This window comes from Hibiscus syriacus, unplaced genomic scaffold, assembly GCF_006381635.1.
Source record: "Hibiscus syriacus cultivar Baekdansim isolate YM2019G1 unplaced genomic scaffold, ASM638163v2 tig00110637_pilon, whole genome shotgun sequence".
NCBI classification, from domain to species: Eukaryota; Viridiplantae; Streptophyta; class Magnoliopsida; order Malvales; family Malvaceae; genus Hibiscus; species Hibiscus syriacus.
In genome coordinates, this window is record NW_024062808.1 from 978,500 (window position 1) to 1,050,588 (window position 72,089).

The 72,089-nt window shown below is 36.2% G+C and overlaps 2 protein-coding genes and 1 pseudogene across 2 annotated transcripts; 1 reads left to right on the plus strand and 2 right to left on the minus strand.

Annotated features, from left to right (window-relative positions):
- The first annotated feature begins 47,817 nt into the window (after window positions 1-47,817).
- LOC120136695 (histone H2AX-like) lies at window positions 47,818-48,611 on the plus strand. Its single transcript, XM_039152656.1, has 2 exons — window positions 47,818-48,110; window positions 48,197-48,611. Exons 1-2 carry the CDS (start codon window positions 47,910-47,912, stop codon window positions 48,416-48,418), a joined length of 423 nt encoding a protein of 140 aa, XP_039008587.1. The 5' UTR covers window positions 47,818-47,909; the 3' UTR covers window positions 48,419-48,611.
- Window positions 48,612-59,021: 10,410 nt separating this feature from the next.
- On the minus strand, window positions 59,022-64,307 carry LOC120136778 (annotated as a pseudogene).
- A 1,360-nt stretch (window positions 64,308-65,667) lies between these two features.
- LOC120136844 (NADH dehydrogenase [ubiquinone] flavoprotein 2, mitochondrial-like) lies at window positions 65,668-69,441 on the minus strand. The gene is made up of 6 exons (XM_039152792.1): window positions 69,299-69,441; window positions 67,987-68,019; window positions 67,821-67,886; window positions 67,099-67,215; window positions 65,851-65,928; window positions 65,668-65,754 (listed from the first exon to the last, which is right to left on the minus strand). The coding sequence occupies exons 1-6, from the start codon at window positions 69,362-69,364 to the stop codon at window positions 65,668-65,670; spliced, it is 447 nt and encodes a 148-aa protein (XP_039008723.1). The 5' UTR covers window positions 69,365-69,441.
- Between the last annotated feature and the right edge of the window lie 2,648 nt (window positions 69,442-72,089).

A 72,089-nucleotide genomic window follows, 5' to 3' on the forward strand; every position in this document is an offset into this window, starting at 1 on the left:
AAAACCCTACATACCCACCACTCGAAACAGGAACCAAGAGTCACGCGAATCTTACCCTTGATGACCCAACGTGGCTCGGGCTTGGGCGATGGCGACGTTCTGCTCTTCGACTAAGGAAGGTGAAGGGTTTTTTTGTTTGCTTCGTTTTTTGTTGACTGATATGCTAATGGGTTTTTGGACTCTGGTTATGGATTTCTTCTGTTTCGTGATCCTTTTGATGGTTGGTTCTCTGCTTCGTGATGACTGGTTCCCTCGATGATCACTGGTTTGGTGATTGTGTTTTTTTTGGTTTTGTGCTTTTTTCCTTCGATGATAGCTGATGGGTTGAGCGTTTTTTTTGCTTGGATGATGACTGATAACTCCCAGAACCCCAAAATCCCCCCTTTCTGGTTTCGTTTTCACTGCTATTTCTAGTTGATTTTTTCTTTCTGTTTTTTGTGCCTTCTGTTCTGCTTCTTGTTTCGTGTGTTTGCAGGGCACTGGCGAGAGCAGATCACGGGTGGCAGCTGTGGGTAGCTGAGCCATTGCTCGGTTGGTCGTGCGCTATCTGGAAATGCGGTGGTGGCTTCACGTGAGTCTGCAGTCGGCTCGGGAATCACAGAGGGCTGGGAACCGTTGGATCGTGGAGCCAGATCCAACGGCCTTCCTGCTGCGGCGCTAGAGGCTGGTGACAAGGAAACCCTAATGGGTTAGGGTTTCTTCAGTTGGGCTGAAGAACTGGGTTGTTGGGAACTGGGCTCGTTTGGTCCAGCCCGTTGTAATCTTAGTTTAATTAGAATCTGTAAAAGACCAAAATAAAACATTAATCAGTATTTAGTTACTTACTTATTTATATATATAAATACTATAATATTTTTAAGTACCCAATGTATATACTCGTATGCATCACTAATATAGAACACATAACCACTATGAAATCCAACATATCATTAATGATAACCCTAACTAACGTATCCTACGAACTTAGTAATAACCAGAAATTAATCATAAGGATACACATAAGACATCCCGGACAAAATGAGCATCTACAATTATACATTCATACGTTTTAAGTTAAAAATCATTTTTCACCCGAAAATAGTTACATTATTTATAATCTCAAAAACACTTTTAGACATAAAAAATGCTTTTGAAAATATTAATGTTCAATAATTCACATGATTTTTCTCTAGTGTTCTTGTGTCGTCTTCTTTTCTTCCTTTGTTTTTTTAGCCGACGGTGACACCAACTTTAGTATTGATTGCCGATCGTAGGTGATTATTGTTTTTCTTGTTCTTTTCATATTATGTCTTGTTTGTTTTCTTGAGTTTTTTCATTTTTAAATAGGAATCTATGTCCTTATGACACTTTTTTTCTCTGCTCTTGTGGCACGTTCCTTATGGTTTCCGGTAAGTTTTGAATTGTGTAGCGAAGCAGTTTGCCAAATTGTTTGATTCGCTCACTACTACTTATCACATTGTAAAGCATCTCGTTCGATAGAGACAAGAATTTTATGAAGCTTGCAGGATTGTTTTGATGTTTGGAAGATTTCATTTTTTTCGTATCTTTGGGTTTAATATTTTAATTTTATGTATGAGTTTATTGATAAACGAACGTGTCGACTACATTCACCAATATTTAAAATGTAAAAAAATTGATAAACTAAACAAGCTAGTTCATGAACATAAACGAATGCATCGATAAACGAGCTCATAAATGATCGAAGCTTAACTAAAAAACTCAGAACGGTTAAATGTAGAAAAATAACGAGAAAAAGAGCTTATCTTAAACTATGTTGATTTAAAGATGAAAGTTTGTACATCAAATATAAGACGATTTTGTCTAAAAAAAATTGGATTCATAAGATATTAGGTAAACAATGAGTTTAGTGAAAAAATTAGGATGGTGGCCGATTATAACGAGTTCTAGTCGTGATTTGAGCAAATAGAAAAGAAAAAATGATTTCATATCATGTCATAACATCGATAACTATTTAACACGGGAGTGACCAACACCAGAGCAATTCGAACATTCATCGATTAAATTAAAAATTTTAATTTTCACGAGCAAAATATGAGTGAAAAGATAGTCAAACGATGAATTCTATAGTTTACCTAATTAATACATTATTATTTGTTGTTATTTTACTTTCTATAATATTAGTTAATATAGTTTATATTTTATATATAAAGGTGAGAAATATGTTTATTAGTTTGTTCAGTGTTCATTCAATTTGAATGAGATGAGAAGAAAACTAAGAATCACTTCTTGCTTTAATGAGTGAGATGAGAAGGAAAACCTGATAAGGGGAGGTTTTCGCATTATTCGTATTGCCACCATCGTTTCTTCCCTCATCGTATGGAAAAGAAAGGGCTCGGGAATCCTCACCTTTCGATTGCGACTCTTCTAGGACATTGATCTGGCAATGAGATCAAAATACGCCGTTAAGACTTAGCATCTGCAAGTCTCTCTTTGCCGGCTCGTCGCCGGTGGACTGTGAGCTCTCTCTCTTTCTCTCTACGGACTGTTTTTGTTTTTTTCCGACGGACAAGACATTTGGCTATCTCGAGGGTTTTTTAATTAAATGTTTCGTTTAATCTAAATCGTTTTTTTATATGCAGGTCACGAACTGCCGTTGCTCCTTTGGAACGTTTAAAGATATTACTTCAGGTTTATTTTGTTTAATTTCTTTGATTTTTATTGTATTGAGAAAGATGAATGTTTCTGTTTCTGAATTGGTTGACTTCTCTTGGGGGGAAAATAATGCTGGTTCAGAATCCCTATAGTATAAAATACAATGGAACGGTTCAAGGCTTGAAGTAAAATTGGAGAACGAAAGTGTCACTATGGAAGGGGAGTTAGGGTTTAAAGGATTTGATTTAGGGAAAATTAGAAGAGGAGAAGCGGGGAGGCAGATACAGAAATTGGGAAAGAGAGAAGGGAATTAAGGATCGAGGGGGATTAGGGATTAAAAATGTTATCTGAGAGAGAGAAGGGCTGAAGTAGTAAAATGAGTTGGGTTATACGGTATTGGGTAAGGGTCAAAGGAGTAATTGGGCTCTAGTTACTTAGGTCCAATTATGTTTATCAGTAGGCTTATTTGTTTTGGGGTGGGTCAGTACGAATCCAAAACAGATGGAGGGGTGAGTCAGCAATTAAGGTAGTTATTTTGTTAGATAGCTGGGGTACTTGTTTTTATATATAATTGTACCAGAATATTTTAAGGGTTATCTAATGAATGAAGAGCACGTTTTCTGTACCTATTTCTTCTATTTCTGAAATCCCTAAAAAATTCTTCTAAAATTCTATCCTAAAACGTAACAATTGGTAATCAGAGCTGAGTTTTTTGATCCAATATTCAATTGTTCAAGCTGGGAAAGTCAAGAAAAATGCAAAAAGTTGAAACCACAGAGGTACCAGAACATGAAACAATGGAGGTTAAGGAGGAGACATTACCATCTTAGTAGAGTGGGCAGAAGGAAGAGCTGGAAGGAAGGATACAAGCATTGGAAGATGGGTTGACTGAGAACAGAGGGTATTTGCAGAGGATCTTTTAACTGGTTAATCAGGCAGCTGAGGAAAAAGATTCACCTAAGTCAGTGAAGAAACAACCCTCAGCAGATGAAAAACAGAACAAAAGTGAAGGTAAAACACCATGCTTAATTACGGTTCTTAGTGAGAATGAAAAGTACACTTTTCAACCTAATGAACCAGGGATTTTAGCTATTAAACCTATGGGGTTTACTGGTCCTCAAATTTTTAATCAGAAGTTGCTAGAGGAAAAACTTATGGGTAGTTCTAGTGAGAGTAAGGGGGGAAGAGATGAACATGTGGACACTAGAAACTACTGTAAAAGCCCTTTTGGGAATCCTAGTTCTGTATTACCTAGACCAAAAGTGGAGTTACCGTTGTTTGAGGGTAATAATCCGAGGGGTTGGGTCAGGAAGTGTCAGAAGTTTTTTAATTTGTTTGGAATTCACGAGGAGCAGAAACTGGAAATAGCTGCTATGTATTTAGTTGGGAAGGCTGAGACTTGGTTTGATGGGTACATTATGCAGAAGTATAGGGTGACATGGCATGAATTTGAGGCTGATTTATGTCACAGATTTTGTGATAGAAATTATTATGATATTATTGAGGAATTCAATAAGTTGATGCAGAAGGGGAGTGTGGAGGAGTATCAAGAAAAGTTTAAATAATTAAGGCCTTATTTGTTGCAACAAAACATGCATTTGGGGGAGAACTATTTTGTGTCCAGCTTTATTAGTGGCCTGAAGGAAGAATTAAAACATAAATTGAAAGTGTTGGAGCCTAACAATTTATCTGAAGCTTATAGGCAGGCTAACTATATGAGTTGGCTAATGAGATTGAAGGGAAGAAGTACAAATCTCCTAGTAAATTTTTTTTCTTACACTCCTTCAAATAGTCAACAGAACAGTGGCAGTAAAAATTTCTTGCCTAAGTCAGTGCCTCCTAATACAAGTACAAAACAACATCTCAGGGTAGTTTTAAACATTCTATTGAAGAATAAGTTAAATGCCAAGAGGAGTACATGTTTTTTTGGATAACAACAAGTAGAATATTTGGGGCATTTAATTTCAGCTAATGGGATAGCAACTGATCCTGCTAAAATTAAGGCTATGCAACAGTGGCTTTTACCTAAGAATTTGAAGGCTTTGAGGGGATTCTTAGGTTTAACAGGATATTACAGGAAGTTTATTAAAGGCTATAGTGAGTTGAGTAAGCCCTTAACAAACATGTTGAAAAAGAAAGGATTTCATTGGTCTCCAGAAGCCAGAACAGTTTTTGAAGAATTGAAAAGGGTGATGTGTTCAGCTCCAGTATTGGCTTTACCTAATTTTGAGCAGAAATTTTTTCTGGAAACTGATGCTAGTTCTAGAGGAATTGGGGCTGTTTTATCTCAAGCAGGGAGGCCTATAGCTTATTTAAGTAAGGCTTTGGGACCAAAGCATGCAGACCTTTCTATTTATGAGAAGGAGTACTTGGCCATTCTAATGGCAGTATCACATTGGAGGCATTATTTAGAGAATGGTTCATTTGTGATTAAAACAGATCATGAGCCTCTAAAACACCTACTAGAGTAAAAGTTAACTAACACTATTCAAAAGAAGGGTCTTACTAAATTACTTGGGTTGGATTATACAATTCAGTATAGAAAAGGCAAGACAAATCAGGTAGCAGATGCACTTTCCAGACATCAACTGGATTCTGGGGAGTTTCTGCACATGGGGGTTACAGTTATAATTCCTACTTGGGTGCAGGATATTGAGCAGAGTTATGAAGGAGATTTATTAGCTCATGAGAAAATTCCTATTTTACTTATTCAACTTGATAAGATGGAGGATTGGAAGAGAATTAAAGGAGTTTTATACTTTAAAGACATAATTTATGTGGGAAGCAAGGGTGATCTAAAACAGAAAATTATTGTGGCTTCACATGATTCACCACAAGGGGGTCATTCAGGTATTCAATCTACTTATCAGAGGATTAAAGCTTTTTTTTGGCCAAGGATGAAGCTTATGATTCAGGACCATATCCAACAATGTGAGGTCTGTCAGAGAACTAAAATTGAGCACATTGCCAAGCCAGTGTTACTACAACCTATTCCAGTTCCACACAATGCTTGAGAAGTTATAACAATGGACTTTATTGAAGGCTTGCCACCTTCAGCAAAGTACAACTGTATTTTGGTGGTGATTGAAAAATTTACTAAGTATGCTCATTTTATGCCTTTGTCACATCCTTACACAGTAGTGCAAGTTGCTAAAGTATATTTGGATCAGGTTTATAAGCATCATGGTCCTCCTAAAATAGCTATTTCTGATAGAGACAAGTCTTTTACTAGTCTATTTTGGCAAGAGCTACTTAAGCAATTACGGACAACTACACTATTCAGTACTGCCTATCATCCTGAGACAGATGGTCAAAGAGAAAGACTCAACTAGTGTTTAGAACAGTATCTCATATGTATGTGTTTTTTAAAACCAACATCCTGGTCAAAGTACTTAGCCCAAGCAGAGTGGTGGTATAACACTAATTACCACTCTGCTATGAAAATGACCCCATTTTAAGCCTTATATGGGCATAAGGCTTCTATGCTGAGTTGGTCAGGGGACTCTAGAGTGGATGCAATACAAAATATGATGCAAGACAGGGAACACTTCAATGCTTTATTACATGAACAACTCATCAAGGCCAGTAATAGAATGAAACAGATTGTGGATAAGCATCATACAGAAAGGGAATTTCAGGTAGGAGAGGAAGTTTACCTAAAACTTCAGCCTTACAGGCAGACATCACTTGCTATACGGAAAAATCTAAAGCTTGCTGCTCGATATTTCGATCCCTAAAAAATACAGAAAAAAATCGATCAGGTTGCGTATCAATTGGAACTGCCACCAGATTCCAAATTGCATCCAGTATTTCATATTAGTTTATTGAAAAAGAGAATAGGGAAGCAATGACTTATCTCGTTGAATCCTCCTGAAACGTCTTCAGATGGTCATTTGAAAATCTACCCAGCAACTGTGTTGAACAGGCGAGTAGTGAAACGACAGGCTCAGAATATTCCTCAACTGTTGATCCAGTGGACAAACATGGGGCCAAATGATGCAACTTGGGAAGATGCTTCAGTGCTTCAAAAACAATTTCTCGAATTCGATCCTTGGGGACAAGGATCGCCTGATGGAGGGGGTATTGTCACGATGGAAGGGGAGTTAGGGTTTAAAGGATTTGATTTGGGGAAAATTAGAAGAGGAGAAGCGGGGAGGCAGATACAGAAATTGGGAAAGAGAGAAGGGAATTAGGGATCGAGGGGGATTAGGGATTAAAAATGTTATCTGAGAGAGAGAAGGGCTGAAGTAGTAAAATGAGTTGGGTTATACGGTATTGGGTAAGGGTCAAAGGACTAATTGGGCTCTAGTTACTTAGATATAATTATGTTTATCAGTAGGCTTATTTGTTTTGGGGTGGGTCAGTACGAATCCAAAACAGATGGAGGGGTGAGTCAGCGATTGAGGTAGTTATTTTGTTAGACAGCTGGGTTACTTGTTTTTATATATAATTGTACCAAAATATTTTAAGGGTTATTTAATGAATGAAGAGCAAGTTTTTGTACCTATTTCTTCTATTTCTAAAATCCCTAGAAAATTCTTCTAAAATTCTATCCTAAAACGTAACAGGAAGGTTTTTGTGGATTATTCAAAGGCAATGGTACTAATTGTGCACGGATTGTTCCGAACTCTGCCGTCAAACTCTTCAGTTACGAGCAAGCTTCAAAGTAGGGTTTTTGAATTCTGTTCAATTCAGCTTGTTATTTATTGATTGATTGATTGATTTTTTTCTTGTTGATTATCTTTGTGTTGCTAGGTTCGAGTGACTGTCATACTGTAGTTTGTTAAATCTTTAGGTGAATGTTTACTTGTTCCCTAAAATTTAACGACCAGTTGAACACTGTTCAGGTCCTTTTGTGATTGAACGAAGAAAAGTTCAAACCAGTGTCATCAAGGATGGAAAGGTGCACTTGAAGCCCTATAGTAGTTGTAGACCTTAGATTTTGTCCTCATCCTAACATTACACCAAGCTTCCACTAATGCATGTTTCCTACCAACTCACAAGGATAAAAATGCATGTGAGATCTGATCTAAAGCATGGTCACACCAAGTTGCTATTTTTTTATGTAAAACTATGTAAAATAAGGGCTATAAATAGCCGAATGAAAATGTAAGAAAAGGAGGAGGAAGGTAAACAATTGTAAAGGAGGTCCTTGCCCGTTGCCCGTTTTCAGGAGAATTTTTAGCAATAAAATACAGAGAAAAAAGAATTTTCAGCAATCCGACTATCCGAGTCTAAAATCAAAAGCAAATAGTTCAAGAAATAAAGGAAAAAAAGAAGATAATGTTTACCTTAGTTTCGTCGGAATTTGCTATCCGTTGCTTGCACCGGTTCGTCGGGGCGTTTGGCTGCCATGGCCAGCTACTGAGATGAGCGAATATAAGAAGGAAAAGGGAAAGTGCATTTTAATTTCGTTGTTTTGCAGGGTTTCGTCGCAGGCTACTGGAAATTATAAGTTGGATTTGCTTTTGTTTTAATTTTGGGAAAACCACACATTAACTACTCCTTGATTTATAGTTTTTTGAGTTCTAGTCACTGATTTTAGTTTAATCCTATTTAGAACTCTTTCTTTCCCATGTGTTACATTTAAGTAATTAAATATAGGGTCAAAACACTCCTAAGTCCCCCTAGACTAGCCATGTCTTAATATTATGGTCATTATATTTTCAAACACTTTATTTTAGTCAATATTTACATTTGGCTTAATTATTTTTTGGTCTTTTAATTTTCTGTTTTGCCATTTTAGTACTATAAATTTCTTCTTTTTATTTAATCCTTTAATTTTATGTTTTTTCTTTCGCAACCCATTTCTAGAATGAATTTGATCCATGAATTTTAATCCTTTCCAATTTAATTTTTTTTAAATTCAAATTTTCTTTTATTTATTTTTTTATTTCGATTTTAATACTAACTCTTTGTTTTTGTGTGTTTTATTTTTTAACTTTATTTATGATCTTTTTTTAGGATAATTTTAACCAATCAAAGGTAAGTAATTTGAATCGAATATCCAAATTGTAAATTAAATTTCAATTTTCATAATTAAGACAACCGACAAATTAAATGGTACCGAAAGGGCAATTCAAGGGTGCTAATCCTTCCTTGATTGTAACCGACTTCCGAATCCGACATAATTCTGGTAAAACGCTGATCAGGTAAAATAGTATCCGATCAACCAAATTTTTTACAAAAAATAAATGATCGGTGGCGACTCCAATATTTTATTTAAGTCAAAGCCAAATTTCGGACCCACCCGAAAGGCGGTTGCGATAGCTTGGCGACTCCACTAGGGACATGTAATTGAGTCAGGCCGAAATTAATTTCCGGTTGTCTTTTGAGCGAAAATTACAAATTTTAATTTTAATTTATTTATTTGATTCCAATTATTTATCTTTGATTATTTTTTTAAATAAATAGTTGTACTAACATTTTTCTAATGATTTCAGATCTTTAACTTTTTTCATCTAACGCTCTATACCCGAATTCCGAAACCTTTTAAGTGGGGTGAAAGTGACGCCTTCGTGGGAATTTATTCTCCGTATGGGCCTAGCAAGTAACCTTCGGGATTCATATACCTTATGCTTTCGTGTGAATTTATTCTCCGTATGGGCATAAAGGAATGTTTCCTCTCGAGTTTAACTTAGTCCACATAAGCTTGTAATGGGTTTAGGACTAAGGGTCTAGCAAGCCCAAGGGGGCACCGGCAAGGAGAACTCGGGTACCGTTTTTTAGAACCTAAACCGGGAGACTATAGAGAATTAAAGTCTACCCCAAAACCTCATTCCAAACCCTATGCTACTTTCTTTCATGTTTTACTTTCTGTTCAAAGCATGCAAACTAAACAAATATGCGGTTAGGATTTGTTTGAAATTAGCATGCGAGATAAAGATCATGTCCGGGTAGGAATAATAAGCATATGGGGTAGATATCATATGGGGTAGGACTTTTATTTTCATAATTGTTTTGATTATTATCTTTACCTCACTAACTCTTTTTATTTTTATTCTCTTTTATTTTATTTTCATCATTTGCATCATTTAAAAGAGGTGTTGATCCACAAAAACGTGTTCATTAAATGTAAATAGTTTGCATTAATGGACAAAGGGGTTGTAATACAAGAGATGAAAATGTAGAGGACAATCTACAAGGTGACTATGTGCCACATTCAATCCAGAAGACGTGATGCCCACAATTGAAGAGTATATCACTCTGCTGCATTATAAAGGACTCAGAATGAACCGGGTCTACATCAAACACAATGAAAGTCTATCTTTGAAGAACTGACTGGTAGAAGTTACAGGGGCAAGATGAAGGTTACTGATCTTGGGAGTCTTTTCAAAGACAACAATGGCAAAAAGATAGCTGAAATTGGAGACCATTGCTGATGAATTCAAGAAACATACAAATGAACTTCACATAAGTCCTATCAATTGAGGGCTCCAATGAAGTATTCGATGGGAACATGTTCAACAAAAGACAAATGCTAGAGATGTAGTAATTCGAGACTTCTTGGACTAGTACAAAAAGTAACTCAACATTTGCACGGTTTATCCAGAGAAGCCGGAGCGGTTCGACAGATTATTCAAACGGTGACAGAAGAAGGCAGAAGACTAGTCAACATGTCAGAAGCTGTCAGGATATTTTTGTCTCTTAAAAGATAAAACACTTTTGTCCCCAATAAGGATTATTTATAATAACAAGCATGTTTTTCGGATCAATACCTCGAGCATTTCATGCATTTTTGCATCTACATTTCATTTTTAAGCATTTTCATAAACATGAAATTTCTTCATAGAGGATTCGATGTAGTGTTCTTAATCACGTGACACCACATGAAAGAAAGATTTTAACAATTAAAACTGAAATCAGTACAATGGAAGCCTGATCAGCTAATTGTATGGCCAACCCTGCCAGGATGATCTGAGAAAAGAGTCCTCATATCCTAAGGGCTACGATGTTGAAGCTGTGTACAGTTACCACAAAGGAAGCTCCAGACATTCCTCTAAGAACTGTAAGGCACTGAAGCGCAAGATTCAAAACTTGATGGATTTAGGAGCATGGACAATCGAATAAGGGGGCATTGCATCTACCATTTGCACTGAGAGCATTGTTTTGTTTGAACGCGTTTTGATCTTTCATGTTTGCTTAAAGGGCGTTTTGATCTTTCATGTTTGCTTAATCCTTTAAACGATTGAATTTGTGCTACCTTCTAAGGTTGAATAATTGCAAATTTTAATATTTAGTTCTTTGAATATTAAATGAATTAAATATTCTTTTAATTCTTCAAGAATTATAGATTTTTGACATATGGCAAGATCAGACCTTTCTTATCTTGTTAAAAAAAACAAAAAAAATCCATCGATTCTTTACCCAGAATAAACCATGGAGAGTCATACCGATACTTTTGAGTCAATAAAGTCACACCATCGTCCTTTTAGACGTAAACCCAACATTTTTTACTAATAAAACCTAAGGCATCGAGTACAAGATATTCACTTGAACATGAACCTTCTTACCAGAAGACACAACTTGGGGCATCTCGTATCAATTTTTTTGAAGACGAGCTTGTACAATTAAGGCATGCTAGGAACAAGAAGTAGAAATGAGAATTAATTCGAAATAATTCTATCATGCATTAATTATATTTTTTCATGTGAATAAAATTAATCCTAAAAATCTATCCCCCTGGGGATACATCTTCTGCGAAGACTTTTGTGTATGAGATGATGAACGACTTTGTTTCATTTATCCATATATATATATATATATATATATATATATAATTTGTTGTCCCCTTTTGAGCCTATAATATTTTTTCTTTCTTCTGATTCAACCCTAACCAAGGATCACCCCCACACTAGGGGGCAAGGTGGAAGAAATATGCTCACATGAGTGAAGACATAAAATCAGAGGAGATATCAAAAGGAGAACCAAATGCCCAGTGCGAAGATCTAATCAGAAAAAAAGAAAAAACAAAAAAAAATGATAATCGACTCAAATGACGCATCAAGCTTCAAATTCTGAGATTGATCAAGCACAATTATTCCAGAATCACTTCACACGAAGTTTATGGAGCATCGAGAGAGACACATATAGGCATATTCAAATTGAGCAAGACGGAATTGAAAGCATAAGAATGAATTGATCCTTGGTTCAATACCTTGAAACACTTGTTTGAGCCTATTTATCTTTTTCTTTCATAACCATGAACCATGGCCTACATTACGTGCCTTAAAAAGTCCCTTCTAATCATAGATGGATTTCTAAACAGAAGAGACTATCTTCATATTTCATCTTGCCCATCAGGATTAATTTTTATTTGCAAAAACGTTTTCTAAAATCTTTAATGCATGATAGAGAAAATAACAAAGGGGGTTCAAGACGTAAATTATGGATGACATCTTGAAACCAAAGGATGATTCAAGTTGAAAACCTGAAAAGTCAGCTCGAATGTAAAAATTGTGCAGCTGAGGCGATCGCACAAATTCCTTGATAAGTCATTGCACAATGCTTGACCATAAGAGCAGGGAGTCGACGAACACGTCTAGTAGATGAGCATACAAGCTACCCCATCAGATCAGTGAACATCAAAGAAATAAGAAGGCCAAACCATTGACTAAACACAATAACCTGAGACTTTCTTATTATTTCCTTTCTTAACCATTTCCCAAAGATAGCTTTGATCTTGATACTTGTCAAATATCTATAATTTATTGAAGGATTAACAGTGTAATTAATTCTTTGATGTCCAATGAACTCTAGTTTTATGATTTTTCTCAATTATGAAACCAAGAAAGGGGTAATATTTTCAAAACTTTTGATTAAACATTTTTCAAAACTCTTCTAATACATTTTCAGAACTTTTGAAAATAAAAGAAAAAGAAAAACACTTTTCAAACAAGACAATCTCTCTAGAGTAGATCTTGGTATTTGACATATGGCTCTCAAACACAAAGCTCATGCTTAGAATCAGTGTTGAAGCCAGCAATGAGGAACAATGGGGCATCTTTAAAGATTCAACAGCAAATGTTGGGGCATATTTGGAGATTCAATATTGAATATTGGGGCATATTTGGGGGTTCAACATCCTGATGCAAACGATCAGATCTTCTGAAGGCATTTCCTCCACATGTAGGAACAAGCAGACAAAGCACGAGGAGATAAAACTAATTCATGTTGCATGCATCTTAGACATACTTAAGATCATCACATTCATCATTTTTATACATAATTTTTTGCAGCTTTTAGAGTCAAGTTTCAACTTCAAGAAGAAAGATATTCGATTCAAAAGCACATTCAGAAATTGATGGTGGATGCTCAACTTCACAGCGAAGGAGCGTCTGTTAACAAACAACTTTTCAATTTCATTCAGAGTCAATTTCAACTTCACAGCGAAGGATATTGTACTCAACAAAAAATTTTCCAGTTTCATTTAGAGTCAATTTCAACTTCACAACGAAGGATATTGAACTCACAATTTGCTCAAGAGTAGATTTCAACTTCACGCCAAATGATATCTAACTCAAAGCCAAACTTCACAACGAATGGGTCATCAACGGTTTCAACTTCACGACGAAGAGAATTGTGTTCACCCGCAACAGCACAAGCTTGGATTTTAACTTCATGACAAAGGATATTCAAGTCAAAGCTCAACTTCACGACGAAGAGGCCATCCACGATTTCAACTTCACGATGAAGGATATCGTACCAACGGATCCACGATTTCAACTCCATGATAGAGGATATCGTACCAACGGATCCACGATTTTAACTCCACGACGGAGGATATCGTGCCCACACATCCACGGTTTCAACTTCACGATGAAATGAATCGTACACACAAGCAGAATCCATATTTAGATTGGATTTCAACTTCATGATGAAGTATATCCAACTCAAAGAAGGAGTGTCTGTCAATAAACTTTCCAGTTTCAGAGTCAATTTCAACTTCATAGCGAAATATATTGGCCTTGAAACAACGCAACTAACTTGGGTTTCAACTTCACGACGAATAATATTCAATTCAATGTTCAACTTCACGATGAAGGGGCCATCCACGATTTCAACTTCACGACGAAGGATATCGTGTCCACCCGCAACAGCACAAGCTTGGATTTTAACTTCACGACGAAGGATATTCAAGTCAAGGCTCAACTTCACGACGGATGGGCCATCCAAGATTTCAACTTCACGACAAAGGATATCGTACCAATAGATCCACGATTTCAACTTCACGACAAAGGATATCGTGTCCACCAGCAGCAATGTAACCCTTGGATTTCAACTTCATGACGAATGATATCCAATTCGAGGTTTAACTCCATAATGAATGGGGCATTCACAATTTCAACTTCACGACGAAGGATATCGTGCTCATTTGGAGCTTAGCTCAAGGCAAGAAGGGCTATCTACTAACAAAAGACATTCGAGTTCAATTACACTTAGCTCAAAGGCACATCATTTACAACATAACTTAAGGCTAGAAGGGTTATCTGTCAACCAAAGACCTTCAAGTTTGACTACGCTCAGCTCCAAGGCACATCATTTACAGCATAACTCAAGGCGAGAAGGGTTATCTGCCACCAAAAGACCTTCGAGTTCGATTACACTCAGCTCAAAGGCAGATCATTTGCATAATAATTTAAGTCGAGAAGGGCTATCTGCCAACCAAAGACCTTTGAGTTCGACTACGCTCAGCTCCAAGGCACATCATTTGCAGCATAACTCAAGGCTAAAAGGGTTATCTGCAAGACCTTCAAGTTCGACTATGCTCAGCTCCAAGGCACATCATTTGCAGCATAACTCAAGGAGAGAAGGGTTATCTGCCACCAAAGACCTTCGAGTTCGATTACACTCAGCTCAAAGGCACATCATTTGCAGCATAGCTCAAGGAGAGAAGGGTTATCTATCAACAAAGATCTTCGAGTTCGATTACACTCAGCTCAAAGGCATATCAAATTTACAGCATAGCTCAAGGCGAGAAGGGTTATCTTTCATCAAAGACCTTCGAGTTCGATTTCATTCAGCTCATAGGCATATACCTTCTGGAAGAATTTTCAAGCCGAGGTCTTTAATCGAGAAGAAGACCAAGGCCCAATTCCAGGCTCAGCTTGAAGCCCAATTGCAGTTACTCTCTAACAAATGTATCAAGTCTCAAAACAAAACAAAAAAGGGACAGGACAAAAACTAAACTGATTGTCTTTTTTGTCTTTACCCTATTCTTGTTAACACAAGAATGTGTAAAGATGGACAACTTTAGACCCCAGATTTTGTCCTCATCCCAACATTACACCAAGCTTCCACTAATGCATGTTTCCTGCCAACTCACAAGGATAAAAATGCATGTGAGATCTGATCTAAAGCATGGTCACACCAAGTTGCTATTTTTTATTATGTAAAATAAGGGCTATAAATAGCCGAATGAAAATGTAAGAAAGGGAGGAGGAAGGGAAACAATTGTAAAGGAGGTTCTCCTAGTTTTCAGGAGAATTTTCAGCAATAAATACAGAGAAAAAAGAATTTCCAGCAATCCGACTATCCGAGTCTAAAATCAAAAGCAAATAGTTCAAGAAAAAAAGGAAAAAAGAAGATAATGTTTACCTTAGTCTCGTCGGAATTTGTGATCCGTTGCTTGCACCGGTTCGTCGGGGCGTTTGGCTGCCATGGCCAGCTACTGAGATGAGCGAATATAAGAAGGAAAAGGGAAAGTGCATTTTAATTTCGTTGTTTTGTAGGGTTTCGTCGCAGGCTACTGGAAATTATAAGTTGGATTTGCTTTTGTTTTAATTTTGGGAAAACCACACATTAACTCCTCCTTGATTTATAGCTTTTTGAGTTCTAGTCATTGATTTTAGTTTAATCCTATTTAGAACTCTTTCTTTCCCATGTGTTACATTTAAGTAATTAAATATAGGGTCAAAACACTCCTAAGTCCCCCTAGACTAGCCATGTCTTAATATTATGGTCATTATATTTTCAAACACTTTATTTTAGTCAATATTTACATTTGGCTTAATTATTGTTTGGTCTTTTAATTTTCTGTTTTGCCATTTTAGTACTTTAATTTTTTTATTTAATCCTTTAATTTTATGTTTTTTCTTTCGCAAATTTCTAGAATTAATTTGATCTATGAATTTTAATCATTTCCAATTTATTTTTTTTAAATTCGAATTTTCTTTTATTTATTTTTTTATTTCGATTTTAATACTAACTCTTTGTTTTTGTGTGTTTTATTTTTCAACTTTATTTATGATCTTTTTTTAGGATAATTTTAACCAATCAAAGGTAAGTAATTTGAATTGAATATCCAAATTGTAATTTAAATTTCAATTTTCGTAATTAAGACAACCGACAAATTAAATGGTACCGAAAGGGCAATTCAAGGGTGCTAATTCTTCCTTGATTGTAACTCACTCCTGAATCTGACATATTTCTAGTAAAACACAGATCAGGTAAGATGGTATCCGATCAGCCAAATTTTTTACGAAAAATAAATGATCGGTGGCAACTCCAATATTTTATTTAAGTCGAAGCCAAATTCCGGGCCCACCCGAAAGGCGGTTGCGACCGTAGTTATACTGCTTGAAGGGGGGGTTTATTCATGTATAATAAGCTTCAATGTTTGTACCTAATCAAATGAGCCTACTTGTAAGGGTTTGAGGAATTTTGTTGTCCGACACTGAGGATAACTCATAGGTGTGTATATTCAATTTGTCCGGGGTCTTATTCAAAAGTTAATTCGAGTTTATTATTATTAATATTATTATAAGTGTGATATTATATAATTATTAATATATATATATATATACATATAAGCAGTAAATAAGTAAATAATTAAACAATTAAAAATGCACTAAACATTGTCTTTGATTTTTACAGGCCCAAATTACAAAGGGTCATTTGATCTAATTCCAGCAACCCAACCCAAGATCCGTTTGGGGCCAGAACTGATCCAAGCCTAAGGGAAACCCTAAATTTTGATAAGGTTTCCATAACCCTCTAGAGTTGTGCATCAGGAGTCGTTGGATTCAGGGAGATCCAATGGCATGCATGCTTTAGTCATTAGGGTTTTAGGACCCTTCAGCCGCCACCTTGAAGCGCAACCTTCGGATCTGGACCCATCCAACGGTCCAGATCACGTTCTGCTGCCAACCCATCTCGATCACTAAGTTGCCACCGCCGTTGGACCCGATGGTCGACCATCCCACGTGAACCTTAGCAACCTGCAATATCAAGAGAAACACGACAGAAGACTCAGAACCAAGTTTCAAGGCAGCAAACCCAAGTCAACGAAGAAAAACTTGCAGTAGACTCACGGGATTTTGAAAGAGAAATCAGAAGACAAAAATATTGTAAAATCTGGTTCTATATAAACCAGAACCAAAATGTTGTAAAGGGGGGACCCTCAGATATTTTTCCAGAGAAGAAAAAGCAATAAATATCAAATATTTAAAAAAAAAACTACCAGCCATCAACAACAAAAACGGGAATAGAGACCAAGCAACCATCCAAGAGAAAACATAAAATTAGAACGACCCGTACCTTTCTCGTCTGTAAAGACCCTCGTCGCCCTCATCAGGAGGCAGTGCCTCGTCGAATCGAAGGTAAACCCTTCACCCTTCGTTGGTTCCTGGTTGGTTTTAGGTGCATGTGCGTTTTGGGTCTGGAGTTGGAAGCTGAAGGGGTAGATCGGGGTTAGGCCATTGTTTTTGGGTTAGGCTCTAGGTAGGTTTCTGGTCAAGGTTGCTCATCGGAGTCCTCCGGGGAGGTAAGAGGTCACGGTGGCCGTAGTGTGTGAGGTTACTAGGAGGTGAAGCAGGTTGGGTTTTCAAGTTTAGTTTGGGTTTAGGTCGCCGGTTTAGGTTGGTATTTGAAGGGGTTGTCGTCGGAGGATCGGTTTAGATGGAGTCTTAGCTCCTCGTCGGAGCGTAGGGCGGCAGATACCAGGGAGGCTTTGGGCTTCGTCGAGGGTTAGGAGAGAGTTTGAGGGAGAGAAGTTGAGAACGGCGGGGGGGGGATAAGTTTGCTAAAATGAAACTAAAGGGAGAATGAAAATTAGGTTAAAAATAAACCAAAGACACCTAATATGTTCAGTTTCCAAAACGACGCCGTTTGGAACCCGAGCCTAGGAGAGGTTTAACCACGTCGCGGTCCCTGCAGTTCTCAGCTGTTTTGTTTTAATCCTCGCTTTGATGTTGTGGAAATCCTAAATTGGGCTCTCAATCTTTATGTTTGTTACATTTTAGTACGAACCATGTTGTTTAAAGTTTTTCACAGTTTTATGTATTCGACTCTTAAATTTCAGGACATTTATTTTAGTCCATCTCGTTTGTTAATTCATATCTTGTGTTATTTATGTTTCTGGCCTGTTGTTTCGAGTTCTTTTATTTTAGCCCTATGTTTTGTTTATTTAAATCTTTGTTGTCTTAAACATTCGACATCCACATTTTTGTATGTTGCATTTTAGTCCTGAGTGTGTTTTGTTTTATTTTGTTTTTAGTCCCTTGTAATGAGAATAGTTTCATTTCAGTTCATAGTATTCAGTACGGTATAATGCTAGCATTTCTACCTTAATTTGTATTTATTCATAATTAGGATATTAAAGTTTAATTTAAATATAATTATTTTCTGAAATTTTATAAGTTGTTATGCTATGTTTTCGTTGGTTGTGTTTAGGTCACCTTTGTTCATTAAGTATAGCTATGTATAGAGTACATATATATATATATATATATATATATATTGTAATTATAAAATATGTATGTGATTTTTATTGAAATATCACATTCCGAGCATGTTGTTAGTGTTGTATATTAGGTGTAGTTTTTTTTATGCATGTTTAGCCTCATGTGCATGACTCAGCCTGATCACATAATTGGATTAAGGGTAATACACTTTTAATTTAAAATCGTCAGAATGGCTTTTCTTAACTTACAGAAAAGTCATTTTTGACGATTTTAAATTACAAGCGTATCCTGTCATTGTCACAAAAAAAAGGGTTGATTTCTCACTTTAAAATTTTGGGAACGAAAGAAAAGGAAATATTCGGTTATTTAAAATTTTTGAGAAAAGGTCGTTAGAACTGAACTAAAGATTTGGTCTCGATATTTTTAAATAATCGAATATTCTTTATCTTTCTAATGACTGGGTAATTTTAAATTAAATCTATTTTGTTGCTTTGAATGTTGCAAATTTGCATGTTTGTTGTTTAAAGGGATCATTAATCAAATTAAATTTGAACTTGCGAAATTCGTTGCAAAGAAATTAATTAATCAACTAGGTACCGATTTAGGGCGTTGTGGGGGTGCTAATCCTTCCCCACGCGTAACCGACTCCCGAACTTGGATTTTGGTAACGTAGACCGTAAATTTGTCGTTTTAATTTAAATTAATTTTTTTTAAATGACAATGTTTTTGGGTGCCCAATCACACCCTAATCAAAGATTGGTGGCGACTCCTCGAACCTTATATTTTTATCGTAAAGGAATTTCCAATTTTTCGAAACGAGAGGTTTTCTAAAATCGCACTGTTTTTAATTAAAAATTCAATTGAAAAGATAATAACTAAAGATGATGCGGTTTCCAAAATCTCGCCCCCGCTCCGTTAAAAATCGTTTCGACAGCTTGGCGACTCCGCTGGGGAATTTAGAGAGTCAGGCCTATAGTCGATTAATTAATTGTCTTTGCAAACGAAAGTTGTAAGTTCACTTTAATTTGATTTTTGATCCCTGATTTGTTTTAAATTGTTGTTTGCATTTTAATTTGCGCTTTAATTAACAAATAAATAGTTGTACTAACGTGTGATTTACATGTTTCAGTTTTTTGACCTTTACTTTAGTTTGTTGTGTTTCTTGGATTGAGGGAAAGGATTATGGGTTTCTCCTTTACTGTCGCAACAACCATTTTGATATTTAGAGCCTTCTAACTGTGCTCTGTCCCATTAAGTAGGGGTGAAAGCTACGCTTACGTGAGAAAAATTACTTTTCTCCGCATGGGCTTTAGCAAGTAACCTCTCGGGTACATGCCTTATGTTTACGAGTGAAACATTAAGTTTCCTCGCATGGACATAGGGAAATGGATCCTCTCGAAATTGAACTTGATCCGTTTTAAGCCTATAATGGGCGAGGATCGAGGGTCTGGCAAGCCCAAGGGGGCACCAGCAAAGGACAATTCGAGGACCCTTTTATTGATACCAGAATTCTACCCGTCCTATGCTAAATCTCTGTCCACAGACACAAAGGGGAAACTCATTCTAACTTTTCCCTCGAATTTATTTTTTGCAAAAAAGTATGCGAACTAGAGATCATGTGGTTAGGTTTATTTTTCGAACAGGCATGTGAATTAGATACCAGCGGTTAGGATTTTTCATGAATAACGAAACCTGAGAGTAGATACCATGTTGGGTAGGATCTACTAAAGCATGATTGGGTAGATATCATGTTGGGTAGATATCATGTGAATAAGGTTTAAGATGTATATATTTTCTATCTCCATGTTGTTTATGTATTCTTCGACTATTCATTGTATATACTAACACAGTTTTATTTTTGTTTGTGTTTTGTGTTTTATTTATTACTGCTGCATTACATCATCATTCATGAAGAAAGGTGTTGATTCACAAGGTGGTCATAAAAGTAGAAGGCGGTCATAAAATGGACAAAAGCTTTCATAACAAGGAAGTGGATAACACAGAAGTGAGGTCGTGGTCCGAGGAAACTCAGAGGAAGAAAGCTGACAGTTTGACTGAAGATTACATATCAGTACTACCAGAGGTTGCTCCGGTCAGTCTAAAGCAAACGATTTGCAAGAGTTACGCGAAATTTGGGAAAGTTGGAATTCTGATGTGAAATACTCTTTCTGGCAAAAGTATGGTGACATCGCCCTTCTGTTGTACGTGAAAGTAAACGAACCCCTAATCAAAGCTCTCGTCCAGTTTTGGAATCCCGCATATAGCTGCTTCACTTTCAACAAGGAAGACATGACTCCCACGTTAGAAGAATACACCTCCTTGTTTCATTTCGAGACGATACACTTGGACCGTATCTACTCAAAAGCCTCAAGGACACAATCCTTTAAGAGCAAGCTCGCAAGGATTACTGGGATGGGAGAGAAGTGGGTTGCTGATCGAATCCAAAAGAAGGGAGAGTCCGATTGCTTCCCTTGGTCATGCCTCAAGGAGCTTATCGTCAAGCATAGCGATATCGAGAAGAGCATGGAGATGTTCGCCTTGGGAATTTATGGTTTGATGATTTTCCCGAAAGTTCTTTATCACGTGGAAGCCGCAGTGGTCGATTTATTCGAGCGTTTGGAAAGGAAAGTAAACCCTGTTCCTGCGGTTTTGGCTGAAACGTTCAGAGCACTTAGCAGTTGCAGAAGAGCTGAGAGTAGCCGCTTCACCGGGTGTGTCCAGCTGCTTACTGTTTGGATACGCAGTCACTTCTGGAAAATTGACCGAGAGTATAGTCGACGGTTTTCTACGGCCTATTCACCCTTAAAAGATTTTCTCACTAAAGAGTGGCCAGAGCATCTCACCAGGAAAGATTGGGTTTCACTTTTCAGAAATTTACAGGAACATGATATAGTGTGGCGTGTCCCCTGGTTAGCTTTTGTGGATGTGTTGTACAAATGCGGGGATTCCGATTGGGTAACCCTATTAGGGTTATGGGGTGGAGTAGGTTATGCGCCACTGATGGTACTAAGGCAATTTGGGGCACGCCAATTCGTCCCAGCTACATCCGGTCTGAAGGCATCTGAATTTGTGTACTGTGGAGATCACTACAAGAAGACTGCTCGTGCAATGTCAGAGGCATGGAAGTCAACCTTTAGAACTGATTTTATAGCAGCTGAGGTCATGCTGACACTAGATTACGTGGCATGGAGGGCGGTGCGAAAGAATGATATCCTTCCGTTGGTGGATCGGGACCAAACAATTCCTTTGGAAGCACAGTTTAAATACGTACCGTCTAAGTTGGAGATACTGAAGAGTGAATTCGAAGCAGAAATCGCCAGGAAGGAAGCAGAGTGTGAGGCCCTTAGACAAAAGAATTTCATGTTGGACATCGATAGGGGATTCTATAATACACAGTTTGAGCTTATGCGCAAAAGAAAGGATGAAGTGGAGGCCAATCTCACTAGTTTACAGAGCGATTACCAAAAGATGAGTCGAGCATGGGCAATTGCTGGCCTCGGGAGAACTTCAGAGCAGTGGCGGTTAGAGCTCCGGGCTGAGAGGGATCATCGAGTTAGAGACGTCAGAGCCGAGAGAGAGCACCGAGTCAGAGAAGTAGAGACAGAGAAGAAGAAAAGAAATCAAGAACTTGAGTCCGAGAGAAGGTCCTGGGTTAGGGCACTGAAGAGCGAAAGGACAGAGGCTAAAGAGTTAAGACAAAGGTACACCTTGAGCAAGAAGCAAGAAGAAGAATTGCATGCTAATATTGAAGAACTCAGAATGAAGGCAAATAACATGCAACTTGAACTTGAGGTTAGAAAGCAAAGAATCGACGAGCTCGAAACTGAGAAGAGGCAAAGCAAAGAAGAGCTAAAATTAGAAAGGCAACATCGGGAGAGTGTACTCCAAGGCAAACAGGATGAAGTATTCCTCTGGATACAGAGGTGCGGAGCAAAGAACGAACGGATAGATGTACTCAATCAAGAGATGCACGAAATGGAATCAAGGCATGAGGAAGAGTTAGCTCGAGCCAAGGCAAAGAATGAAGAGTACAGTGCCTACGTTATGCAGCTTGAAAGTTCCTTATCTGCAGAAAAGTCAGCGTTGCCCAGTGGATCAAAGGGTTAGCCTCGAGGAGAACGCTGCTTTGCAAAAGAAGATTCATGATTTAGAGGCTGCCTTACGAAGCTGCCAGACACAAATCGCTGGTCTTGAGCGCACCGTCCAAGGCACCAGACTGCAATGGCAAAACTCAAATGATCACTTTAGAGACTGGAAGACAAACGTGAATCACGTGATCCGAGAGACCATGAATCAGTTAAGCGGCATTGCGAGGCAGTTGGGAGAGATGGACCTCCAAGCAAAAGTCATCCAGAGCTATGCCAATCCAGCATCAGGCGTAGGAAAGAGGGTCGATTGGCTTGTCAATCAGATCTTAGAGCTGAACATGAGAGCTAGGCCATTTCTGTAATGGACTTTTCTTGTAAAGATGATGCTTTTGTCCTAAATGAAAGTTGTTCTAAGACTGATCGCGTCTTATGAATCAATGCCTTTCTACATGCATTTGCATTTTATTTGCAATTTAAGTTTTGTATTGCATTTTTATCACAATTTACATAATTTGTATTCATCCTCAAAGCATTAAAATTAACAATAAGGGATACATTACAGAATACTGGGAAATTTCAAGCATCACTATAACACAAGGAAGGCCATGGATGATAAGATTGCTCAAATCGAAAGAACTCAACTGCAATTGCAAGATGATCTAAGGAAAATGCAAGAAGATATGCTTAAGGCTCAAGAGGATATGTTGTCTAAGTTGGCAAATATGCTGGGAGGGAGAAATCCAGAGCACGGAAAGACCCATGAGCAAACAAGTGAAGAACCACTTTACCCTCCAGGGTTTACCCCGGTACAGTCTCCGATATCCAAGGAACATCTATCCATACCAAAGTACACATAAATCCTGACGGCGTTGCAGTTAATCCACAACCGGGATCTTGTTCGCATCCCGAAGAAAGCCCATATCACCAGGTCCCGGACCTTGATGAAGAAGCAAAAAAGAGCGAAAACAAGTTGTTGCAGGAGCAATATAAGCAGCTAGCAAATGAAGTACAAGCTATGAAAGAAGATACCAGCTTGTATGGTCTCGACGCTAAGGAACTGAGTTTAGTTCCTGATCTGGTCCTACCTCCCAAGTTCAAAACTCCTGACTTCGAGAAATACGACGGTACCCAATGCCCTTCTGCCCATATCACAATGTTCTGCAGGAAAATGACTGGTTACGTAGGGGACGACCAACTGTTGATCCACTGTTTCCAGGAAAGCTTAGTAGGCTCAGCATTGCGATGGTATAATCAACTAAGGAGAGTTGATGTCAGGACGTGGAAAGACCTGGCCAAATCTTTTCTTGACCAGTATAAGCATGTGAAGGACGTCAGGCCTAACAGAATGGTGCTGCAAGCAATGGAGAAAAAGCATAGTGAAAGTTTCAGACAATATGCTCAGAGGTGGAGAGAGGTAGCAGTACAAGTCCACCCACCGTTGGTAGAGGAGGAAACGAACCTACTTTTTGTTAATACCTTGAAAGCTCCATTTTTCTCACATTTTGTTGGTAATCCTTCTCGAAGTTTTGCTGATATAGTTACGGCGGGAGAAATGATTGAAATGGTGATTAAAAGCGGGAAGCTTGAGGGAGGAGATTCCAGCAAGAAACAGCCGATGAGGAAGAAGGAAAACGAAGTCAGCAACATAAGGCAATATGATTCCCATAATATCACAGTGTCCCGACCACAGGGAACGGTAGCATCACCCCAAATTGACAATAGGCAAGGGGCAAGAGATCCAAGGAGAGAGAGGCCTCAATTTGATCCGATTCCTATGACTTATAAGGAGTATTCCAGGAATTATATGATCGACATGTAGTCTCACCTTATCATGTGGACCCTATACAACCCCCGTATCCCAAGTGGTATGATGCTAGTGCTAAGTGCGAATACCATGCAGGGGTTTCCGGACATTCTATTAAAAATTGTCCCGCTTTCAAAAAGGTCGTCCAAGCTCTGAGAAGAAGAAACGTCATCAATTTTGGTGACAGCGAACAGCCAAACATAGCACAGAATCCATTGCCAAACCATGCAGGAGCCGGGATTAATGCAGTCGCTGAAGAGAAAGGAAGAATGACTGTAAAAAATATTAGTGAGGTGATGTCACCCATGTCTTGGGTGTGGTGCCAAATGGTCAAGGTAGGACTATTAAAGACTAATCTGCCATGTGAACAGTTCAACAATGAAGAGATGTGCCACTACCATAACTGCACGAGACACAGTATACAACAGTGTTCTGATTTATTAGGGCTGGTACAAGAGATGATGGATAGTAAGGAAATCGAGTTCTTCAAAGAAGTGGCTGAGAAAGAAGAAGCGGAAGTTTACGCCTCTGAAGGATCATCCAAAGGGGTCTATAGTGCTAGTTGTCCCCTCGTAATTACTCCCAAGAATCGAGTGGCTGGGAAGGTAGCTCCAAAGGTGATTATTACACCTCCCTCTCCGTTCCCGTACAAAGACAATAACAGTACCCTGGAGATATACTTGTCAAATAGGAGAGGTGGCAAAGCAACAGGAAGAGGTAGATGAAGTGGGACACATGACCAGGAGTGGTAGATGTTATCACAAAGAACCTGAGAAAAAGATTGCTGTCGAGAAAGGAAAAGTATCGATGTGCAGATAAGAGAAGATGAACCCATCGTCAATGAGCCAGTAACGGAGAATGAAGCGATGGAATTTTTAAAATTTTTGAAACATAGTGAATACAGTATTGTTGAGCAATTGCACAAGCTGCCTGCCCGTATTTCTGTCCTATCACTTCTTCTGAGTTCAGAGGCTCATCGCAACGCCCTGTTAAAAGTTTTAAACCAAACATTTGTCCCGAAGGAGATACCCACAGAAAAGCTGGACCGACTAGTTGCCAACATCCAGGCCGATAATTTTTTATCTTTTTCTGAGGACGAGATCCCTTCTGGGATGATTGGCAATCATAAGGCCCTACACATCACAGTTAGGTGCAAAGGGCATGTTCTATCCAGAGTACTGATAGATAACGGTTCGGCGTTAAATGTGATGCCCTTGGTGACCCTGAAAAAATTGTCAGTGGACAGCACCCTGATGAGAAGCTGTCAAAGTGTGGTTCGAGCTTTTGATGGAACGAAGAGAGAAGTTCTAGGTAAGATTGATATCCCTTTGACTATTGGTCCGGCGATATACAAAGTGGAGTTTCTTGTGATGGACATCATGCCTACATACAACTGCTTATTGGGAAGACCCTGGATTCATCAGGCCGGTGCGGTTCCGTCAACGTTGCACCAAAGGATAAAATTTACAATTGATGGGAGGCTTATATGCATTCATGCTGAAGAAGACTTATTGCTTCGGTTTCTACTACTGTTCCATACGTTGAAGTGGAAGAGCAAGCTGTTGAATGTTCTTCAGATCATTGGAATATGTCAATGCCATGTTTGTGGCAGAAGAAAAGAAGATCCCGAAGCCTAGATTGTCAAACTGCACCAAAATAGGGCTTAAGCTGACTCTTGGAAGAGGAGCAAAAACTGGCAAAGGGTTTGGAATTCGGTTGCAAGGACTGGTGGGCCCAATCTACCCTGTAACTAAAAGAGACAGATTCGGTTTAGGGTATCAGCCGACTTTAAAAGAAAAACTGAGAAGCATCAAGAAGATTCAGGAATTGAGAAAGGCAAGATTGACTGGTGAGAGCCCGAGCAGGGAGCCCATGACATTCCCGCCATTGAGCAGCATTTTCGTATCAGGAGGATATATGTTTCAAGGGACTTTGGAAAGCAGTAAAGTGATAGTTGAGAATGCCTTGGAGGACTTGGGCATTAATGTCATAACCGATGAGGAGTTCAAAGAAATGAGAGCTACGGGCATTTACCCTGCGCCATTGGGCTTTGTGTTGAACAACTGGACTGCGGAGGAATTGCCTGTAGTTTACAAATCTTTTGCAGAGTAATACACTAGAACTCTTCCTATTGTTCATACCCTGGGACAGTAGGTGATTTGATGTAAAGGGTTAAGTTGTGTGTTTTTACTTGCTTTCAATAAAAGATGTGTTTTGTTAATTCCCAAATGGCAAACATTTCCTCATGCATTTTTGTTTGAATATACGCATATATTATTTCTTCTATTTGTTTATGGGAAAAGATTCTCCCATATGTATATATGTATATATATTCTTCTTTTTCGTTACCCTTTCAGGAACTCAGATATCAATAATACGAATGCTAATGACTCTGACCCGGAGATTGATTTCGAGATGCCATATGTCAAGGGGAAATCGAAGGTTGCGATGATGATGGAGATGTGAACCACCCTCAGAATTACTAAAGATGGTGGAACAGGAAGATGAGCAGATTCTGCCTCACGAAGAGCTACAGAGATCTTGAACCTGGGCACAGATGAGGATAGAAAGGAAGTAAAGATTGGTACCACCCTGTCTGCTGAAGGAAGGCAAAGCTTGATAGAATTACTTCAAGAATTCAAGGATGTATTTGCTTGGTCCTACGAGGACATGCCAGGGCTGGATACAGAATTGGTTGTCCATAAATTACCAATAAAGCCTGATTGTAAGCCCGTACAACAGAAACTGAGAAGAATGAGACCCGAGATGCTGCTCAAGATTAAAGAAGAAGTGAAGAAACAATTTGATGCTGGGTTTCTCACAGTGGCCAAATATCCTGAGTGGGTAGCAAATATTGTCCCGTACCAAAGAAGGATGGGAAGGTACGAATGTGTGTCGACTATAGAGATCTGAATAGAGCTAGTCCAAAGGATAATTTTCCTTTGCCACATATAGATACGTTAGTGGACAATACTGCTGGAAATTCCTTATTCTCATTTATGGATGGTTTCTCCGGCTATAATCAAATTAAAATGTACCCTAAAGATATGGAGAAAATAACGTTTGTCACTATGTGGGGGACGTTTTGCTATAAAGTCATGCCGTTTGGATTAAAGAATGCAGGGGCAACCTATCAGAGGGCCATGGTGACGTTGTTTCATGACATGATGCATAAAGAAATTGAAGTCTATGTCGATGATATGATTGTCAAAGCCAAGACGGAGGAGGAACATATCGAGAATTTGAAGAAGCTCTTTCAAAGATTAAAGAAGTGCCACTAAAACTTAACCCAAATAAGTGTACTTTTGGGTGACATCGGGAAAACTGTTGGGATTCGTAGTGAGCCGAAAGGGAATTGAAATAGATCCCGGTAAAGTAAAAGCCATTCAAGATTTGCCAGCCCCAAGAACAGAAAGAGGTTCGAGGATTTTTGGGGAGATTAAATTACATCGCTCGGTTTATCTCGCAGCTCACCGAAAGATGTGATCCCATATTCCACCTTCTTCGTAAGAATGATTCAGGAGAATGGAGTGAGGATTGCCGAGAGGCTTTTGAGGCAGTAAAGAGATATCTTTCGAATACTCCGATCCTAGCGCCACCTATCCCAGGAAAGCCTTTAATTCTTTACTTGTCCGTTTATGACAATTCAATGGGATGTGTGTTGGGGCAACATGATCAAACTGAGAAGAGGGAGAGGGCTATCTACTATCTCAGTAAGAAGTTCACTGAGTGTGAGGCCAGATACTCACCAATTGAAAAATTGTGTTGCGCTTTAGTGTGGGCTACCAGAAGACTTAGACAGTATATGTTGTATCATACTACCTGGCTCATATCTAAGTTGGACCCTTTAAAGTATCTAATGGGGGTACCTGCATTGTCAGGAAGGTTAGCCCGTTGGCAAATCCTATTGTCCGAATTTGATATCCAGTATGTAAGCCAGAAGGCAGTTAAAGGGAGCGCCATAGCAGAATTCATTGCGAGTAGGGCTTCAAAAGAATATGAACAGTTGAACTTCGATTTTCCAGATGAGGATTTAATGGCTATCGCGGAGGAAGAAACAGTTGCGCTCACCGGTAAATACTGGAAGATGAACTTTGATGGTGCCTCAAACGCCTTGGGGCATGGGATGGGGCAATCTTGGTCCACCAAGTGAAGAGCATTATCCTTTTACCAGTCGGCTCAATTTTGATTGTACAAACAATATGGCTGAATATGAGGCTTGTGTTATGGGTCTTAGAGCAGCTATTGAACTTAAAGCAAAAATGCTGAGGGTATATGGGGATTCAGCTTTGTAATTTACCAGCTCAGAGGTGAATGAGGAAACCAAAGATCCCAAACTTGTGGAATATCGTAAATTAGTTCTGGGACTTATTGAAGAATTGAAGAAGTGACTTTCAATTACCTCCCAGAGAAGAAAATCAAATGGCGGACGCCTTGGCTACTTTGGCAGCAGCCTTTAAGATGAACGAGCATTCAAATATGATGCCTATTGAGATGAAGGCTTATGAGTATCCAGCCACTGCTTTAACATTGAAGAAGAAGATGATGGACCTTGGTACTATGATATCGTCCAGTATATAAGATATCAAAGTTACCCCGAACAGGCAACTGAGAATGACAAAAGGACCATTAGAAGAATGGCAGCAGGGTATGTGCTTAATGGTGAGATCTTATATAAGAAAAGCATGGATCAGGTTTTATTAAGGTGTGTGGACACTAAAGAAGCGAAAATGATTCTTGAAGAAGTACATGAAGGAATATGTGGCACCCATGCTAATGGGCATGTAATGGCCAGACAGATTATGAGATTTGGGTATTATTGGTCAACTATGGAAACTGATTGCATCAATTATGCCCGAAAGTGTCACAAGTGTCAGATTTATGGGGATAGAATGCACACCCTCCTCATCGTTATGTGATGACAGCTCCGTGGCCGTTTTCTATGTGGGGCATGGATTGGGCAAATTTTTCCAAAAGCGTCAAATGGTCTCGCTTCATTCTGGTAGCAATAGATTACTTCACCAAGTGGTAGAAACAGCTTCCTATGCAAGTGTTACCCAGTCAACGATATGCAGGTTCTTGAAGAAGAAATCATCTGCAGATATGGCTTACCAGAGAGATTATCTCTGCAATGCGTTGAACTTAAACAACAAGATGATGAAATCTGTATGTGAGCAATTCAAAATAAAGCATCATAATTCCACGGTTTATCGCCCAAAGATGAATGGGGCAGTGGGCGGCTAATAAGAACATTAAGAGGCTTATAGAGAAGATGCTGAAGCTTATAAAGATTGGCATGAGAAGTTGCCATTTGCTCTGTTTGCCTATCGGACTTCTGTACGGACGTCTACTGGGCAACTCCGTTTCTCTAGTTTTATGGGATGGAAGCTGTCCTCCTATTGAAGTGGAAATTCCCTCGCTCCGGGTTTTTATCGGAGGTGAAGCTAAATGAGGCAGAATGGGTACAGGCCAGATAGACCAATTGAATTGATGAAGAAAAGAGACTGAAAGCTATTTGTCACGGTCAGATGTACCAGAAGCGGATGATACGAGCACACGATAAGAAAGTCCGCCCTCGAGAAATCCACAAAGGCGATCTGGTGCTCAGGAGGATATTGCCCATTCAAAAAGATTTCCGAGGGAAATGGATGCCCAAGTGGGAAGGACCCTATATTGTCAAGAAAGCCTTCTCTAGGGGAGCTCTAGTCTTAACTGATATGGATGGGTCTGAATTACCCTACCCAATGAATTCTGATGCAGTTAGAAATATTTTGCTTGAAAAAATAATGAAAAAATGAAATAAAAAAAAGAAAAAAATGAAAAAGAAAAATGAATGAAAAAATGGGAAAAAAAAGAAGAAGGGTTCAAGATGAAAACTCGAAAAAGGGCGTCTTGAAACCAAAGGAGTCTCGTCGAAAACCCACAAAGGGCGATCGAGTCGAAAACCCACAAAGGGCGACTTGAGTTTTAAATTCAGAGTTCGTGCATGGATGATCTGAATTGTTTTTGGAAGTAGGAAGAGCTCCTGACATGGGTAACGACAATGGCAGTTGGGGTTGAGACCAAAGATTAATGGGTATCGATTGAGACAACCAGAGGATAAGTGAACGCACATGAGATTCAATACTAGTTTACGATATCAGTAATGGGAGATTTTGGGGTTCATAAAGAGCTTCGCACTCTTAGGTCATCACAATTTTGGAGATCCTTTCACAGAAGCTACACTCGAGTCATTCTGACGGCATTCAAGTTCAAAAGCATTTTGTTATTGATATTTGAAGACACCCTCCTTTTGTTCTTTTTCCAATTAAAAGTTTGCCATGTAGTTGCCTAAAAATTCTCTGCATGTATAAATAAAGAGACATTTTCCCTTTTCAATTTCCCTTTTACAAGTATCTAATTTTGAAAAAGCTAAAACGCATAGCTTAACTTGTGGTACATGAAATCATTTTGTATTATGCAAAAGGTTTTGGAAATGCAGGGTATCCTGAAGCTGGCAATGGTTTTAAACCCATAAGCTTGTGTGGTTGCGAAAAGCTAAAACTTTGGAATTCATAGAAAATCACAGCCATTAATAGATGACCCAAGGATGTTGTCATTTATCAAGAAGATTGGTCAGGGGTACTGGCAGGCCTCAAGAAAGAAAGAAGTCAAAGCCTTGTCAAGCCAAAAGTTATAGTAGTGAGAGTATCAACTGGGTGAACTGGTGAAATGCTCTATGCCCAAAGCGAAATCGAGTTCCATTGAAATAAAGGGGATATCTTTCGAAGAAGAAAGTGCATTAAATTGCATAATTGCATACATCGTAGGCATGAATAGGATCATGACATTGCATGATTATTTTAAATGTTTGCAGATTTCCCAACGATTATTGAAGATTGATCGAGTCTTATACTCTCTGAAGAAATAGGGAGCAGACGCGATTGTTGAAGATTGTTCGAGTCTTATACTCTCTGAAGAAATAGGGAGCAGACACGATTGTTGAAAATTGTTCGAGTCTTATACTCTATGCAGAAATAGGGAGCAGACACGATTGATGAAGATTGTTCGAGTCTTATACTCTCTGAAGGAAGGGGAGCAGACACGATTTTGAAAATGTTCGAGTCTTATACTCTATGCAGAAATAGGGAGCAGACACGACTGTTGAAGATGTTCGAGTCTTATACTCTGCAGAAATAGGGAGCAGACACGATTGATAAAGATTGTTCGAGTCTTATACTCTCTGAAGGAATGGGGAGCAGACACGATTGATGAAATTGTTCGAGTCTATACTCTCTCTGCAGAAATAGGGAGCAGACACGACTGTGAAGATTGTTGGAGTCTTATACTCTCTGCAGAAATAGGGAGCAGACACGACTGTTGAAGATGTTGGAGTCTTATACTCTCTGCAGAAATAGGGAGCAGACACGATTGATGAAGATTGTTCAAGTCTTATACTCTGAAGGAATGGGAGCATACACGATGATGAAGATTGTTCGGGTCTTATACTCTCTGAAGAAATAGGAGCAGACAAGATTTGTTGAAGATTGTTGGGTCTTATACTCTCTGAGGAATAGGGAACAGACACGATTGATGAAGATTCTTCAAGTTCCTACTCCCTAAGAAAGAGGGAGTGAACCCGTCAGAAGATTGTTCGAGTTCTATACTCCCTGAAGAAAGAGGGAGTGAACTCGTTCGCAGAAAATTGTTCGAGTCCTATACTCCCTAAAATGAGGGAGCGAACCCGTTTTCCGAATATTTTCAAGTCCCACTATCCTGAAGTTGCGGTGAAACGGATTAATCTTTGAATATTTCATGACCAGACAAATTTGTCATCTATTGATCTTTGCTCTATTCTCGTTACACGACAATGAGCAAAGAGGGGCAGCTGTAGATATTCAATTTGTCCGGTGTCTTATTCAAAGTTAATTCGAGTTTATTATTATTAATATTATTATAAGTGTGATATTATATAATATTAATATATATATATATATACATATAAGCAGTAAATAAGTAAATAATTAAACAATTAAAAATGCACTAAACATTGTCTTTGATTTTACAGGCCCAAATTACAAAGGGTCATTTGATCCAATTCCAGCAACCCAACCCAAGACCCGTTTGGGGCCAGAACTGATCTAAGCCTAAGGGAAACCCTAAATTTTGATAAGGTTTCCATAACCCTATAGAGTTGCGCATCAGGAGTCGTTGGATTCAGGGAGATCCAACGGCATGCATACTTTAGTCATTAGGGTTTTAGGACCCTTCAGCCGCCACCTTGAAGCGCAACCTTCGGATCTGGACCCATCCAACGGTCTAGATCACGTTTGCTGCCAACCCATCTCGATCACTAAGTTGCCACCGCGTTGGACCCAATTACGACGGTTCGACCATCCCACGTGAACCTTAGCAACCTGCAATATCAAGAGAAACACGACAGAAGACTCAGAACCAAGTTTCAAGGCAGCAAAACCCAAGTCAACGAAGAAAAACTTGCAGTAGACTCACGGGATTTTGAAAGAGAAATCAGAAGACAAAAATATTGTAAAATCTGGTTCTATATAAACCAGAACCAAAATGTTGTAAAGGGGGGACCCTCAGATATTTTCCAGAGAAGAAAAAGCAATAAATATCAAATATTTTAAAAAAAACTACCAGCCATCAAACAAAAACGGGAATAGAGACCAAGCAACCATCCAAGAAGAAAACATAAAAATTAGAACGACCCGTACCTTTCTCGTCTGTAAAGACCCTCGTCGCCCTCATCAGGAGGCAGTGCCTCGTCGAATCGAAGGTAAACCCTTCACCCTTCGTTGGTTCCTGGTTGGTTTTAGGTGTGCATGTGCGTTTTGGGTCTGGAGTTGGAAGCTGAAGGGGTAGATCGGGGTTAGGCCATCGTTTTTGGGTTAGGCTCTAGGTAGGTTTCTGGTCAAGGTTGCTCATCGGAGTCCTCCGGGGAGGTAAGAGGTCACGGTGGCCGTAGTGTTGTGAGGTTACTAGGAGGTGAAGCAGGTTGGGTTTTCAAGTTTAGTTTGGGTTTAGGTCGCCGGTTAGGTGGTATTTGAAGGGGTTGTCGTCGGAGGATCGGTTTAGATGGAGTCTTAGCTCCTCGTCGGAGCGTAGGGCGGCAGATACCAGGGAGGCTTTGGGCTTCGTCGAGGGTTAGGAGAGAGTTTGAGGGAGAGAAGTTGAGAACGGCGGGGGGGATAAGTTTGCTAAAATGAAACTAAAGGGAGAATGAAAATTAGGTTAAAAATAAACCAAAGACACCTAATATGTTCAGTTTCCAAAACGACGCCGTTTGGAACCCGAGCCTAGGAGAGGTTTAACCACGTCGCGGTCCCTGCAGTTCTCAGCTGTTTTGTTTTAATCCTCGCTTTGATGTTGTGGAAATCCTAAATTGGGCTCTCAATCTTTATGTTGTGTTACATTTAGTACGAACCATGTTGTTTAAAGTTTTTCACAGTTTTATGTATTCGACTCTTAAATTTCAGGACATTTATTTTAGTCCATCTCGTTTGTTAATTCATATCTTGTGTTATTTATGTTTCTGGCCTGTGTTTCGAGTTCTTTTATTTTAGCCCTATGTTTTGTTGTATTTAAATCTTTGTTGTCTTAAACATTCGACATCCACATTTTTGTATGTTGCATTTAGTCCTGAGTGTGTTTGTTTATTTTGTTTTAGTCCCTTGTAATGAGAATAGTTTCATTCAGTTCATAGTATTCAGTACGGTATAATGCTAGCATTTCTACCTTAATTGTATTTTATTCATAATTAGGATATTAAAGTTTAATTTAAATATAATTATTTTCTGAAATTTATAAGTTGTTATGCTATGTTTTCGTTGGTTGTGTTTAGGTCACCTTTGTTCATTAAGTATAGCTATGTATAGAGTACATATATATATATATATATATGTAATTATATAATATATGTATGTGATTTTTATTGAAATATCACATTCCGAGCATGTTGTTAGTGTTTGTATATTTAGGTGTTGTTTTTTTATGCATGTTTAGCCTCATGTGCATGACTCAGCCTGATCACATAATTGGATTAAGGGTAATACACTTTTAATTTAAAATCGTCAGAATGACTTTTCTTAACTTACAGAAAAGTCATTTTTGACGATTTTAAATTACAAGCGTATCCTGTCATTGTCACAAAAAAGGGTTGATTCTCACTTTAAAATTTTGGGAACGAAAGAAAAGGAAATATTCGGTTATTTAAAATTTTTGAGAAAAGGTCGTTAGAACTGAACTAAGATTTGGTCTCGATATTTTTAAATAATCGAATATTCTTATCTTTCTAATGACTGGGTAATTTTAAATTAAATCTATTTGTTGCTTTGAATGTTGCAAATTTGCATGTTTGTTGTTTAAAGGGATCATTAATCAAATTAAATTTGAACTTGCGAAATTCGTTGCAAAGAAATTAATTAATCAACTAGGTACCGATTTAGGGCGTTGTGGGGGTGCTAATCCTTCCCCATGCGTAATCGACTCCCGAACTTGGATTTTGGTAACGTAGACCGTAAATTTGTCGTTTTAATTTAAATTACTTTTTTTTTAAAATGACAATGTTTTTGGGTGCCCAATCACACCCTAATCAAATATTGGTGGCGACTCCTCGAACCTTATATTTTTATCGTAAAGGAATTTCCAATTTTCGAAACGAGAGGTTTTCTAAAATCGCACTGTTTTTAATTAAAAATTCAATTGAAAAGATAATAACTAAAGATGATGCGGTTTCCAAAATCTCGCCCCCGCTCCCGTTAAAAATCGTTTCGACAGATAACTCATAGGTGTATGCTTTGACAACACTGATTCAAACTGGTTGCTTTTCGTTGAGCTAGTGCAACTGTGCAACCTATCAGCCTTAAGTTTCCGTGAGGCTGAAAAATTCTTTCCTTTTCACCCAGGGCTGGCTCTGGGCAGGGACAAAAGGGGCACCCGCCCAAGGCACATAATTTTGATTTATATTAATTTATATTTTAATAAATTAAATTAAAAGTAGGGCTTATATATTAATATATTATTTTTATATTAATGTAAAGGCCCTATAAATATAATATTCAATTTTAAATGATTTCTCATCATAATTACGAGGGTCCGGTTATTATAAATATTAATATATTATTTCTAATGCAAGATGACTCATAATTATTAGTATAAATTAATGCAAGTTGAATTTAAAATTTTGGATGTTCTCATCTTATAAACTTTAATGCAAGAGCCAATGGCCCATAACGGTTACATAAATTAATATATTATTTCTACATTAATGTCAAATGACTCATAAATATTAGTGTAAATTAATGTTCCGGAAACTGTGAAATCTTTATCTAATACTCGATGGGAAAGTCGAATTAAAAGTGTCAAAGCTATTAAATGCCATACTCCTAAAATAAGGTTAACTTTGTTACAATTATATGAATATTGTGGTAATGATGCAAAAGCAAAAAGTGAAGCATAAAGTTTAGCTAGTGCCCATCAAAGTTTTGAATTCTTACTTGGAATGGTTATCTGGTATGATATTTTATTTGCTATCAACACGGAAAATAAGAAATTACAATCTAAATCAATGTGCATTGATACTACCATAAAGGAGTTGGAAGGCGTAATGTCATATTTTGAAAACTATAGAAATAAGGGGTTCGAAGCTAGTATAGATATTGCTAAAAGTCTTGCATCAGATATGAACATAGAGCCAATTTTTCCGACTAAGTGTCATATTTTTAGAAAAAGACAATTTGATGAGAATGACCACGATGAAGAAATGCAATCAGCAGAGGAGTCTTTTAAAGTTAATTATTATTATTTTGTTGTTGATATGGCGCTCGCTTCTTTGAAAGATAGATTTGAACAGTTAAAGATTTTTGAAATTATTTTGGATTTTTAATGATTCTACAAGGTTGAAGTCATTGGATGACAATAAATTAAAAGAATGTTGCAATAATTTTAAGATTTTTTTCTCATAATAATTTGTCGGATGTTGATGCAGATGATTTTTTTTCTGAAATGAAAGTGCTACAATTGACTTTGCCAAATGTATTCATGTCAGCGCTTGAAGTTCTTGAGTTTGTTAAAGCTAGAGATTGTTATCCTAATGTTTCAATTGCTTATCGAATCTTATTAACACTGCCGGTAACGGTAGCATCCGCGGAAAGAAGTTTTTCAAAGCTGAAATTATTGAAGAATTACTTGAGGTCAACAATGTCACAAGAAAGATTGAATGGACTAGCTATGTTATATTGAGAAAAATATATTGGAAAACATTGATGTTGACACATCATCAATGATTTGCATCAAGAAATGCTCGAAGACAATGTTTTTATAAGTATTTATGTTAAATATGTTTTGACATTTTTATATTGTAATGAATTAATATTTATTTAATTTAATAAAAACTAATTAAATTTATATTATATATTTTTTAATATTCTTTTAAATTAGGACTCATTTTTTAAATTTTGCCCCGGGCCAAAAAAAAGTCAGAACCGGCCCTGTTTTCACCCCTCCTACAATGCATGTTCAAGTTTTGAACTGAAATAAATGCATGTTTTGTTTCTCTCAGCTGATGTTCTTTGTTAATTTTGGTGACAGGGGAACCTGTATTTGTATCAACAGCAAACAGGCAATGGTATTGTTGCTCTGGGGAATCCTGTATTTGTATATTAAGACACTATGACTTTTGTCCCTTACATGCTCTGGGGTCAATGTTTGCGTTATATGAAACTTATATACAGATTTCCTTGAAATCTTGAATGTTCATATATGGGTTCTCCTTGTTAATTCTGCAGAAGATGCTCAACTCACTCCTCTTTTACGGCTTGGAGCCAGAGCATGTGCCGGAATAATTGCCATGTCTGCAACTTACCCAATGGACATGGTACGAGGTAGGCTTACTGTACAGGTATTATCCCTTAAATATTTGTTTTAATTCTTAATTCAATATTAGGTGTTTTCCTTGTAGTTTGTCTACCTGAGCAATTAATATTTTCACTGTTTGTTTCGCAGACAGAGAACTCTCCTTATCAGTACAGAGGAATGTTCCATGCTGTGTTGCGGCAAGAAGGCCGTCGGGCATTGTACAAGGGTTGGCTTCCTTCTGTCATTGGAGTTGTGAGTTGATCATTTTCTTCTTTTTAGTTCAATCATGCTGTGATGAGGTCATCCTTGTGAATTTATGGCCATCACCTTCTTGTGAACTTATGCTTAATGCTTTTTTCCCCATTTCGGATGGTTTGAAGTGATCACTGGGTTTACTGTTGGTGAATTACTTTATTACCCGACAAAGAAAAAAACTATACTTTATCTGATACCGTTTCAGATTAATGTGTCCATTTGGCACGAGAAGTCGCAGGTGGTCTACCTTGCCAAGACACTCGGCCTGGAGTCGGATAGCTAAAGGTTGGGTAGGCGTACGTTTGATACCGAGGACAACCCATTGCAGGTTTTAACAATCATATTTATGAAGAAATTGTGTCCTATGACAGTTTGTCACATGGAGAACCTACCAAGCTCTCCGACCCAAAATATATAGCACAACAATGGCGTACTAACAAAGAGTGACACAAAGGAAATAAGCATAGAATTCTGTTTCAAATAACTTATGACATAGGTAGGGATGGGCATGGGTCGGGGGTTTTTTGTCCACCCGACCCGAGAATAAGAGAGACTTCACCCGAGACCCGACCCGACCCGAATATATGACTTAGAAATTTAACCCGACCCGAAATAATAAAAAAATTATTTTTATTCAATAAAAAACAGTGATTTAATTGGAAAAAAATTATATATAGAAGAATATCATTGTAATTATTCATAAATATATAAGATAAAATTATATATTTTTTCGGGTCAGGTCGGATATTTTTTACCCTAAACCGACCAGAATATCACACTTAAAAAATCCGACTCGACTCAAACCCGAACTTTTTTTAAAAAAAATTCGACCTAATCAGATCGAGTCGGAGCCTGTCAGGTTCGGGGAGTGCCAATCTCTAGACATAGGCCTATTCTATGCTTTGAAACTTTATCCATTTTATCCTATTACAGTATTACTAAGCCAATCAACATGTTGTTTTTGTATTTTTTTACATTAGATAATAGGGTAAAGTACGTAAATAGTCTTTGACTATATGATATATTTTGTTGAGACTCTTAATTATTAAAAGTTATAAATGATTCATCGATTACAAGTTACTATTTTGTTAAGTCCCTTAATTATTAAAAATTATAAAGTGATCGTCTAATTATTTATATTTCTAAATTCTTCTTTTTTTGTTAAAAATTGACAGTCACCTTAGTTGGACGTTAATTTGTTGATTTGGATATGATTAGATATGATGAAATCTGATCTCAAAATCGTTTGAGAAATTAATTCTCAAATTTTATGAAATAAAGAATGAAATTCACAATTAAACCCTAGAACTTAAAACATTCATTCTCATGAATAAAGTTGTGGTAATTCTGTCCTACGACAACTTAATATATGGTTAAGTAAAAATATTATTGGAAATATTATTATTTTTTTAACATTTCTAATAGAGTTCTACTTAAAATATTATTTTTTATCAGAAATGTTAATTTTTCTATTTAAAATATGATAGAAAAAATAACATTTTTAGGTAGCGCCAATTTTAACATTTCTGATAGAAAAATAATGTTTTAGGTAGCGTCCAATATTAACATTTTTGATAAAAAAATATTTTAAATAGTATTTTACCGAAAATATTAAAAAATAATAATATTTCTAATAGAGTCTTTCTTTAATTATATATTAAGACTGTCGTAGACGGACATCCGATAAAGTTGGCCAAGAATAGAGATTATGCATTATTACAATGGATTAATGGAAACCAACAGTACTCAGAAGATATATGAAGTGTATGGCCTACGTCAATGGCAGCAATGGCACAAACCACATGAATGGTTCATATTTTTTTTGTGGTTACAAGCGTTTGTTTGTACCCATTGTTTCAGCAGTGCAGCAGCTGTTAACGCTGCATTGGCCCCGGTGGCCAGCAGTGGCCGCCACAATGGGTCGTTTCTAGCTGGTAGTAGGTGTACTAATAATATTGATGTTCCACTGGTGGGACAAACGCCTCTGATTTCTTAGAATCAATGTGTGGTCTAGAATAGAGATGATTATCGAATTTCACGGAGGGTTTTCATAATTTAGAGATTTTTTACGAAAGTTGCTTTCAATTTAATATTGGACAACCTATTAAAGAATACTCGAAATTATATTAAAATTATAAACGAAATAATCAATCGGTTTAATTCATGATATTAAGTTAAGTACGGAGTAACGGATTTATTAAATACCTCAATAATAAAAGGAAGTATTATTCTTTTATTTATTAAAAAAGAGAAATTATTTTTATACGTTTTGACTTCAAACAATTATTTATAGAGTATGTATGTACTGTACTTGTTAAGAAAAATTTTGGATATATATTATCTCATATTATTTAAAAAATTGGGTAGGTAATAAAAATATTAAAAAAACTAGATATTTTATATTTTATTTAATTAATATCAAGTCAATGATCTTGTTTTTACAAATTATGGAGGGACCAAATCGTTGACGTCCATCACAAGTGTTTCTTGGTGTATAAGTTCGGGCTGTTTGTTTGCCTTTTAATAAAATCATTTAGCGTTGAATGTTAAACCGTTCAATATTTAACAACATTCAGCGCGTTTGTTTCGTATCTTTGAATGATTTAGTGCTGACTGATTCAACAAAACAGTGTTGAATGATTCAGTACAGAAGTACATTCTGAATGATTCAGAACCATTATCAAACAGCATGTCACATTCAGAGCTAATTCATAAATAACCTCTTAATTATTCAATATTTGAATCATTCAGCGCTTAATCATTCTGAAGTAAACAAACAACTCCTAAGATAATAAAATTCTCTCGTCAAATTGTTAACACTTAAGGCTTCGAACTCGAAACTTATATATATATATATATACATATAAGTGAGATATCTTCTTCTAACTTATATATATGTGATTTTTAAATTCAAATATTTTTTTTTAAAATCTAAAGGTAATCGAATATCTTAACTGAGATTTTAAGTTTTTGATATTCTTCTGCATGTTTTTTATTACATTTTTTTAAATCAATAATTCTTTTTTTTATTCTTTAATTACTTATGAACCTGTTATGTTCTTAGCAGTTTGGTTCTTTAAAAATGAGAGTTCATCTTAATCGATGAAAATGTCATATTTAGACTGTGTATTTTTTTACATAAATTTATAAGTTTTTTTTTGGAACATTTAGTTATACTAGTTTTATTTGTGAACAAATATTTAAATAGTAAGATTATATATGTGAGTTATACTCCTTTAAATTATTTTTTATATTATTTTGACTTAGTCAATAATATTTTTTTGGAGATGAGATTTACTTGTTTTGTTAAATGATAAAATTATTTAATATATTGATAGTGGAAAGTTTAATTTTATAAATAAATCTATTATTTATTTTATTTTATTCATTATTATTTTTAAATATAAAAAATAAATAAACCTAAAAAAAATTATCGACAACAATATCAAATAATAGTTTATATATAATCACAATAATGCTCCATTGTTCCCTACCAAATCATTATTGCAACTACCATTATTATGATTTTTACATTTGGTATATTCATTCAAACTCTATCATCTAATAAATTTATATATAATAAATAATTTTTACAAGACAATATCGTGTAATTAATTAATAATATTATTATACATTTTATAAAAATAATTATTTTTCTTTTATTGATGTATCGTTCATCTCTTTTTTCCGTTTTTATTAATCGGCGACGACACTAAATTTTAATATTAATTGTCGATCAGTATTCTTAATTATCTTTTTCTTCACTATATTATCATTAATTTTTTCTCAATAAATCTGTCTGTATCATATGTTTTTTTAATATTTTTGGCATGTTTTTCGATTAATAAACCGCCTTGAATTGTTGCTTGCCGTGCTCAACTTTCATGCTGCTTACATGTTGCCACCATAAGCTTACGATTTGAATTGTTGTCAGATCAATTAGCTTGCTTGTGCTTGTTCTAATGCCACATATCAAGCTTTATTGCGACTTCTACAACATTTTTTATTTTAGGGTAAACTACTCTAATGATCACTGATGCTTGGGTAAGTTTTTGTTTTTACTATTGAAGCTTCAAAAGTTACAAATTGATCACTAACGTTATCGTTTATTACAAATTGGTCACTCGCCGTTAACAGGCGTGACGGAAAACACACGTGAACTGTTACAGCTGTTAACAGACTTACCCGGATGGTATAATTACACAAATAATCCATGTTATTTATATATTCTTTCAATTTAATCATAATTTTTATAAATTAAAATATATTTATTTCTTATAAATAATGATATATTTTTATACAAATAGGGTGTTTTTAAACACCCTACTCTTTGCTATATCTTACCATTTTGTTTTTAATCTTTTTATAATGGTAAATGCAGTGATGATAGGCCAGCTATTCTCACAGTGCATGTTTCTTCATCTATCAATTGGTACAAAATCTGATTCACATCCTCTCATCTATGGATCTTAAATCAAATATCCTTTTCAAGAATGTAAAGAGCATTATGTATATTTTTGAAATAATTATTTTTTCTTATTAATTTAATGACAGCCGGAGGTTTTCCATGGAAGTTGCTCTCAAACTGACGTTGGGGGCAACCTACTACCCTACATCCTCTTTACCCCATTGCATATGTGAATAGGGTTTTATTATTATTGTTGTTGTTGTCTTATTAATTTACGATTATTTATTAGTATCATGTTTATAGAACAAATATCAATATACCAATATGAATTTATTGAGTAGCATTAAAAGTAAAGGAGAGTGTAGTTTATCCTAAAAGATATGAGTTCGAGTACTTATGTATGCAAGATATGTGTATGTTATTGTGGATAGTACATAATGGTCCCCCGACTATAGGATATTGCTCTATTGAGTTACTTGACTATGAAAAGTTACAAAATGATCCATCGACTATATGAGGTTGCTTTATTGAGTCATTTGACTATTGAAATTTACAAAATGGTTACTCGACTATTCATTATGTTCAAAACTCGTCATTTTTCGTTAAAAATTTAACGATCATATGAGTTGGACGTTAATATGTTGACTAAGATATGATGGTCGTTTGAGATTATGAGATCAAATTTTGTCATATCTTAGTCAGCAGGTGAATGTACAACTTAGACTACCGTCATTTTTTATGAAAAATGACGAGTTTGAAACATAATGAATAGTCGATGACCATTTTGTATTCAAGGCACTCAACAAAACAACCGACTATAATCAGATAATTATTTTATAACTTTTAATAATCAGATGACTTAAAAAAGTAATATACTATAGTTAAGGTACCAATTATGCACCACATTATTAATAACTAAAAATTACATTAAATAAATATTAACTTATAATCCCCTTAAATTAATTAAAAGAAAAAGAAAAACCATCATACGGAAATTAATAGAATATCAACACTCATGTTGATGTAATTTAGAAAGAAAGAAAAAAACCAACATAGCTCACATTAAATCCACTATAAAAAGGGGTCACCACCTACTCCAAAGTTGCATCACACACTCCTAAATACCACCCATACAAGGCGGACTGAAGTAGCCACACGGCGGTCGAGGCCTCGATGGGTTCAGAAATGGGTGTCGAACCACTTGGACTAGTAGCCAAGGTATCACCAACTCCGAGCCTAGGAAGCGGGTCGAACGATGATCAAAAGGCGGTACCGACACCGGCTTGGACTTGGTGCGGCCATTTCCAGATGCCGTTGCACTACCCGAAGTACACAAAAGCCGAATACGAGGCAATGCCGGAGTGGAAGCTCGATTGTTTGCTAAAAGACTACGGACTATCCGTTTCCGGCGACGTCGAACAGAAGAGAAGGTTCGCCATGGGAGCTTTTCTCTGGCCTTGCTAGGCTACAATATTTATCCATCCTAGTCCCTATGTATGCTTTGGTTAGTTTCCTTGGCCAAGTGATGAAAATATGATGATTTGAACTGTGTTCTGAGTTTCTTGCTAATATTAGTATTGTTAACTTTTGTGAAATAAATCTGGGTGTTTTTTTAATGTTTTTAAAGCGATATAAAGTAAATTTGTTTAGGGTAAAGTACACAAATAGTCCCTTGATTATAGGACATAAATAAATTTGTTTAGGGTAAAGTACACAAATAGTTCCTTGATTATAGGACATAAATAAATTTGTTTAGGGTAAAGTACACATAGTCCCTTGACTATAGGACATTATTTTATTAATTCTTTTGATTATTAAAGTTATAAAATGGTCCAACGATTGTAGGGTGTTAATTTGTTGAGTTAATCAACTATTAAAAGTTATAAAATAATCACCAAACTATTTGTATTTTCTAAACTCATCAATTACTATTAAAAAATGCCAATCATTTGATCTAGACGTTAATCCACTAATTGAGACATGATAAAATCTTATCTCAGAATCTCAATGAGATTAGTTTGATCATATCTCAGTTAACAAGTTTACGTTTAGCTCAAATTGTTACTAATCTTTTAATGAAAAGGATGAGTTTGGAATATATCAATAGTCGAATGATCATTTTGTAACTTTTAATAATTGAAAGACTTACAAAGATTCTATAATCAAGGAACAATTTTATAAATTTTAATAATTAGGAGACTCAACAAAATAACATTCTATAGTCAATGGACCATTTTTGTATTTTACCCATTTGTTTAATAAAATTTACGTAGATTACATTTTTAAGAGAAATATCAATTTAAATTTCAAATATAATGTTATTAGACGCTGAAATCATAAATTTTACATAAAAAGACTTTTGAAAAGATTACTATTATAATCATAGTCTTTCTCAAAAAATTATTTCCACATTTACCCAAAGTAACACTATATGTAGAGATTTTTAAACAGAGATTTATTTGCAGGGATTACTTCACATTATATGAAGATTGTTCAACTATGTATTTATTTATTTATTTATACATGCATTGCATTTTATCTTTATTTTTTATTTTCTGACTGTCGGAAGTCTTCCACGGAAGTTGTTCTCAACCTGACGTTGGGGGCAACCTACTACACTATCTCACCTTTACTCCCATTGTATATGGGAATAGGGTTTTGTTGTTGTTGTTGTATGCTTATGCTTTTGTCACAACAATCAAGTAATGTATTGATGTTTAGGGATGGTTAAATTATCTGAATTTAATAGTTTTTTAGTTGATTCGAGGATTATTATTTTTTATTTAGATTCAAAACGAGTTTTCTGGAAGAATTTCAATTATTTCTTAATCTTATTAAGTGTATATGAAAATAAAAATTGCCAACGAGATTAACTCAAATGATAAATAATTTAATATTGTATAAACTAATTTTTGATTCAAATTTTATGTTGTTAACACGTGTTTATCTTAAAAAATATTTTTAAATCCATCACTACATCAACTGGGGAATGGATGTAGGTTTATGCATCAATTATCCAAAAAAAAATTAAATTGAAAGTAGAAACAATTAAGCTATTACAGTAGTAGAGGAAACACAGAGTCCTGTTCCAGAAGGGAAATCATTTCGGCTGGAGGGCTGGATAGCCGAGTGAGCTCCAGAGAGTGAGGCGCAACACTTCTAGCAAGGTAATCTACTGGTTTGTTGCAGTCTCGAGGGATCCATACGACGTTTGTAGCCCAGGCGCTACATCTAAGAGCATCAATGAGTCTTAACGAGAGGGAGTGGATTGCGACTCGCGTTCGGATCTTCACCATGTCAACAGCTTCAGCACAATCTGATTGGATCCGAACCATTGCAAAGCCTTCCTTCTGGGCACACTGAAGACCAATGAGGATCACCCAAAGCTTGGCTTGAAGAGCGGAAGCTATTCCAACAGATTTCTGTAAACCAGAGCGCCAAGCCCCGGTGTAATCTCGGAAGAGGCCACTAATCGAACCAGTACCTGATGTTGAAGAGATGGCGGCATCGACATTCAAGCAGAGCCATCCTGGGTTCGGTTTCTTCCATTTGGCGTCTTGATGGGGTAAAACCATAGGTGTCGGAGGCGTGGAACTGTTATAATAGTACCTGGCCCAAGTAATCCCCTTACTCAAAATGCCATTAGTGGAGTTTTCCAAGCTGTTGAAGACGTGATCGTTCCTCCTTAAACCAAAGCCCTCGTGCTCTCGAGGCTGACAAAGGGCTTCCAAATTAACCAAAGACATCTTAGACGCTGTACCAGAAGAGCCCTAGATGAATTTACAGACAAGTTTTTCAATATCAAAACAAACTCTCTTAGGAAGCATTGTGGGCTGCATGAAATAAACCGGAATTGCCAAGAGGGTCAAATTGGCAAGGACAATACGGCCTGCCATAGACAAGGAGAGATAGAAGGGTGGATGAGGCCATCACCCTACAAATTTCAAATCCCTTTATATTTAAATTTTTTTTTATATTTTCTATTGGAAATTTATTTTCACTTTTGAATATAAGTATAATTAATTTTTTTATTTAAAGTAAAAAATAGGTACTCAAACTATGTATTCTTTTTCTCTTTAAGTACCTAAATTATATTTTGATCAAACTAAGTCTTTAAACTATTATATTTAAATATTTTAAGTCCCATCATTTTTCCAATTAAAAAATATTTTTCGACCAATAAGATGTTGATGTATCACACAAAATTAAGTACTTGTTTTGACCAAAAGAATAGTTCAAGGACTTAAAGCAAAAAAAGTCAATAGTTTAATAACTTATTTTGACCAAAAAAATAGTTTAGGTACTTAAAAGTGGTTACATATAATAGTTTAAGTACTTAGTTTGACAAAAAAAATAGTAAGTCTACCCACTTCTTCCTTGGTCGTCCTCTCCTTCTGGCACCGTCGACTGTAATTGACTCTACCCTCCTGACCGCATTCGACGATTGTCGCCTAAGGACATGCCCAAACCACCGTAGTATTCCCTCCCTCAATTTTTCGGATACATGCACCACCCCCAAGGACATCAAATGCCCATCGAAGCATTCTCATTTCTGCGGCCTCCATCCTCCTTACGTGATCCTTCTTGATTGCCCAACATTTTGATCCATACACCAGCGCTGGTCTTATTGCCATTCTATAAAATTTTTCCTTAAGTTTTAGAGGCACCTTCTTGTCACACAAAGCTCCAATTGCAACCCTCCACTTTAGCCATCCCGCCTTTATACGGTGTGTAATGTCATCATCTATACCCCATCTTCATGTATCATAGACCCCAGGTACTTGAAACAATCCTTTGAGGGGAGAACGTGTCCTTCTATACATACTTCTACATCTTTATCGTTTTGGTTCCCACTGAAGTTTGAACATAAATACTCTGTCTTTTTAATATTGATCCTTAGACATTTTTCTTCCAAAGCAGTCTTCTAGGTAGCCAGTCTATTATTCAACTCAGTTTTTGTTTCAGCAACTAGGACAAAGTCGTCACGGAAAAGCATACACCATGGAACACCGTCTGGTGTCGCACAATAGATGTCGTCCATAATCAAGACGAAGATGTAAGGGCTAAGAGCAGACCCCTGGTGAAGTCCGATTTCCACCGGGAAAGCCTCGGTGTCGCCAACTGTAGTCCTGACATATGTAGTATATCTACAGTACATATCACGAATCACCCGGATATAAGCAGTTGGGATCTGTCTCGTTTCCAAGGTCTTCCAGATCATATCGCGGGGAACGCTATCATATGCCTTCTCAAGATCAATGAACGCCATGTGAAGATCTATATTTTTTTCCCTATATTTCTCCATAAGTTGTCGAAGTAGATGAATCGCCTCCGTAGTAGACCTGTCTGACATAAAGCTAAATTGGTTTTCCGAAATCTTAATAATCTGTCTCAACCTAGCCTCTATCACCCTATCTCATAGCTTCATGGTATGACTGAGTAGTTTAATACCTCTGTAGTTACCACAATGTTGGGGATCTCCTTTATTCTTATAGATTGGTATCACCGTAGACTATCTCCACTCCTCTGGCATCTTGGCAGTCTCTAAAATAATATTAAAGATGTTGGTCAACCACTTAACTCCTTCTTCTCCTAGGTCCAACCACACAGTGATATGAATTTGATATGGACTGACAGCTTTGTCCCTCCTCATCTTTCTAAGAGCCATTTTGACTTCCTCAATCTCAATCCTACTTGTAGGGCAGTCATTGGCCGTAGTATGATGGTCGATTGATCTATCAACGATACTATCTCTACAGGGAGAGGCACCATCATTAAATAATCCGAGGAAGTAACTATCCCAAACCCTCTTAATATCATGATCTTTCTCTAAAAGAACACCATGTTGTCCTTAATAAACCTAATACTACCTAGATCATTTTTCCTATTCTCTCTGGATTTTGCAAGCATGAAGATGTCATTTTGTCTTTCCTTGGTGTCTAATCTCTTGTACATTTACTCGTATGCCTTATCCTTTGTTTTAGTCATTAAATTTTTTTATATCCACGTTGGCAATCCGTAGCGTCTTACCTGAACCAATCAAAATAAGACACTTGTCACAAGCCAGTTTCCCACACAGTTGTATAAACTTCTTCCCCAACGCTAAATTTTTTTGTTCTCATTGATTGTCAATCTGCTTGCAAAAAACCTCAAAAATACCCAATCTCCATTAATAGTAATATAGGGTTTCAAAAAATTACAAGATGACTTCGCCAACAGGATCAACAAAGGGTGGCAGAGGCAAGCCCAAGTCCTCCAAAGCCGTTTCCCGGTCTCAGAAAGCCGGCCTCCAGTTTCCCGTCGGCCGTATAGCCCGCTTCCTCAAAGCCGGCAAATACGCCGATCGTGTCGGTGCCGGTGCTCCCGTCTATCTCTCCGCCGTCCTTGAATACCTCGCCGCCGAGGTACGTCACCTTTTTTTTGTTTTCCTTTTCCTAATTCATGTTGACAACGTCGGACCTTTAATGTAATTTTTTAAGCCATTTTGCAGGTTCTTGAACTCGCTGGAAATGCGGCTAGGGATAACAAGAAGAATCGGATCGTTCCGAGGCATATACAATTGGCTGTTAGGAACGATGAGGAGTTGAGTAAACTTTTGGGGACTGTTACGATTGCTAACGGTGGTGTTTTGCCCAATATTCATCAGAATCTGTTGCCGAAGAAGACGGGCAAAGGGAAGGGGGATATTGCATCGGCTTCACAAGAATTTTAAACCGAACATTTCTTTTCCTTATTTTGGAGTGTGAATGTTTCTCCTCCTTTTCTGGAATATTATCCGTATAGTATTATAATATCATAGTTTTCAGCTAGTCCTGTATAGCCCATCTCTTGGGCTGGTTTTGATTTTGGTTGAGTAGGTTGTGCAAAATTGAAGTTCTTATATATGAAAGTACTTTGCATTTGCTGAAATTTTCTTGCAATTCAACATGCCAAACAAGATTTAGCATTTCCAGTAGCTGAAATCTATCTGTATATATATAATATATTAAACACAATTGAATTAACCAAAATATGCAATTTCCGCTGCCATCTCCTTCCATTATCTCAATCATATCCTTTGTTGTTGGCCAAGTGTTGGGTATGTATGTTCATTTTCTATTTTGTTAGTGTACATCCCAGTGTGCTGAGACTCAAGGGAAGAGTGATGAATACTCTGGAAAATGGGTTTGAAAGAGATGATTCTGTTCTCATTATACGGCCAAGGTTAGCTTGCTTTATTTCTCGACTCATCAGATGTTTAAATTATCTCTTGATGGATTCTGATTATCAGTCTCAGTTTTGATAATCTCTCTCTTGTAATTGTTGTTTGAGTTGCAGTCCAGACATGTGTAGGGCTTTATTCTTATTTCAAGAAAAGGAAGAAAAAAGAAAACCAGTTTAATAGGCTAGTTTACTTGGTTCAATTTAAGTTTATATTGTTTAGCCTCATTGCAAGGAAGGAAAAGAAAGGAAAATTAAATTTGTAATGTTTCATAATCTAGTTTTACACATTTCAATCCATGGTTTTGTATCTAGCACTAGTGTAAGTACACATTTACACTGTAGAATTTAGTTGATTTTTGGGGGGGAAATTTTGACCATTTTATGCTTTGCATCACTTAGATACAAATACACTTTTGATCTATTGATCTGAAAACTAACAAGGATTATGACAACTAACTGTGAAATTTAGGATATTTTGTGGACTATGATGATTCTAATGATGTGGATATATAGTATTTTGAGGACTAGTTTCCTAATTGTTTATATCTGTTAATGTTTAAACTTTGCTGTTTTTGCATTAAATGTTGATGATGATAACAAGTTGTGAGACAGCTTGTTGGGTCATCTAGGCAAATGAGTTTATTTTTTTCATAGTATGGGGGTAATTATATGGTGTATATGTTTAGAGTCTTTCGAACACAGGTGTATAGACGTAGTTGCTCAAACTTGGGTTCTCTAGGGAAAACAATATTATCTTTTACTACTGAAACCACTCAATTATATATTTCGAGGTTGATAGAATGTTATTTCCATATGTTACGACTTACGATTGCCTGTATCATTGCACTGGAAATGTGTCTGCATTGTTCGTCGTTTGAAGATTATTTCCGTGTAACTAGTGCATCAGAATGTTATGATAACCTTGTGCAAGTAATTTCATTATCACTTGTATCAAAGGGAATTCTCTTGCTAATTCCTAATTGTCCTTTCATGGAAGTCGCCCTTTTAGACAATCTTAAATGTATGTAATTTGTTTCTTCGAAGCAGTTATTTGTTGTATTTGGGATAATCAACATTTTACTTAGGCCTGTAAACGAATAGTTCGTTCAACGAACCGTTTGTTCATTTACGTTCGTGAATGTTCAATAATTCGTTCGTTTATGTTCGTTCGTTTATATTCAGTCCAATCTCTAGAACTGTTTGAAATATTAAGACCTAATGAATTTTAACTTTAAACCCATTAATATTTTAAAGCCCAATTAATTTTAAACCCAAATAAAAATGCTCGAATCAATTAAAGAAATTATAAAACCTAAAATCATTTGGCAAGGAAAAAAACTATTCCTGAATATAAATCTAATTAATTTTACGTTTGTTCGTTTATGTTCGTTTACATTTGTTTATAACCGTTCATTTATGTTCTTTTACATTCGTTCATTTTTGCTTGTTTATCATTTTAATGAACAAACATGAACGGACAAGAATAAGTTAAATTTCTTAATGAACGAACACGAACAAGAAATTTTCCTTCGTTTAATTGTTCATAAAGTGAAATGAATGACCATGAACATTACCTTAATTCGTGTTCGTTGGTTTATTATGTTAAAGTTAAATAAATGAACATTACCCTTGTAACCCCCCAGACCGATGCGGGTAGCCCGATCCGATTCGGGAAGTCACATTAGGGTCACCGGAGCGACCCACCGTAAAAATAGCGGAAATTTTAAAACTTTTTATCAGAACATGTAAACTTATAAAATCATTTATCACTATTTAAAAATAAAACAGATTTCCAAACTCGTATATAAACCAAAATACAATTACATGCCCCCTAATCACAAGTACCATACTCTGCAACCACGCCGGAAGAACTCCCTTACTGAAGTCGATAGATGCACTGGTACAATTGTTTTAACCTGAAAAGGTGAGTAATAGAATGAGCTTTGGAAAGCTCAGTAATACAGAACTACCAGATGATGCTACATGACATGTAGATAAATAGAAAGCCATATAATTTCCTTATTGAATCATATGTATACCAGCTTGTAGAATAATTTGGGGTTCCCTTAGAAGTTCATCGAGTAGAAGCCATGAATCTCAGTTCATAAGAAACCTTTCATACAATCACGTTTTCATGAGGTCAAATAGGATGTCTAGTGTGTTTCATCAATACGATAAAATCATAATAGGTACACTAATCAAATGATAGTTCAGTAAAATCCCATAAACCATATTGTAGTGGAGCTTTTTAAACTCGTATTTTAAAACCATCTTACAAAGAATTAACCTAAGGGAACATCTTAGGGCCTGAGAGCCTACCCAAGATAGATTTCGGGGCCGTGGGGCCTACCTAAGAACACATCTTAGGGCCGTAGGGCCTACCCGAGAATGATCTCAGGGCCGCAGAGCCTACCTAAGTGTCACATTAGGTCCATAAAAATTTTCCAGCTTGATCAGAGCTGTACTTTACAAATCTGTATCTCCAAGATATAGTTTATACAATGATACAAATCCATAAGCCATCACCGTTAAGTCGGTGCATCCATAAAACAGAAACCATAGATTTCAGTGTACCACGTGTTAAAACAATAAAACAATTATTTTCAAAATATAAGGAACACACTAGAGAATCCATATATTTTTCAGACGCATTTTGTAGTTATCAATATAGATAACACGAACTTGTGCAATTTGATCAGATTCCAGGAATAAGATCTCATTGAAGAGAATCGATTTCTAACCGATATAATCAGACATTTCTGATTGATACTTTAGAATTCCACTAAGTTTCCATGTGCATCAGGAAAACGTTCAGGAACCTTTTTACATAATAATTCTAAATTCAGATTTACTGCGAGTGATTCCATTACCCAAACAATCAGGGGTATTCAGGAATATACTTTGAATTCATAGGATTTCAGCCCAATTGTACCAAATGAGGTATTCAGAATCTTTTCCTTCTGCGTTACTTGCGTTTTCAAACATGACCGAATTGATTTTAGATCAAAATATGTAATCGAAGATTCAAGTCATTTACGATCTATGACTATCGATAGTATTATCAAACAACTCAAGTTACACAACTCACAGACTGATGCATGTCAACAAATCAATTCATTATCCTTCCAATGCATTCACTCTTTAATACCAAAATGCATATCAATAGATCTTCCAAGGGTCTTTATTACATTTCCATGTTTCAACGATATCAGAAAATATGGACGTACTTGATTCATGTTCATAACCCATAAGGACAATTCATACAATGTTTCCAAACTCATCCAATCACCTATTTAATCCTCGGTCATTGAGGTTACTTAGTTCATTTAGTAAGCAAGTTTATCCCGATTACTTAGAGTTTTCCAGAATAGTTCAGACATTTCTGAATCTCAAATACATGTTGCACTTCCTTTCAATTCAATTTAGTCATATAATAAAGTCATTCTGGTATTCGTGGTTGATTTATCTCACGAATACCCACTTATTAGTACTGTATGCACTCTAAAGTTGAGCTGAACCAAGTACTTCCAGAATTATCATCGATCCAAATTTGAGAAGACGAACAAACATTCAAGTGGTAATTATATCGTTCAGGTAATGATATAGCACTAGCGTTGGTTGATCACTTAAGTTGCGTTCCATAACTTTTACTGGTAGCACAACATCCATGTTTATTTGGATTTCTTAATTAATCCAAGACATTTACTTATTCTAGGTCATAAGGGCATTTTGGTTCTCAACGTTTTTATATTCATTACAAAGCTTTGAGTATATCCATTCATTCATGAGCTTGGTGACATTCTTGAGTCATTTCCATTCCAGGGGTATTTTGGTCATTTTACAGATCCAATGTATTTCCATCATTTCCTTACGTCTGATCTTATTATTTAATTTAATCTTATCACTTACTTCAGTCCTTTCAAACAATTCTGACCAAATAACACATTCGATAAATCATTCTTCATGTATTTACTCAATTCGGTAATTTCCAGGTTAAATGTCTTTTCAAATGTTACTAACGAATTTTCAGAAAATTTTCCATACAAAGGTAGGATCTCAACAACCAAATCAGTAATTTATCGATTTAAAAACAAATTCTCAGGTTACTCTCTCATTCAGAGTCAACTTGGACTATTTACCTCTCAAGGGCATTTTCGTAATTTCTTAACCAGATAATTTCGGTATTAACTCTTAACAAAAAATAATATAATTTGGAGATCCTATATTAATTGCTTTCCCGAACATTCTTTGATCTTAAAATGATTCTTTAACCGACTTCTAGTATCTTGCACAAACCCTCGGGTTTAAAAACCGGTTATCCGTATTTCCTAAGCAAAACTAGCATTTCTTATGCACATATGAAATTTTACCGAATCAATATATCTTTTCAGAGTTATTAACCAACTTCCAAGGACAATTCTTGTCATCTTACAATATAAGGGTATTTTCAGAATTTTACCCTACCGGAGTATTCTCATAATTTCTCATCCAAGTACCTTTAACATTTAACCTTTGATGATATAAAATATAATTTACAAATCCATGGCCAATTTCTTTATCACTAATCACAACTTGTAATTTAATTGTAACAATCTTTCAATCTCTTATATTAGTCATTCGATCCATATTCAGTTACTGAATTTCTACCACATTCATATCGAGTGTATAAATTATTCAACTCCACAAAAGTGACCAACATTATCTTATCCATGCATTTACCAATATCAACATGTTTCATAAAGCATAAAGAGGTAGTAAAGTATTACCTCGATTTCCGTGCAATACGATCGACCATAAAAATTCCATTCGAACGCCTTTGATCTTCAATTCAACTTCCAATAATTCCTCAGATACATATCAACATAAATTATATCAGAAACGAAGCTTAATTACGATAAACGGATCGAATTGGGTGATAAATTAGTGAAAGATGGCTTACCGGGTTCGAATTTGGCGAAACGGACTTCGGATTCGGATTCAGGACGTCGAAAGCATAAAATATGACTTTTCGGAAATTTGGAATATTCGGTCAAAATCAAAGTCAACGGGTTTGACCGGCAATTTAAAGGTCTTCGGGTTTGAATTTCGAAAAACGGACAGCGGAATCGGATTTGGAACGTCGAAAAATGTCAGGATATGTATACTCGGTCGAAGTCAAAGGTCGTTTAATGCTCGATCAAAGCCGGTCAAAGTTTTGGTCAACAATGGTCAACGTGGGTCAACGGTCAACGGGTCAACGGTCAACGGGTCAACGGGTCGGGTCGGGTCAACTGGTCGGGTAAACGGGTCGGGTAAACGGGTCGGGTCGGGTCGGGTTATGACCGGTCAAACCGGTCAACTATCCACTAAAACCGGTCAAACCGGTCACTTTTGTCTTCCCCACGCGCAGTGGCGGCGCGTGAACAGTGATAAAATCCCGGAAAAATTTCTAAAAATTATTTTGAGCGATTTCGAGATACTTACAAAGCTCGGTTCACAATTTTGAACGGCGGAGAGCTCGATTTCAACAAATCGGAAACTTTAACCGCTTCACCTCCACACGCGCCGCTGCCGCCAGGGAAAAGGGAGGACACCGGTGGACTCGGAACGGCACAAGGAACACGATGGTGTGGGAGGTGTCGTAAACGGATGACCCGATCGTTGTGAATCGATGAAAAACCAACTAAAACCGAGTTATTACCGACGATACTTTCGACTGAAATTAACGACGAACGGAGATGATTCACGATGAAAGGTTTGAGGGGTTTTGTTCCTCGGTTGACAACGAACACGATGGTGGTTTCGGCTCGTCGATCGGAGGTCGGACGGCGAGTAGATCGGAGTTCGAAGTAGGGAGAACGGGAGAGGAAAACTGGAAAATTTTCCGCTGAACCTGCTGCGCACGGGGGAACTTATAATTCAACATATATAAAAATTGGTTAAATCATGACTTTAGCCACTAAACTTCATGCATTTCTTAAAACGGTCTGCCATCTTTGAAATCTGACAATTTAATCCCCGAATTTCTTCCAAATACCAATTAAATCCACCACTTTATAATTTCTTAATTTTAGCCCCTAAATTGGGGTGTTACAACCCTAATTCGTAATTCGTATTCGTTCGACTCGTTTACATGCCTTTTACCTACTGAATCTTCAACCCGTGACAATTAACAATAGTTTCAAATTACCTGTCCGAATCTGATTTAAATGGTTAAGAGATCCTGCATGTAACCACTAAGTATTAAGAATATGTGAAAATTTCATTGAAACAAACATTTAAGTTCTTTGAAATGTAAAATCTTACATATATTTTTACAATGAGACATTGTTTGATAAGGCATCAAAAGAAAAATTAACCCATTGAAAACATAATTTTAAAAGCTTAATAATTTTAGTATGTTTGATAATGAATTTTAAAATCAATCTATTTGAATTTTTCAAAAAAGAAAAATGGTTTATATAATTTTTAATGATGTATTTCTAATGTAAAAAAAGTTCAATAATGGTTTATATAATTTTTTTTATAAAAAAATAACAACTATTCTCTAAGGGGAAAAATATATTTCAGGATTGAATCATAAAATTATTAATATATATTTTGAATTTATTTGGAATATTAAAAATAAATATAATTTTTTTGTCAACATTTATTGCTAAACAATATAGACAAGTTTTATAATTAATTTCAAGGGAATATCAAATAGTTCTTAAATTTAAATTCAATGCTTATTAATTTTAGTATTAAAAATTTAATAATTGTATTTTGATTTAATTTTGAAGCGATGATACAGTATAATTTAAATTTATTTTTAATTTTTTTTAATAAATTTCTAATTTAACTTAATAATTAACAGTGATGCTAACATATCACCATAAGATAATATCATGTCATCATTTAAAAATAAAAATGCTACTTCTGTGAACTCCTAGATCAACCTATGCGTTACGACTGAATCTAATGTATTACATTAAATCTCTCAAAACATTTTTAAATCATTGTAATAATAATGAGGTCAAATCGAGTAAAACACAATAACTGATAACATCAAGTATCAAAATAGCTCATACATCAGTAGTAAAATAAAATACAAGATAAAACAAGTATATCAAAATATAAGCACATGTCACCCAAAATAAAGACAAACTAGAAGATAAAAACATTACAACAAAAATACTGTACTAAATGTGTCGATCCTCCAAGTGCTACGTCTGGTGTGCCTATGCCTATCTAAAAGTATATGAAATGGAAATTGGAGGAGTGAGCTAGGGAGCTCAGTGTGTTGCAATAAGTGCAAAATAAAACATACTAAAAAAATTTTAGAAAGTAGTTCAGCAAAGTATCATAAAAGTGGCAGTGAGATTTATTTAAAACACATAATTACCCTCCACTCGTATATCGAAATACAGTGCCCAAAATTGCATCTGTAAGATTTATTCTATACCCAATGGGAACCAACCTAAGGGAGTACCTTGGGACCTATGAGCCCACCCAAGGGTCACCTTATGTTCATAAGAAATTACCACTTGATCAGAGCTGAACCTGCAGAACTCCATAATACATCCCAGAGAGTACTCCAATAAAATAGTTTGAGATAGTAAACAATAATATCCGGATTTCATAAATCAAACGTATTTATATTTACAATAAAACTGGTAACTAGAGAACATGAATCATATAAACATATTTTGTAATCAGTAAACCAGAAATTGAGATTTCGATCAATAATTTATTCATAGTTCAAAACATGTAATGCCCCAAAATTTTGGTTAGTGACCAAAATGCAATTTTTTAAAAACTTAGTGGCTAAAGTATAAAGTTTAGAAAAGTCTAGGTACTAAAATGGTTCAAAAGTTTAAGGATTAAAAGTGTAATTTCCAAAATTTAGGCGTTTTTGCCCTGTAAATGAATAGTTCACCCCAAGAATGACGTTTTGGTGAGAATCAGTTGATTGATCCGAAATTTGTGTCAAAATCTTTAAAGTATTAAAGTCTGGTAAAAATTTGGTAAATCGAATAGAAATTATAAGAAAATTGAAGGATATTAAATTAAGCTTATAATTATTATTTCCACATTGTAAAATGATGGGAAATAATATGGATCATTTTGGATTTGAGAATTTATTTCTATGTGTAATTTGGATCATTGTATGAAAATTGCAAGATTGAAATTTTTAGAAAAATACATGGGTAAAGTTGTAAAGGAAAAATTAATTTGTTTATATTTGATTTTGGAAAGATGATAATTAACATGTGGTTTGATATGGATGTAATTATCAAGTTTCATTAATGGTAAAATTATCATTTCCCATTAAATGAATTTTAAATTCATTTAAGCTTAATAAATGAAAAATTAACATGATATTGACTAGAAATGTAACACCCTCATACCGTTGCCTGTGACCGGATTCAATCTGAGGTGTGACATTAGGGCCACTGGAGCGACCCACAGTAGAAATGTAACACCCTCATACACTTTTTAGACTCGGAAATAAAAACAGAACACAACCTACATGCCTCCTAATCACATACACCGTGCTCCGCAAGTAACGTCGGTGGAACTTCAATACTGATGTCGTAAGCTGTACTGGATCAATTCTTTTAACATGAAATTGTGAGTAAAAGAGTGAGCTTTGGGAAGCTCAACAATACATAACTACCAAGTGATGCTGAAAGACATACAGATAATAGGCAAGCATAATTTTCTTTATTGATTCAGACATCTACAGATTTTGTGATGAGCTGAAGTCCCTCTGATATTTCAGATAGTAAAAGACATGAAGCTTATAGTTCAGAGGAAACGTTCGGAGAACCAGGTTCAGAAGATCAGAATAGGGTGTCCAGTGTGTTCCCACAAAACCAGTAAAAATGTACATATATTTTTTTAAATAGTAACAATTTAAAACATATTTTTAAAACCATGGTAAAGCCCTTCAACTGAACACCAAAATACAGTTCTCCATAACTGCATCCATAAGGACTTACCTTAGGTCCATTGGGCATAAGTGCCAATCTAAGGGAACACCTTGAGTCCATAAGGTTTTACCCTAGTCGAAGCGTAGGTGCCCACCTGAGGGGAGTGTCCTCCTGTCCGTAAGGACTTACCCAAACGACATAGTAGAGGTGACACCCTAAGAGAGTAGCTTAGGGTCCATAAGGTCTTACCACTAGGTCCATTAGGCCTAGGAGTCCACCCAATGGTCACCTTAGATCCGTAAGGAATTACCAGCTCGATTGGTCTTAACCTATATAAGGAATTACTAGTTTGACCGAGCTGAACCTGCATAAACTTTAGGTGCCTAAAGAATTTTCTTTGAAAAATAGATATCTAACATTTCCGACCTTATACTTTTAGGTGCATGTCGTCAAATTTGACATGTCCTTAAACCTTAAACTTTAAATCAAACTAGATTTCTTACTTTCTCCAATTATCTTTTAATTAATTTATATTACATTGAATTTGATCCAAACTCTAACAAATCATATCAATACTAAAATTTAATGATAAAACCGATAACATTTTTATTTTACTGGGGAAATAATGTCCATCACATGGAAGTTCCTGGAGAGGCCCTTGACTGCCAATTTCGCTCCTCATATTCTAGTCCCTGTCCTTGACCTTGCCCTCCTCTCTGTAAGGTTCCTTTCCCTTTCTTAATATATATATAAAGCTGCCAGTAAAGTATATATATATATGTATTCTGATTGGTAAAAAGCTTTGTTCTATGTCACTATAAGCTGTCAATCATGTTACTCATATATATATATATATATATATATATTGATTGGTAAAAATGTTCTGATAAAGCTTTGAGAAAAAAAAAAGAATGGCTGAAATGGCGAGGGAAAAAAATTATGTTTTGAAGAGGGGTGAAAGCTACAGTGAATGTTGAAATACGGTCGGAGTACATGACATCTTCCGGAAGACTGTCGGAGCACCCGGCGTCTTCGAGCTTTTCATCCCCGATCATGACAGTAGCTTCCATGGACTTTTAAGTTGATAGTATCAACCTTTTGTAGGCTTTTATTATTTAAAACACAGTAAGGCTATGCAGTTCGTGTAAATATAGGATGTTGTAGAGTCTATCTAAAGAGGTTATCCCATTGAAACACCAAATTTACCAGTCAATAGCCATATCCAGGTTCATTCATATTCATACATAGATAGCTGGTTTTGCTTGTGGAATTAATAGCACTGCCATGTACAAAATTCCCGTCTACTCTCTCATTCTGAACTACATGCATATAAGCTGCAGTATACGCAAACTAGTTCGAGAATTTACGACAGACGACAACGGGATCGAAAAACAACTGATTTAGATTCTATTTTGACTAGCTAAGATCATTAGATGGTACAAGGATGAGGTTCCCCTGGGTTAACCTTATGATCCATAGGCCTCTTTGTCATTTGCTTTGCTTGCTTTGAACACCCTGAAAGCATGTCAAAAGGTAAGTTTTTCATTGATCCGACTCTTTATTTTTCTTGAAGTATTCGTGTTTGACACATACACGTATTTCAACATAGTTACGAGGATATCACCACAATATGCTGGCTTTAGTTTGTAACACTGCTAATGATCGAATGACGTAAGGGAAACACGGTATTAGGAAACAAACATTGTGTACTTACCGAAGGCTTTTGGTCAATCAATCTACGATCTGACGGAGCGCGGGCAACAGCAGCAGCAGCAGCAGCTACTCGTATCCTTGAAAAGATTGTTTCATGATCGATGACATGATTACCCAAACGGAAAGTGACAGCAAATGGAAAACATATGAAACTCGAATAGCATCGTACCTTTTATGCACGTCAACGTATACATCAGTCTCATCTAAGATTTCCTCCTACGACACAGAAAGAAATCATCAAATGCATAACATATTGAAGATAAACAATATGGAAATTCCATGACAAAACACAACACATACTTGGAGAAGTTCTTCAAATACATCTTCTAAGGTAATGATACCAATTACTTCCCCATCCTCAGTATCCTCCAAAAAGCCTTGCAAAGTACTCTTCGGTCGAGTAGTTTTTGTGACAATCAAAGATTTATCAACATCGACTATAACGCAATCTGATACGGTGTCATATTTGGTCAACAAATGATCGGTCAGTTGAGAATCTCCATTGGCAACTCTATGCTTATCGAATTTCTCTCCGTCATCAACGAATTGACGGTCTTTGGTCTTTTCTTTAACCTTCACTACAGCTGCCATATGACTGCTTCCCTTTTGAAATTCATTGAGGATATCATACAATGGCATGTCTGATGGAACCCTGATTAAGAAATCATGTCTTCTTTTTAATAATTTTAGCCAAAGAAAAGTTAAAAACACTGGGGAGATTATATTTATACCTAGGAATCCTCCGGATTGAAACGGCACTGACCGGAGTCTCCGTCTCAGCTCGTATAGTGAGAAGACTTTTAACCTAAATCTCGAAAACAAAGGAGAATATTTGTTAGAATTGAAGAAGAGGAAAATAGTTCCACATTGAATCAGCAACCTACAACAAGAAATATTCAACATAAAGAAAATCATAAGAAATTCAATGTGTTATCCAACACACCAATAACAATCCAATGATGTTTCTCGGATTCCCGACGTAGACGGGGATACGACTGTGACCATGTGCAAGAATTTTTCCAACTGCTTCCCTGCACCAAAAAAAGGTCATATCCCTAAACTCACTGTGCTGGTATCAAACTCAAGTACTTCAAAAAAAAACTAATGATTAATGTTACACAGATTCAGGGCTCTTGGTGCATAACACCCAAATACCCGTGTCCGAAAATGTATCAGATGCAATTGTGGACACCGTACTTTGAGCAAAATGAAGAACCTGAGCAACAAAAAAAATGCGTGGCAACAAAAATGAACACCATCTAGCTGAAACTCACCAATCCAATTTCGAATTGACATCCAAGGAAAATGTTGATTCGATTGGTGTCATAGCCTCCTCTGCAGTCTGCATGTTCTAACAAGCATCAGGATTCAATCACAAAGGACAGTACAATGAACTCTCATCAGGTTCTGCGTTATCCCTAAGTGAAAAAAAACGAAGTGAAACTAATTCATGTTGTATTACTCGGTGTCGGGTGTGTGAATGTTTGACATAAGAACGTGTCTAAGACGAGTGTCACCAGATTTTTTCAAGTCTTTTCATGTACTTGGATGATCTTGAAGGTCACATCCTCATATACTCGTTGTCGGACATAAGAGTTGAACATGGGTACTTCAAGAAAAATTAAGGACCGGGACAACATAATATGTACATATGTATGCATGTAAAAGTAGTAAAAGTAAAAAGATTAAACTATAATAATATACATATGACTGTTTTACAATTGATACTGGTTAAGTTTAACGCGTTTGATTTCCTATGTTGTTTTGGCTCTTCATTTTTCTGAAGTACTTTTGTTCCACACATACCCAGACATGAGTATGAGAATATGATCCTCCAAAACATAAAAAACCTGTAGAAATATTTGACGACACCGATGCTGGACGCATATTGGGATGCGAAACTCACACACAAGTCCGAGTAACATAGTTGCTATGATGCAGATATGAGTATGTTTGTTAATCATCTATTGTCTGAGAACAATATCCATACTCCATCAAATGAAACGTCTAAAAACTCGAAGTTTCTATTAACACGCAGATGTAAATAGTAATGCCATTTCAATTTGCTTTTCATTTTCTTGTAAGTATTCATGTTCGAAATTTGCGTAAATATACACATATTAAACACATGTATCCGATAGTGATACTTACATTCAAGTGGTCTAACTGACAAATGCATTTACCTTCTCAGTTAAATCGAGTGCACCACTAATGATGGTCGTCTCATCATGTGTTAGTTCACCGCCCTTGCCGGCCTATTTAAGAACAAAATCAATGACAAGTTAGTGAAAATTCATATGAAACAAACACAAACCCGTGTTGCTTCAACTATTCCTTTTTCTTTAAGTACTCATGTCAACACATATTCAGACATAGGCACGAGATACGATCCTCCAAAGACCCTCTGAATACATAGAAAAGCTTAGAAAAAACTGAACATACTCAAGTTGGACATACATCCATATCCAACACTCACACCCGAGCCGGAGTAACATACTATTAAACTTGTTTTAAGAAAAACTATCATGTCTAGTTCAACTCATTACCTCTTGGCTGTGGATCGAAACAAGTGCTTTTATCTGCGCTCGTCTAAACAAAACATCACTATGGCCAAGTACAGCATCCAGAACCTAAAAACCATGTCCATGGAAGCAATATATAATTCAAGCAACCTCAGGAAAGAAACAAAGCACTACCCAATGACACATGGCGTTTACTTGTTAACCATAAAAATTCATGTATCCATGTCGTATTCATATATTTTTCTTGCGTTATAATCGTGTTCATATTTCACCATTCATGTCATACTTTTTTTTTTCATTTCGTGTCTACTATTGCCAAGTTAAAATCTAAAACATTATTTAATATCTAAGAAAATTACAGTTTTCAAGAAATATCATATATATTACCTTTCCAATAGGGTAAGCAATTGGATAACAGATGATCATCAGAATCCGCACGAGCCACACGAAATTTGCACCAACAGAGAGTCCATATCTTGAGCATACTGCTTGTGGAATAATCTGATTCAAAATGGGTATAAAATTAATACATCTTGTTCTCCATGCCTAAGTTATTTTACTTGGACTCCAGCGCTATTATAAAATACGAATATGTATCAGAAACAAGCATGTTCAAGTTTTCCAGGCTTTACAAAGGGTCTAACTCTTCATTTTTCTAAAAGTATCCATGTCTAATATGACTGCAGAAATGACCCTTCAAAGATACAGTATGTATCGGATGCTCAGATACAAGAACAGCCAACATCGGGCATAAGCACGCGGAAAATGAAGCAATAAAAAGAAGTAATACCTCTCCGAAGGCCAGAACAAAAGTAACAGACAGCAACACTGCAACAAAGGGGTGAAAAATTTTATCAAGGGATATAGGAAGGGCCTGCAAAAACACAAAATCGAAAGATTAAGGATATGGAAAAATGCTTTATAATCTATCAATCAAGTAAAGAAAAACAGATGAATTGTTCACCTCCATTGCTGCAGCATTACATAGAAGCAAAGTTACAAGAAGTTGATGCTGTTTTATAACAACTGGTAAGATAGCAGCTGCACAGACGTGAAATAGATAGATCTTGAGAACTAAAAAATCGAAACTAAGTGTGTAATCGAGCCAACCCGAAGCTCGAAAACCTAGACACAAATTCAATCCAAGCTTGATTAAGCTTCACTTTCGAAAATTGGAGCTTGATTCAAGTTAAACACGTTCACCTAATATAAATAAATAAACTCTTGATAATTTGTGTTCAAACTCGAATTCAAGAAGCTTTGAACAAGGATGAGATACTAAAATTTATCTTGCTCAAGAAGCTTTGAACACTCAAAATTCGAAACCACGGGCGTAATTGAGCCGACCCGAAGCTTGGAAACCTAAACTATAATTCACTCCAAGCTTGATCAAGTTTCATTTTTGAAAAATTGAGCTTGATTCAAGGTAAAAGATTGAGCTAATAAAACTTGCTTCACTAAACACGTTTACCTAATATAAACCAATAAACTCAATTCTTACACTCACCTAAGCTTGATAATTTGTGTTCAAACTCGAATTCAAGAATCTTTGAACAAGTATTAGCTACTCAAATTTATCTTGCTCAAGAAGTTTTAAACACTCAAATAACTCATATGTGACACGCAGGATTTTATGCTAAGGATCAAATTTTTAAAATTTTAAGGTGGAAACGAACATACAAAATTCTAGAGACAACATCTAAAATATATGATAATTTGAAACTTTCCCAGGACTACCCTCAACCACCTCCCTCAAACCATCCCTGTCTCTATGAATCGTCACCATCTTAGTTTAGCTAATGAGTCGTACCGTAAAGGACCATTCCAAGTAGTAACTTAAATCAGTGGGAAGTGTCATCGTTGACCGATAAAGAAAGCAAAAGAGAGAACACTTACAAGCTTGCTGCTTCTCGATGACGGTGCCGCTTCTCTGCAGAATCTCGAGGTCGACGAGGCTGAGAGACATAAAGCCCAAGGTGAGACCGGACATTATACCGGCGAAGAGCACCAACAAGCACGACAATCCGGCGTAGAAAAACCACTCAACGGATCCGAAAGGGAGGTCGTCGGGCCCGATCACGAAGCCCTTGGGCGAAGACAACGACAGCATCATGATTGTCGGAGCTAAGGCGACGGCGTTTCGGAACATCATTGTCCTGTTTCGTCTCGGCAGATGTTATTTGACCTTTGAAGTTGGGTGGGTTTGGTGGGATTGAGTGTGTGGGAGAGAGAAAGGGACAGCGCCTTGACATTTGTGAACAACAGAAAGTGAAGCTGTCCAATTCTACCATCTCCATCGTCACTGTCACTATAAAAAATTCTATATATAAATGTCGTTTTCCACGTTTAATCCTTCGTTCTTGACCTTTTCCTTTAATAAAAGAGTAAATTACATTCATCGTCACTGAACTTTATTCTATCTCTTATTTCACTCACTTTACTTAAATTCGTTCAATTTCTTCAATAAAGTTAACATAATTAGCATTTTTGGCCAATCAACCATTTTTCATTTTAGAAAAACAAAATTTTCACCAAAACAACGTCATTTTGCATCTATATAACAGCTCATTTATAACATCGTTTAGTGAGAAAATTACTGAGTGACCAAAAATGCTAATTATGTTTAATGAGGAAATTGAATGGATTTAAAGCACAATGAATGAAATATGAGAGAGAAAAAATTTCAATGATGATTGGTGTAATTTACCCTTAATAAAATTATGGATTTTGGACCCTTACAATTTGAACTATGATGTTGTTTTTTTTATTTAATTATTTTTATATTATATATTATATAAATCAAAATTTGATTGTGCATATTATTCGATCCAAGAAGAATGTGGTATATATATTTAAAATTATGGTAAAGTAAATAAATGATCACTCGTTATAGAGTGTTACTTTGTTGAGTATTTCGATTATTAAAAGTTATAAAATGAGTCTTACGTCGTAGCTTTGTTAAGTCTCTTGATTATTAAAAATTATAAAATGATCATCTAACTATTCACATATTTAAAACTCGTCTTTTCCATTAAAAAATAGGTTGCAATCTGAGATGGATTTAACCTGCTAACTAAGATATGACAAAATAAAATCCTATAATCTCAAACAACTATCATATTTCAGCTCAGAGGAACATCAATTTTTTAACGAAAAATGACGAGTTTGAAATGAATAGTCGAGTGACTATTTTATAATTTTTAATGGTCGAAAAACTCAACAAAATAACATATTATAGTCGGGATCATCTTTTTTTAATCTCTCTATAGCATACTGACATATGCATATACGAGCGGGAAATGCTCACGTGCTGTAACATCAACAATATATGGTTAGTAATTAAATTGTAAAGTTTTAGAATTTGGTGATTTAAAGTGGAATAGATGAATAGTTCAATGATTTATTTGGAAATATTTCCTGAAAGTTGTTAGTAATTATCAAATGAATTAACGAGAAAAATGGTCATTTGACAAGAAATATATTTTCCCTATTGATAAGAATGAATCACGTGGGGGGAGAGTTATCTTCTTCTTCTTCTTGCTTTATTCTTCTCCACCGTGAATCATGGGAGCAAAGGTGAGTTTCTGATTACTTGGTTGTTTGTTGATTTTAAGTATGGGTTTTGATCCTTAGGTGATACTTACGCTTAAGAAAAACTTGAGTTGTCTTAAAATCAAAAGATGAATGCCACAAACCAATAGATGATATTTCCCGACCTGAGAACAATTGAACAAACTCTAGGCACTGTAACTTTGTTCATTGATGGTACCTTAAAGAGGCTTCAAGGTGCCAAATAAAGACATAGTTCTGACCTTTGACCGATTGAACATTGAATAAAATGTTGCAACCTCGTATACACGAATAGGTGCAACTTCTATAACCTTTGCAACCTGCGCAACCAAATTACATGTTTGATTCAGAATATAATTCATTTAGCTTTTCCATTAAGAAAAGAACTGCACCTTAGCCACAGGGGGAAAAAAACGAATGCTCTATTCGGGCATACCACTACCAGTGTTACATTTCAAGCAGAAACTTAATAACTCAGTGATGCATGATTAAGTAATGTCCATGTAATACTAGGTGATCTAAAAATGTGCTTACACAGGCACTGTTTCAGTATTTAAAAGATCTAGCCAAATATCACTCTTTCACAATTTCAGATAGAGGAAAACTAGCTATTGAAAAGACAAATATTGCAATGATACAATTATGTATTCAGTCTAACAATCAAATTGAGCCTCAGCTCAAATAATTCTAGATGTAATCATCCTGCTTTGTACCCCTAAAGTTATATCAACTTTTCCTTTCTATACATGACCTATACATTCATCGACTTGAATTTTCGGTCACATCACATTGTATATTAACATGAGATCAAGCACTACTAGTCCAGTACTAACATGTAATTCCCCTTTTGCTTTGAGTGGTGCAGCAAAAGTAGAGTGGTAAAGTTGTAGAACAAGCTTAAGCAACTTGCCCCCAGTAATCCTTTTTCTGGATATTAGTATCAGGTCAGCAGGCAGTTGTATGAAATTTGTGATCTACTTGCTCAAATTCACCAGCAATATAGGACATGCATAAATGCTACCAAATATGAAAAAAGGAAACAGAGAACATAAAAAATGTTAGTAATTGATCAGACCTGGAAATTGTTGAAAATATAATAAATATGATTTGGGAAATTTTTATTCAAGTCATCAAAAACAGCTTTCACTAGGACAAATATTAATCTAAAAGCAATCCTTTTCTATTATATTTAGCATTAAAGGTTAAAACCATACATGTTTCATGAAGTGCAAGTTTGTAATGCATTTTGGCACAAAGAAAGCATATTAATTGCAAAACAGAAATCAAATAAAATGGAAAAAATTTAATAATAAGCCAAAAAAATACTGAACTTCGCCTCCAAAAGTGGTAAGTTTTCAAGTCCAAAAGAGTTATAGGTCTAATTCCTCATATTAACTAAATATCACAGACTTTCTAAAAGTGTAAGCGTACAAACCAGAGAGTATTGACACATGCAATCAAATTTATTTAACATTATTCGTGCCACATACAGCGTGCATTGCTGAAACGGGAAGCCATCCTCCATGCTGCTGCTGAGCAAGATCAAGCAAAGGAATAACTGCAGATTGCTTGTAGTTGGATGGATAGTGAGACAATATCTCCTTGACCTACATAACAAGTTTGGATTAAGACCATAATCAAATTTGGATTTTAAAAATGTTATAAAATTACTAAGCAACTTAAAATACCTAAAGTAAATTTAAATCTAATTCAACTTCCACACAATTCAAAAGAGATTGATGTAACAAGAGAGAAAAAATATGTATTCTACTCTCATAGAATTCTTCAAATCCATGATACTACGACTCCGACTCCGACGGAAATGATAAAGTTAATTTATTTTCTAATATTTTTCCAAGTATTTAAAAGATCCTTGGAAGGTAATATCCTTATTATATGTTGGACACAAATATCGGGCAAGGATGCTTCAACAAAAATGAAGAGTAGAAGTAGCATAGCTTAGAACAAACAAGCTTTTAAGCAACCATAGTAACAAGCGAATCCTTAAGTTCATATAAGTAATGAAAGCGAAATGAACATCCTTTATCTCAATATCTTAAACTTATTGGATATCGTTAGAGCTCCTCAAATTTTTACCCAATCCCAAAATCCACAATCTACTAATACCTTCAAAATCAAAAGTTTTGCAATCTACAATGATGGAGAAAACATAACCCATAACTCCAATTGCAAACATTTCATTTGAACTGACCTTTGCTTTGTTCGACTCGGAAAATTCCCATGGAAGGTCGGGATTGTTATCTGGGGTATCAAGATGCTGCAGGGGAGGACCCCAAATTCATTCAATCAGCTATTTATTCCCGTAAAGGAAAATCCCCTAAAAATCGGCATTGTAATGTGGAAAGATTGGAACTTACATAGTTCAAGGCAGTGGAGAAAGATCGATATGCCTAAGGAACAGAGAAATGAGATCGAGGAGTAGGAATGGTAAAAAAACTCGAACTCGATAAAATTGAAAATTGAATTTAACGGGACGGGTTCGGAGATGATAAACGGGGACGGGACGGGATAGGGAAAACTCGTTTATGTTAAACGGGGATGGGGACGGGTTTGGTAATCCCTAGTCCGATTACCCACCCCGATTACCTGACCCGATAAATATTAAAAATAATTATTTTTTTATATATAATATTAATAACATATTTTAAATTAACCCTTAAATATTTTTTTATTATTTTTTTCATCCCATATTGCCCAACTTTAAAACATCGTCCCCGCTTCAATTTCTAAAATTTACCTCAATTTTCGCTGTATCATAATATTCTTTTTTTTTCTTTTAATAGTGAAAATAGTGCTTACATTTCTTGTTTGCAATCATGTGTGAACCTTTAATATCTTTTAATAAACAAATATTGTCTAGTTAAATGGGAAAAGTCTGGTTGGTTTACTAGTATTATGCCACTTCCAACAAACGTGTACTTGTTGCAGGGTCCTCGTCCAGTACACCATTACACACCTGAAGCCTACCACTAACATTGGCAAGCTGGAAATTATGTCCAGCATAATTTAAAATCAATGCAACTTGCATATTGTCTTCGTCTCTTCGACAGCAATCCTCATTTTCACCTCGCATTCCAATAATTTCATACAAACTGTCTCCATTACACAAACTTTAACGTTCCTCTAACAAAGCGAAGCATGTGAATTAGCCATATTAAAATCAGCCTCGGGACCTATACCAACATCACGTTCTTCCCTAGCAAATGGAACAACAGCTGCTCTCTAGTATTAAATTCGAAAATTCTAAAAAATTTCGGTTAATTCAAAAATTAATCGAATTAACCGAAATTTATTCGGTTCGGTTAATATTTTCGAAAAAAAAATTGGTTCTATTAACGGTTAAAAAAAATTGGTTAATTCAGTTAATGGTAGTTCGGTCGGTTCGACCACCACATTAATCGAATGGACAACTCTACCGATACCCGTTTAAATAAACGTTTATGCTAAACGGGGGATACCCGTTTCCCCGCGATTTTTCCCGATTACCCGATGGGGATCCCCGTTTAAATCTTCGCGGTTTTTAAACGGGGACGGGTACCGGTTTTTTAAACGGGGACGGGGGACCAATACCCGGCCCGAACCCGGCCCGTTTCCATCCCTATCGAGGAGGTGTTTGGATGAGCAGAAAATGACGGAAATGACGAGAAAGAAACAAAGGGGAATGAATAACTGAGGAGATTGACGGAAAGCTTGATGGATCTCGAGAAAACGTTGGGACGCGAGCCGAGCAAGCATTTTCGAGAACCCAAACTCGAGCAAATACTTAAGTGAACAAAGGGGAGAGAGATTTGGGGAAGAAGGAGAAGAAATTAGAAGCTTTGTATAGCTAACATTTACACTTTGGGTTTATTACTCAACCACGCTAATTGGGCCTATATTATCATCATCGAATATTATTTAATTTATTAAATATTTTTAAACTAATTTATTTAGTTTTTGATTTTATTTAATTACTAATGAAAATTGATTGTATTAGTAGGAAGGAGTAAAATTTGACTCAACTTGAAAAATTATCTTTTAAAATTTTGAGTTATTCGAATCAAGTTATTCCAATTAATTTGAATTATTGAATCAGTTTTCGAGTTCAAATCGAGTTGAAGTTTGAAAATTTTGTATCACTTGAAAAATAAAAATTTTTGCTGCCTATTTTATCAGTTTTGTGATTTAATCCATAATTTTCTTATTCATTCAATTCTTTTGTCATTTTAGACCCATTTTTTATCATGGCTCATTTATAAGCTCGTTTCTTTTTACATTTTAAACATTAACGAATGTAGAGACTATAATAACCTTTGTGGGAGTTATTAGGGAATGTCATTTTTAAAAATTTGAATGGCACACATTTACAGTTTTCTTTGGGTGCATGTTAGTAGGGCTAATGGGATCTGAGTTTTCCAATGCGTTTCTGGTGGTTTTCTATTGGTTTTCTTCTGCTTGTTACCTTTTATGATCTTCTTTTCATTATGAGTGTTGGTACGCTATATTGAAGGAAGCTTTTTGGGGGTACTGCTGGGCAGGCTTTGGAGTTCTTTCCTCCGGTGGTTCGGGATGGGATTCCGATTGTTTAGCCTCCCTATGAGGTTTTTGATGATGGTATTTCAGAATGGAAGTTGTCTTTGGTGGGACAATTCCTTGGAAGTTGTCTTTGGTGGGGCAATTCCTTGGGGATGTGCATAATTTTGCTTATATACAGAGGATTGTGGATAATTTATGGAAGAAGGCTTTGATGGAGCGGGTACTAATTTTTACGTTTTTTCGTTTACTTCTTAATCTTCCCGTGACTGGGTTTTAGAGAATGGACTGTGGTATATTCAAAATAAGTCATTGGTTTTAAGGAAGTGGCAGCTAAGCATGAAGTGTTTAGATTTCTATTTATCTATAATCCCTGTTTGGGTCCAACTTTATAACGTGCCATTGGAGCTTTATTCGCGAACTGGGTTAACTTACATAGCGAGTGCGTTAGGTATTCCTCTCTCTATGGATTCTGTTATTGCATCTAAAACGAGATTGGAATATGCTAAGATTTGCATTGAAATAGGGGTGAATGATCAGATTCCTAAATATGTGGATGTAGTGGTGAAGGATGGGTTAGCCATTTTGATTCGTGTTGTGGTTCCCTGGTTACCTTATTGTTGTAGAATGTGTAATGTCTTTGGGAATAGTGAGAAGGGATATAATGTGGTTTAAAAATATGCTTCGCGTTGTGGCATAGGTTTGGAGGAAGAAAGGTGTTGTTTTAGCTTAGTGTGTTGAAGCTACTGTTGTGGGAGGTGTTGAGGCATTGCAGGAACTTGTTCTTGATATTGGTGAGGGGCTGGAGCATTGGGTTAGTTCTCTGGTGGAGGAATTGGTTGTTAATTTAGTTGAAGAAACTAATGCTCTTTGTGAGTCTAATGCAATATTGGCTGCTGATAAGGGTGAGAAAGATTTTTCTGTTTTGCAAGCTTCTTCGAGCGAAGAAGAAAGCCAAAGGGAGGGGTAAAGATAAAAATAAAATTGTTGGTTCTTCGAATTGTTTTGAGTTGTTGGTGACAACTGCTGGTATGGAGGGTGCTAGGAAGCCTAGAGTTGCTTCCATGGGTGTTGTTGTAATTCTGTTGTGGGAGTTGTTGTAGGGGATTAAGTCTTTATCCTTGCTCAATGATAGTTTGCTTTTGGAATGTCAGGGGTTTTAATAATCCCTTAAAGCAATCTTGAATTTTTTCAAGGCTTGGTAAATATAATGTGGATGTTGTTTGTCTTATGGAGACCCGTGTGAAGGTTGTTAATGTTGATAGATTGATTGCTTTTTTTATGTGGATTGGGAGTGTTATTCCAATCATAAGAGTATTGAGAATGTGAGACTGTGGGTTTTTTTGGAGGAAAAGTTTAGTATTTTGCTGTTTGAAAAGTTTTTTATCAGTCTTTGTCTATTGTTGGTGAGGTTTGTGGGCATATGTGTGTTATAACTGATGTTTATGGATGTAATAATGGGAATGATAGACGAAATCTTTGGAGGCAGTTGGAGAGCATGGTGGGGTTGTCTTATTGGTTGATTGGAGGGGATTTTAATGTCATTGCTAGTGTAGAGGAAAACTCTGATTTTGATATGATAAGATCTTATGACTTTGCTTATATGAAAGCTTTTCGGGGTTGTATGAATTCTTTGGTTTTAATACATCATCATTTTGTGGGGCCTCTGTTTACTTGGTCTAATAGGTAGGAGGTGAATTATTTGGCTCGAAATCTTGATAGAGTGTTAATTAATACTCGGTGGCTTGAAGATTTTCCTGATTCTTTTGTTGAGTTCAAGGCTCATGGGGTGTCTGATCACTATTATGCTATGGTTTCATTTTTCTAAAGAGAAATAGGTTGATAGGCCTAAGCCTTTTAAATTTTTTAATTGTTGGATTGTCCACAGTGAGTTTAAGGATATTTTGAATGAGTCTTGGCAGCTTGAAGTGACTGGTAGTGTTATGCA

Excerpts from the sequence above, each read along its gene's own strand:
- LOC120136695 (XM_039152656.1), top strand. The coding sequence starts at position 47,910 with ATGACTTCGCCAACAGGATCAACAAAGGGTGGCAGAGGCAAGCCCAAG. Across the intron at positions 48,111-48,196 it reads TTGAATACCTCGCCGCCGAG|GTTCTTGAACTCGCTGGAAA; the intron begins GTACGTCACCTT and ends GCCATTTTGCAG.
- LOC120136844 (XM_039152792.1), bottom strand. The coding sequence starts at position 69,364 with ATGCTTGCTCGGCTCGCGTCCCAACGTTTTCTCGAGATCCATCAAGCT. Across the intron at positions 67,887-67,986 it reads TCTCCACTGCCTTGAACTAT|CATCTTGATACCCCAGATAA; the intron begins GTAAGTTCCAAT and ends CCTCCCCTGCAG. Across the intron at positions 67,216-67,820 it reads CCGAGTCGAACAAAGCAAAG|GTCAAGGAGATATTGTCTCA; the intron begins GTCAGTTCAAAT and ends CTTGTTATGTAG.